The 72089-nt window shown below is 38.7% G+C and overlaps 1 protein-coding gene and 1 pseudogene across 2 annotated transcripts; one reads left to right on the top strand and one right to left on the bottom strand.

Annotated features, from left to right (window-relative positions):
* Positions 1-30410: 30410 nt before the first annotated feature.
* LOC148032236 (uncharacterized) lies at positions 30411-49731 on the top strand (annotated as a pseudogene).
* Positions 49732-51309: 1578 nt separating this feature from the next.
* LOC148032235 (wall-associated receptor kinase 5-like) lies at positions 51310-54645 on the bottom strand. Of its 2 annotated transcripts, XM_087682885.1 has the most exons (4): positions 54337-54645; positions 53490-54267; positions 53179-53358; positions 51310-53093 (listed from the first exon to the last, which is right to left on the bottom strand). In XM_087682885.1, exons 1-4 carry the CDS (start codon positions 54508-54510, stop codon positions 51850-51852), a joined length of 2376 nt encoding a protein of 791 aa, XP_087539011.1. In that variant the 5' UTR covers positions 54511-54645; the 3' UTR covers positions 51310-51849. The 2 variants fall into 2 exon arrangements, with proteins under 2 accessions (XP_087539011.1, XP_087539010.1); XM_087682884.1 differs by having other exon boundaries at positions 53490-54645.
* Between the last annotated feature and the right edge of the window lie 17444 nt (positions 54646-72089).

The raw sequence follows: 72089 nt of genomic DNA, 5'->3' as shown, positions 1-72089 counted from the left end.
CATTCCACGAGATTTTTATTTGCCTCACAAAAATTTCCCCAACGGAAGCACTCGTCTAACCAACCACTTAGGTTTCCTATCCTCTCAGCATTGGTCAAAGTTTATCAATCAATTGCAATGCATTCTAGGAGATACCACGTGGCATGCTTGATGAAAGGTGTATGAAGATTGTGGACAACAATTTTATGATTAAAAAACTAGCCATGTGAGGTGCGGAAAACAGCCCTTTCATGAAGTTTAACTAAGTGTTACATGCTTCGTTGCTTTACGGACTAGCACTAGAACTTCCGTGCTACTAGTCGCCTATATTTAATTATGGAATGATCCCTAAATTCTATGCAAAAATAGAAAAATCAGAATTTGTATCTTTCAACAATTAGATCGTCGCACAAACTTCATCCCCCCGTCACCGTTTAGGTGTTGCTGCGGTGCATAGGTGTAAATGGTTGTTTTGTATCATTTTTGTATGTAAAAAATAATAAACATGTACTATAACACAAAAGATAAGGCCAAAATAAGGCATAACCTCATGCTTTAACCTTTCCAAACATTCATGCACATAAATCTTATTTTTCCATATTTTTTGAGTGTAAAAATCCCAATTTTCTTCATTTTTCACTATTTTTTTCTATTTATTATTCATGAAAAATTGGTATTTTCTTATTTATTTGTATTGGCCTATTATTTTAACTGAAACTTAACATTTTCTTTGATTTTACCCCATTTCCATTCCTTTTTCCTAGCTCAAAATCGAAAAAACTACTAATTTCCATTAAAAATGACATTTTATGGGTTTTAAAGAATTAATAACGGCTCTAAATCATTACGGATCTACATTTTTGTAGTTACAGGCCTCAAACACGATGCAAACAAGATTCAAACAAAAACTCGTCGCATATGAACAATATTTGGACGATGAAACAACAAAAACAAGCAAATTTCTTCATAAAATTGGAGCATACCGCATGTCTTGTGTGTTGCGGGTTTTTTAATAATTATTTTGGGCAGCCCACAGACCGAACAACAACCATTCTTTAGTGTTGAACCTCTTTCCTTAACCTCCTCTTCATCTTGAAGCAATCCAATCACAGCCAGACAAGCATCCTTTAGCCCCTCTTCTTCTTGATTTCTTGCACATGAATTGCCTGATCTATGCAGGAGAGAGAAATATTGATTTTTTATCTCTTTGCTCAGTGCATCATTCCTTGATCCATTTTTGGCAATGAAGGGCAAAGGATAGAAGCATCTCAAGCCCAAGAGGATTCCTCCTGCTTCCATCGATCAGAAAATGATGATGAATGGGGGAAAAATTAGGGCGCAAAAAATTGACGCCCCCTCCCCAACGTTTCATTTTGTGGCTTCTTGGGTTGTTAAGCTCTTTGTTAAGAGTTTTTAAAATCTTAATCAAACTATCTAGTTCATGCATTTTACTTTCACACTTCCGACAAATGGATTTTTCAGTTTTGAGGGGGGCAAAGGACATCGGAATCGAGATCCGTCTGGATGGGTGTTCCGTGATGTCAAAATCTACAAAGCTAGGCCCCGTTACGCTCTTCTCGGCTTCTAGATCCAGTAGCTGCTTCACAACCCCGAACCTTGCGGGGATTAAATGGGGGATCAAATGACCTCGGAATGGAGATCCGAGACTTGCATTGGATTTTTGACGTCATTTTGCATCTAGGAAAACTCCTGCTCAGCCATCCGCCATTGTTTGATTTCCATGAAAATAAACACTAGCACTTTAGGGACTTGTCACTTAAATCGTATTGATTTCCACCGCTGCCTTTGACGAAGTCTATTTTTCCCCTGATATTCATAATTCTTGGTTATTTTTAAGTACTTCTCAGCATCAAAAATCATCTATCACTTTGCGACTTAAGGCATCAGTGACTACATTCTCTTTGCCAAGCCGATACCTAATCTCAAAGTTATATTCTTGCAAAACCTCAATCCAACAACATTGCCTCATATAGTACATAGCCTAGTGCAAGTGAACTAGCATTTGTGACAACTTCAAATTCCTTGCTCAAGTCAAGGAGTTTCAGAATCGGTGCTAACACTAAGCTATGCTTGAGTTGATCAAAACTTGATTGTTCAGTGGGCGTCCACACTGGCAACTTGCGTTTTCAGCAAATTTATGAGGGGTGTTGCGATTAAGGCATAGTACTTAATGAAGATCATGTACCAGCCTGTTAATCCAATAAAGATGCACATTTCTTTAACAATAGTTGGTGGAGGCCACTCTTGGACATCCTTAACCTTTGTAGGATCTACAAAGATTCCTTCATTTGACACAATAAATCCAAGGTATTCAATCTGTCTCTTGAGGAAGGCACACTTTTTCTTCTTAGCATAGAGCTTATGAGTCGTCATGGTCTCAAGGATGATGTGAACTTGGGATTCATGATCCTCCTCTTCCTTGGAATAAACCAGGGTGTCATCAAACAAGACAAGTCCAAAATCATCGAGATATGGTTTAAAAATGTCCTGCATTAGCCTGTTAAAGGTGGCAAGGGCAATAGTCATTCCAAAAGACATTATTGTGAATTCAAAATGACCATATCTATTGTTGAATGCCATCTTAGAAATATCCTCTTCCTTGATGCGGATGTGGTAGTATCCTGACCTCAAATCAATCTTGGAGAATATTTTTTCTCCCTGCAATCAATCGAGTAACTTGTCTATCCTTGGAATTAGGTATTTATTTTTTATGGTTACTTGGTTTAGGCCTTTATAATCGATGCAAAGGCGAAGTGTACCATCCTTCTTTTCTTGGAACAAGACTAGAGCCCCCAACGAGAACTGTTGGAGTGTATATACCCTTGGTCTAATAGCTATTTGAGTTTTTCCTTTAACTCAATAGCTTCAAGAATGAACATCTTGTAGGTCCTTTTTGCGATTGGTACAGCTCCTACTATTAGCTTAATCTCATGATCCACTTCCTTAGGCGGTGATACTTCAATCAATTCTTCTAGAAACACATCTCCATACTCTTTTAGCCATGATGGCTCTTCAATGGAGTCCTCTACCTGTTTCGGCTTGTTCAGTTTGATCAAATAGATGGGTAATACTTTTCTAATCCCTTGAGCTATTCGCGTTGCCTTGTCTAACTAGATCTTTGGTTTACACGCTTCCCCTTGAGTTGTGACTAGCTCACCTTTAGGATTCCAAAAAGAGACTTGCTCTTTCCCACAATGGATGTGAGCATCATTGTTGATTAGCCAATCCATCTTGAGCAGGCACTCATGGACTCCTAGGTTCATTACCCTGAACTTAATGGATGTGGGCTCGTTTTTGAATAAGAATTCCACCTTAGCAGTTTGTTTAGTGCAAGTGATTTCTCACCCATTTGCTAGTTCGACAAGCAAGGTGGGTGCAGCCACAGTGGCTATCCCTAGCCTTTTTGCACAAGCTGGTGAAATGAAGTAATGAGTTCTACCATAGTCAATCAGGATTTTGAATTTCTTACCTTGGTAATCCGATGGTGTTTGGATCATCGCGAATTGGCGGTTCATGCCCTTTTTATGGAGAGCAGCATGAATGGATGCCCTCTCAATCTCAGCTTCCATGGACAGGCCTTCTTCTTCACTAATTCCGTTAGTGGAGATATTGAAAGTTTTTGCCCTTCCCATTACTGCACGACTACGGCCATAGGTAGCTCTAGCTTAGCCACTGAATTTTTCTTGCCGACGATTTTTGCTAAGTTTGGGACATTTCCTTTTGAAGTGGATGGGTTCATTATAGTGAAAACATCATAGGCTTTGATCACTTCTTTGAGTGGGAACAAAGTTATTGATTGCATTTGCCTTTAGCTTCTTCCACTGGCCTTGACTTTGTCCTGTCGCCCTTTTAAATTGAGCTTTCAACATTCTTGGATTCTGGTCTTTGTGAGACCAATGTCTTTTATTCTTGGACTTTGGCTCGACTTCTTGGGCAATAGGTCATGCTCTTATCAACGCATCTTGTAAATCCAAAGGATGCATTGATTCTAACCGATTGCTCATTGTTGGGTTCATCCCATCATAGAACTTTGAGACCTGTTGAAAAATACTCATTGTCAGGGCGTATTTTAGCAAGGAGAAAAATCTTGAGTAGTATGCCTCTAGAGACATGCCCAATTGTTTCAACTTAAAGAACTCATTCATCTTCTGAGTTCTGTATGTAGGTGGCATGTACCTCCCTTGCATTGCTTCCTTTAGCTTATCCCAAGTTATTGTGCTTTCCGTGATTGCTTGTTCTTTACACAATTTCTTCCACTACAGCCTAGCTTCACCGGTAAGTTTGAGGTTGGCAATCATAGCCTAGTTTATAGGTGTTGTTTCTGATGCACTGAAGTAATCCTCCATATATTCAATCCATACTTCAGCATCAACTTCAAGAAACTTCCATTTTCCATCAAATTCTGGTGGTTTATTTTATTTGAGAAGAAACTTTTTCCATTGCACCTCTGTTGGGCTTAGTACGGAAACAAGACTCTAGTTCTACGCTTGGGGTTGTATGTGGTTTTTAAATTAAAACCTTCGCATTAAGATTGCATTTTCACATCTCTTCACAACTTATCTCAATGCGCAGTTTATTTTTCATCAATGCTATACAACAAATCAAATGAACATAAAATTATTATTTATCCATAAGGAAGCATAAGCCTCAAGTACAATTATTCGGGAATAGATAGAGATTGGTTGGGATGATTTTCTTTTCAATAGATACATCAATGCCATGCTAATAATTCCCTATTGGATTCAGCTCTATAGGGACAAAATAGTAATATGGATTGGGGGAATTCATTCTTAGAAAGAAATAAGTCATGGGAAGTTCAAGAAGTCCCCGTTTTTGATAGCCATGACATTCATTTTGCCCCATTGCTTTGATTTTGTCTACTTGCAAGACTTTGACCGCCTCCTCATAGATATAGTGATTCAGTACTGCTTGACGGCATCCGATCTATAGGGTCAAATTTGCATAAGCCTCATGGAAGATGAATAACTTGATAATCTTCAAGTCTTCCAACCATTTTAACCTTTTCAGATTGTTTTGAAGATAGGCGAGTTGATTGGCATCTATGTAGTAGTAGCCCGTGCTCCAAGTCCAACACCTTTCCACATACAGAGGTGAAGGGTTGTAGAGTCGATCCAGGATCCCCATTTCATCATATCGGATCCTCTGCGATAACTTGAAGAGTTCATAGTCGTCTTGAACATGATATGAAATACGAGGAACGTGCTCCATGCCTTGTAAGTCTGGAAGCAACAATTATCCACAAATGAGTTTTAAAAAAAATATTTTCTAGTGAAAACATCACTTCACTCGTCTCGACTTATTCCTATCTTGGTTGTTTTATTCATTGCTTGGATCTGATACCAACTATAACATGCCCGCCTAATGGTTGTCTAAGCACGTTTTTAGTAGTCCATCGAGAAACTAATCTAAGCATCACTGCTCGGCAATCCTATGGAAATTTTTAGGGCTTGTCACCTAGGGTTTTCCGTGCCTGCCTTGCAACGGAACGTTTGCAGCTGAACCCACTAGGATTGACTTGAAATATGGGTTCATAGTGTCCAAGGTCTCCTAACAAAAATCTAGCATCATATCCTGGATATACTACTTTATGTAGAGATACCCAAGCTTGACAACACCTAGAAAAACAATGCCTACCATTGCACAATTTTTTACCAAAATTGTACACAATTGGCACATTGTTACTAAATTGCATTCCACTAAGTGGAAAATCCTGGCTCGAAGGAGTTTTGTGCTAAAGGGTGGACTTAGGAAAATACTAGGTAGAATTTGATAGTTCTATCTAATCAGAAGGGATTAGAATTTTGGCTTGGATGATCATTTCACATTTCTTCCCATAGAGAATATATTGACAAATACAAATGAGTTGTTTTTGAAATGTTAGATATGGTTAAGTGTATAGTCGAGTATGACTTGGCAAAAGCAAAAGACATGAATTCGATAGCACAAATTGAACAAGTGGTCTTGGTCATTGATGATGATCGTAGATAGGAGTAGTAGAATTGGCAAAATTTTCACCGCATCATACATAGGATAGACATTGGGATATGGTAGGGAGAGAGTTGTATTTCCAGGATGATCACATTAAAGATTAAACGAGGGGAGGGACAAGTCAAAGAAGAAAGGCAATGCTAGTGTGGAGAAGGAGAGTCACTGCTCCACAATGCCAAGTATATGAGACATCTTCGAGTAAGTGGAGTTAATGACATGGATATAACAATTAGTGGACCATGAGTGTTTGAGTTAATGTGACAAGATACTAACATGGTTACTTCTTGAGTCAACATTTGAAGCACTTGTTTGTGAAGGTAGTAAAAGCGGCTATATGCCCAGCTTTCCAATGCCAATGACAATGGAGATGGTGTTTTTTGAGATGGTAATATCATCAATGCTGCCAACACAAGCAAAGGAGGGAAAACATTCTGATAGTGGTGAATAAAAGTCCCACCTCATAGGCAAAAATGCAAGTGAAGGAAGTCGTATAGGGAAGGTGGAAAAGTAGCTAACATTTTAGCTTAACAAAAAAGTTATGTAAGAGAGGATGCTAGTTGATAGAGGAGAGGGGGTGTTCTTTTATGTGTTATGGTTCTCATGGCTAGGAAATGAGTTTTTTTTTAAAACCATAATTAAAGGGAAAAAACGTTACGTGATGTTGTGTGGAAGGGAAGAGGTCGTGATGAAGAAAGAGGGCACCATCATAATGGAAGATGAAGAGAGGGAGAAGGGGAAAGGCTATGGTTGCTCTTGGAGGAGGATTAGGAAGGGAAGAGGAAGTCCAAAGGGGGCCAATTGGAGAAGAGGAAGGGGGAGGGAATTCGTGGGAAATTGAAGAGGAATAGGTGGAAGAAGAGGGCACCATCATCCTAGGAGCGCCATCAATTGGAGAAGGAAAGAGAGTTAAAAGGCTTTTGAAGCCATCCAAGCAAGAGGATTTTCAAGGAAATTGTAGTTCAAGAGGGCAAGAGAAGAGAATTGAAGCCAATGCCTCTCCCACATCCATTACCATGACTTCTCCTCTCACTTCAAGTTTTGGAGCTACAATTTACCCCCTTCTTTTGAAGTGGTAGGGTAAGAGAATTCTCTGTTGCCTTCCAATCGCTCTACTTTTGCTCCTGATTCCATGGATATATGATGGAGATATTGCATTACTCTTCTCCCCTCTCTTAGTCATCAACATAAAACCATGGAGGCTAAGCTCTTAAGCTTGAAATTAATCAAGATTAAGTCTTAAAAGAGTTACAAGTGGCTATTCCCATGGCAACAACGCAATTGGCCAATGGATCTCTCGGGAGAGGGAAAATGATGAGCTTACCATTGGGAATGACTAGATAGACTCCCCTTGGCTGGGGACTATAAAGGACACGGCTTCTAGAGATGCAATTATGATTCTTGTACTTTGCCTAAGTGCCTTAACTCGTTTAACATAAAAAAGAAATTTTGCATAAATATTTCTTTGGTTTGGAATTTTTATAAAATATTTTTGAACCTTAATTTCAACTTTGGATAGTTTTTAGAATTTATGTAGGTCTGATTTTATATCTTAAAAATAAAACAATTAAAAATATTATAAAATGGCTTAAAAATGGTATAGATAAATTTTTATAAAACATGTGGTTAAACAATTATGAGATGTGATATTTTTTTATAAATTATGTACTAGTGGAAATATTTTAAAATTTTTTAAAAAAATTTGGAAGATATTTACTATGTCTTAAAACCTAAAAATAGATATTTTCATTTAACATTACATTATTTCTTGATAAAAATCATGTTTTAAACTCAATAAAAATTAGGATCTTATATAAAAAATCTAAGAATATAGTTTTTGATGTTTTATGAAATGTTCTTGGGGTTGGAGAAAAAAAAAATTCGATGTTATTACTTTGAACATTATTAACATAAAATATAAGGTATCTAACTTTATGCAAATTAAAAGTGTTGATAAGCTATTAAGTTATACCAATATTGGACAAGAAAAATATTTTTTGAAAGAAAATTAGAGTTTATGGGTTTGAGTAATGTTAGTTGATTTGATAATAAAAGGAATTAGATAGAATTGTTGGATTTATGCTTTGAAATTTATTCTCGAAGGGATAAAAATTCTAGGGTTAGTATTTTAGTGTCCAGATACAGAAATAGAGATGAAGTGTGAGAATATGGACGAATTTGACATTACTGAGAATAATAATGGCATGCCTGAGAGTTGAGTTTTTAATGTTTCCCCTTATGAGGAAAATGTTCTACCCTTTGGATTTGAGCAGTTGCCAGTTATAGCTAAAAGAACTTATTGTGACCAACTAGAAAGAAAGGAAAGAGAAAGAAGGAGTAGGAATAGGTGCAAACCATTACAAAGACCAACATCGCAAGATGATGAGGATGACTTAGCTTTGGGCTTGCATAGATTTGTACAAACATCTAGTGAACATCATGGTAATTATGATAGGATCATTAGATAATAAAATGAGACTTTGGAAGTAGAATGTGAGGCAAAAATGACTATTGTAAATGAAGCAATGAAGAAAATTACTGAGTTACAAAAAGAAAAGGTAGAATTTCAATTTAGAGAAAGGTGATATCTAGATGAAATTTCACTTCTAGATTTGTATTTAGAGGAGCAGATATCAAAATTTAGTATTGGGGAGCTACAGATGGAACAAGCTTTATATATAGATAAGAACTATTGGGACGAATATGAAAAGACTAATTGATTTTGGAAAAAAGATAAGTCTAAACTTTTTAAATGAGAAACTTGAGGAAAAAACCCTACTAGTGCTCCTTGGTTGTATCATCCCTTTAAGTGCTTCAATGGAAGTACGTAGAAGATGTATCATTGTTCTAAGGAACCACTAGTTGGTTACCAACAAGTCCAATCTAAATCCGCTAAGAGTAATATGTAAAATATGCTAGAACTTATATTACATCATCACAAAGAAAAGATGGTGGATTTTACTATCTATGGGGATGGAAAGGAATCACAACTTAGATGGTTTGAACTTGCAAGACCTAGGGATTTTGTAGAACTCAAACAAGTCATACATTATCTGGGTTGTTGAATTCAAGGTGAGAAAAATGAGGACCTACATTCATTAATTCTTAAGCTTTCAAAATGATCTCTCTATTATTCCTTATATGGCTATACCCTTAGTACATTCTATGAATGCAAGGGAAGAAGAACAAGAATCGAGTGCTAAGAATAATTTGCTTGAAAATGTATCAATGGGAATATCTGAGGATATACCTACAATCAATCCTTGGAAAATAGCCTCTTTGTTTCTTGAAGAGCCTGAAGTGAAAGTAGTTAAAATAGAAATGGCAAAAGGGAAATATTTGAATCTTGGAGCTCAATTGGAATCCCAAGATCGTGAAAGGTTTGAGGAGGTATTACGAGCATAAGTTGGAAAATTTTCTTGGTCTTATACTGACCTTAAAGGTATTAAAGCTTAACTTTGTTAGTATTATATTGATCTAGAACCAGGTACAAAACTCGTATGACAATGCCAATGGCGAACAAATCATGTGTATGCAAAACTGGTCAAAACTAAGACTACTAAGCTTCTTGATGCGGGGTTTATTTACCATGTTGCATATAGTGAATGGGTTTCTCCTATTGTGGTAGTATCCAAGAAGAACAGTAAGAAGATTCGCATTTGTGTTGATTATAGAAAGCTGAATAGAAAAACACGTAAATATCATTTTTCTCTGCCATTTACAGATCAGGTACTTGGTAAAGTTGCACGCTATGAGCTATATTCTTTCACGAATGGGTTTAGTGGCTACAATCAAGTGTTGATTCATCCTGACAATCAATCCAAAACTACTTTTACTACTAAATGGGGTACATTTTCTTAGAAAGTAATGCCTTTTGGTTTGTGTAATGCACTTGCAACATTTCAAAGAGTTATGATTTTGGCCTATCAAGATTTTCTTTGACAATGGATGGAAGTTTTTTTAGACGATTTTTGTGTTTATGGGATGACAAAAGAAATGCATGATCAATTGGTGCAATTATTTGAATGCAGTGACGAAGTAGGTATCTCCTTCAACCTTGAAAAATGTGTTTTTGGAGTGTCAAAAGGAATGTTGTTAGGGCATATCGTTTCTAAAGAAGGCATTGCTATGGATCCCACTAAAATTTCTAAGATTTCTTCTCTTCCACCTCCAACAAATCTTAAGCAATTTCATGGATTTTTGGGGCATCTAAATTATTATCAATGGTTCATTTCTGGTTTCGCAAAAGTGGCCTCACCTTTGATAAATTCGCTACGAAAGGATGCTCCTTTTAATTGGATTGCTGCTTGTTAAAAAACATTTGAATTTATTAAGAAAAAGTTAATTGAAGGACCAATATTGGCACCCCCGGATTGGACAAAATAATTCCATATTCATGTCGATGCATCTATGTATGCTATAGGAGCTGTTTTATGCCAAGCTTATGATAATAAAGTGGATCATCCAATTTATTACGCAAGCGGTAATTTAAGTGATGCATAAGATTTTTGTAGTACCACTGAGAAAGAATGCTTATCAATGGTATTTGTAGTGGAAAAATTTTGTCATTATTTATTAGGGAATAAATTTACCATTTATGTGGTTCATGAGGCGTTAAAGCATTCGCTTAATAAAGCAGAACTTTTGAGATATGTAATTCATTAGATGTTGTTATTTCAAGAGTTTGATTTTCAAATTGTTACTCATCCTAGTAGAGCTCATGTTCTAGCAGATCATCTTTCACGATTACTAACATATGATAAGGAAGAAGGTGTCGAGGACGATTTACCAAATGCATTACTTTTTATTGTGGAGATGCAATTTCCATGGTATGTTGATAGTGCAAATTTTCTTAGTACTGCTCGTTATTCACCTGGTGTTGATAAACGATGAAAGTGACAAATTTTAATGCAAGCACACTCCTATGGATTATTAGGGGGTTACCATTATAAATTGTTTCCACGTGAGGGTATCTATCGACAATGTGTAAGGGAAGATGAAGTCCTTATGGTTCTTAAGGCATTGCATGATGAGCCGTGTGGTGGCCATTTTACCAGTGAATTGACAACACAAAAATTTCTATTAGCTAGTTATTGGTGGCCTACTCTATTTAAAGATGCTTATTATTATTTTTGAAAATGTAATGTCAGTCAAAGGACTGGTCATCCTTCCAAGAGTTTTGCTACACCTTTGACACCTATATTGGCATTAGTGCCTTTTGAGAAGTGGGGAATTGATTTTTTGGGCCCAATTGATCCGCCTACCAGATATAGATCTAATCATTATATCTTGTTTTGTATTGACTATATTACAAAGTGGATAGAAGTGAAAGTGCTTAAGATGGATAAATCCATTCATATGGCTAAGTTTATGTATGAGAATATCATTACACCTTTTGGTTACCCATTGGAATTAGTATGTGACAGAGGTTCCCATTTCTTGAATGGTCTTATTAGTGAGCTAATGGAAATATACATAATTAAGCATCACAAATCAACGCCTTATTATCCTGGAGATAATGGGCAAGTTGAAGTAACCAATCGCATCATTTGCGAGATTTTAACTAAAATAGTTTCGTCTCAGCGGAGAGATTGGGATGAACATCTGTATGAGGCATTATGGGCCCATAGAACCACTTATAAAGTGATAGTGCAAAATACACCTTTCAACTTAGTTTATGGAACTAATGTTATTTTTCCAATTAAACAAGAGTTTCCTACTCTACGAATCACCCTCTTGTTACGATTAGGTGAGGCTAAATCATTGAAGTAAATAATTTTACAATTGGTGAGGTTAGATGAGGAAATATTGTTAGCTTTATAGAGCTTAGAAGTAATGCAGAAACATTGTAAAGCTTGGCATGATCAGAATATCAAAATATGAGAGTTTAAAGAATATGATTTAGTTTTATTATATAATAGTCGCTACTATAAATTTCCTGGGAAGCTAAAAATTCATTGGTTAGGACCCTTTAAGGTTGTTAAAGTTTATGATAATGGTTATCTTGATGTACAAGATATTAATGCTGAAAATGACATTTTTAGAGTTAATGGCTCCGCCTTAAACATTTTGTGACTTAGTTTAGTTAGATATAGTTAGGTAAGTGGTTAGAATGAGCCCTTAACTAATCTATATTTGGATTTCTTTTCTCTTTTGGGGGTTTTTAATGGGATGCATGTATGGCTTTTCTGTGGATGGATGTGCTTTATCCTCGTCTTGATACTGATAGTTTTGATCCTATTCATGTTGGGCCTTATAGTATTCCGCGTTTTCAGGCGCATGACAAGTTCTTATATGCATTGAGAGGAGAGGCATGTTGTGGTTCTTCTTTTGTGATTATTTTTTGTTTGCAAAACCATCCACCATTTGGTTGTAGACAGTGTCAAGAGCATCTTTTCGTGCATGCTCAACTCCTGTGTTGGCAGTGTGGCACATACTTTCGATGCTATGGTACCACTACCATGCAGGATGCTATCGGCTACACTTATCAATGCCACGATTATGATAGTGTATTCTCGCTTGAGCGTGGTGTTGTTTAGTCTAGGGTGGGTAGAGAGTAGCAATAATTTTCCCGATATCAAGCTGTTGTTATCGTTTTACTCCATCATATCCCAACACCATATTAGTGAGTTTGGGAATCTCCTAATTCCCATTTTTTTAATACTAAAAAGGTGGCACCCGGATAACATGCTCATAAGTTGCTCAAAACCATATGATGTAACCTATCATTGGAAAGCGCTTGAAAAATAGAATCTATTGAGCTATAGGGTGCTTGATTTGGAGTTATAGTGTTCAAGTTATGAAAAATCCAAAGATTTGAACACGTGTCCCAAACTTATGGGAAGTTTCCATATTCCCTAATATGGAGTTTCCCGATGATCAAGTGAATTATCCCTATTGGGATTATATATGTTGGTATATTGATGCATCAGAGGGCTATTCTTTAGCACCTATGCTCTATTATGATGATGCAACTACGGCTCTACTCCATGATGTGATGGAGGTTTTTAGTTATGCACCTACTAGCCGGTCTATGATCTCTGATGTGTCTACGTTGAAGGCTATTTATGAGCATGGTTTAGTTGATAGGCTTGACTTAGATAGTGTGGATGATTTTGGATTAGGGTTATTGTTTGCAGTAGAAGATCTTAGGGAGTTTAAAGATTTTAGTTTAGATATTTTGTTTTCTTAGAGACTTTTGGGGTTTTTACTATATTCTACATATTTGAAAAAAAAATACAAAACAAATACTCCTGTGAAAGAAAAAAAAACACTTTTGGTTTGGTTGATACCTTTACATTTTAGGTTTTAGCACACTTTAGTTTAGTTAGTCTTCACATGGTTAGGTAGTTAGTTGCATGTACGGTTAGGATACTCCTTCAGTGTTAGAAGCTCATTACAAGGCAGTTTGACTAGATGGCTGATTTTCAAAGGAGTTTCACTCTATATTGATCTAACATATTAATGGGTTAGTGATTAGTGGTTGAGTTCTATGCAAGTTTGATGATTGTTGCAATTTGCAAACCACTACGTGCTTATCTTCACAATTATCTTGGAGTTGCAATATCCATGTATATAACAAGTTGTTTCATATCTAATTTATCTCTTTACATTCGTTTGAAATACGGAAATGTTAACAATATAAGTTAATTGAAATCATTTAGAGTTTTCCAAACCTAACTACCTACAAACCTCAATTTTTCAAACACAAATACACCGACAGAAATATATAAACAATTAAGTCTATATGAGAGTCCACCCACATGGGATGGGGCTTTAGCACCAGGGAGTGATTGAAAGAGGGTGATGTGTGTGCATGACATAGTGAATTTCATTGTATGGAAGTCTGATTGGGAATCCAATAGATTTTTTACCTTTTTTTTGTCATTTTTTTAAACGATGTGGGTGTACTTGAATAACAAGATTCTCTCCACGAAATTTTGACTAGGAGTAGCATGGATGAGAGATGTTGAACTAATGAGTATCTTTGCTTATCATTTGCCCAACCAAAATGACTAGTATTATGTGCTAGATTAGATTCCTCGAGCGAAGTTGTTGAGCTGACATGTTTGACCGTTCAATTAAGTGATGCATTCTTAGCCTTCTAGTTGCTCCTTTATTTATTTATTTTTTAAAACCACTTAAAATCCAATCCAAATAATAAATGTTCAAAAGAGTCTCTATATTTATTCTTCAAAAGAAAATAAAGAAAGAAATAGTTTTTTTTAGAAAAGCCCTAAGACTGCAGGGTTAAAGCAAATAAAAAAAACAAAAGAAGATAACCATTGCCTCTGAGGACTTGGTAGGCTGTAGGGATTTCCTTGACGGGTGCCCTCCGTCCGATGCCTTGCATTTCTTTGGGCTGGATCCTTTTGGGAAGGATAATCAATGTATATACTCTTTTAGCATTGAGGAAAGCCACTACTATTTTTTTTTAAAACAACACCCCCAAATAAACAAAACTCTAGACAATTGAAAGTTAGGGACCATTGACTGGTTGTTCTAGTAGAACATGGAGGGTTAGCAACTAAACCATAAGAGTCCTATTTGGTGTCGTAATGTTAGCTTGCTTTGTTTGGGTTCTTTGTTAGGCATGGACCTTATCCGCAACACTATTTCGGAAGAAATATTCCTAGTAGGATAGTAGTGTGGCATTTTCTTGCCTAGAGGGATTATTGTTGTTTAGTGGATCTAGAAAGCTTCCTAGCTTTGCTGGATTTATAATCTGGCACCAATAAATATTTTATTATCTTTTTAGTGTCTACTAATTTTGTTTGTGCAGTTTAGCAGTTCTTGTAGCTGTACTCGCGAGGACGCTTCACAATTAAGAGAGGGAAAGTATATTTCTCTTTTGAGGTGGCATCACAATGCTCGTGGTAGTTGTGTTTGTGATGCTGGATGTTCGTGATGTAGATGTGCTTGTGAGGACACTTCCCCATTAAGTGGGGGAGAAACGACAACACCTAGAAACAATGCCTAACATTGCAAAAAAAAAAAAGCAAAATTGTACACAATTGGCACATTGTTACCAAATTTTCACATCAATTTACTGAAAATGTGGTCGAGATTTCTTCTTTGGAGGACGCATCTCTACAGTTCGGCAAGTGGAAAATCCTGGTTCGAAGGAGTTTTGTGCTAAAGGGTGGACTTAGAAAAATATCAGGTAGAATTCGATAGTTCTATCTAATCAAAAGGGATTAGAATTTTGGCTTGGATGATAATTTCACCTTTCTTCCCATAAAGAATATATATTGAAAAATCCAAATGAGTTATTTTTGAAAGGTTAGAAATGGTGAAGTGTATAGTCAAGTACGACTTGGCAAAAGCAAAAGACATGATTTCGATAGAACAGATTGAACAAGTGGTCTTGGTCATTGATGATGATCATAGATAGGAGTAGTAGAATTGGAAAATTTTTCACCGCATCATGCATAGGATAGACATTGGGATATGGTAGGGAGAGAGTTGTATCTCCAAGATGATCACATTAAAGATTAACGGACGGGAGGGACAAGTCAAAGAACAAAGGCAATGCTAGTGTGGACAAGGAGAGTCACTACTCTACAATGCCAAGTATATGAGACATCTTCGAGTGAGTGGAGTTAATGACAAGGATATAACCATTAGTGGACCATGAGTATTTGAGTTAATGTGACAAGATACTAACATGGTTACTTCTTGAGTCAACATCCAAAGTACTTGTTAGTGATGGTGTTTTTTGAGATGTAATCTCATCAACGCTGCCAACACGACCAAAGGAGGGAAAAAGTTTTGATAATGGCCGGATAAAAGTCCAACCTCATAGGCAAAAATGCAAGACAAGGGAGTCATATACGGAAGGTGGAAAAAGTAGCTAGCATTTTAGCTTAACAAAAAAGTTATGTAAGAGAGGATGCTAGTTGATAGAGGGGGGGTGTTCTTTTATGTGTTATGGTTCTAATGGTTAGGAAATGAGATTTAAAAAAAAACCATAATTGAAAGGAAAAAACATTGCATGATATCATGTGGAAGGGAAGAGGTAATGATGAAGAAAGAGGGCGCCATCCTAATGGAAGATGAAGAGAGGGAGAAGGGGAAAGGCTATGGTTGCTGTTGGGGGAGGATTAGGAAGGGGAGAGGAAGTCCAAAGGGGACCAATTGGAGAAGACGAAGGGGGGGGGGGGGGGGGGGAGGCGTGAGGTTTGTGGGAAATTGAAGAGAAATAGGTGGAAGAAGAGGGCACCATCATCCTAGGGGCGGCATCAATTGGAGAAGGAAAGAGAGTTAAGAGGCTTTCAAAGCCATCCAAGCAAGAGGATTTTCAAGGAAATTGTAGTTGGAGAGGGCAAGAGGAGAGAATTAAAGCCAATGCCTCTCCTATAGCCATTGCCATGACTTCTCCTCTCACTTCAAGTTTTGGAGCTACAATGTACACCATTCTTCTGAAGTGATAGGGTAGGAGAAATTTGTATTGCCTTCCAATCGCTCTACTTCACTCCTGATTCCGTGGACAAATGATGGAGATATTGCATTACTCTCCTCCCCTCTCTTAGTCGTCAATATAAAACCATGGAGACCAAGCTCTTAAGCTTGAAATTAATCAAGATTAATTTTTAAAAGAGTTACAAGTGGCATTTCTCATGGCAACAATGCAATTGGCCAATGGATCTCTCAAGAGAGGGAAAATGATGAGCTCACCATTGGGAATGACTGGATAGACTTCCCTTGGCTTGGATTGCAAAGGACATAGCTTCGAAAGATGCAATTACAATTCTCGTACTTTACGTAAGTGCCTTAACTCATTTAACATAAAAAAGTAATTCTACATAAATATTTATTTGGTTTGGATTTTTTATAAAATATTTTTAAGCCCTAATTTTAACTTTGGATAATTTTTAGAATCTATGTAGGTCTGATTTTATATTTTAAAAATAAAAAACAGTTAAAATGCTTAAAATGGCTTTAAAATAGTGTAGATAAATTTCTATAAAATATTTGGTTATACTATTATGAGATGTGATATTTTTTTAATGAAGTACTACTATTAGAAGCATTTTTTTAATATATATTTTAGAATATATTTACTATGTCTTAAAAATTAAAAATAGCTATTTTAGATAAAAATTATATTATTTATTGATAAAAATCATGTTTTTAATTCAACAAAAAATTGGATATTCTATATAAAATCTAAGAATATAGTTTTATATATTTTATGAAATGTTATTTGGGTTAGAGAAAAAGAAAAATTTATTCGATATTATTACTTTGAATATTATTAACATAAAATATGAGGTATCTAACTTTATGCAAATTAAAAGTGTTGATGAGGTATTAAGTTATACCAATATTGGACAAGAAAAATGTATTTAAAAAGAAAATTAGAGTTTATGGGGATATATTAGTTGATTTGATAATAAAAGGAATTAGATAGAACTATTGAATTTATGCTTTGAAATTTATTCCCGAAGGGATAAAAATTCTAGGGTTAGTATTTTAGTGCCCAAATACAGAGATATAGATGAAGTGCGAGAATATGCAAGTTTATTGAGTTTTTGATATTATATTAGTTGGACTACTACAAACGAGTGTCGTAAATATTCAGGAAGACTAGGATAAATCATAGAAATTAGTTATCAATATCACCTATTCAGTGCAACAACTCCTAGGAATTCGCTTGATAACCTAGTTAAAAGTGGCTTGGTCTTTGGCTGGTCAAAGCAAACCCATGCCGCACTTGGTTCAAAGAGAATGGAAAATGAGAGGGATGCGTTGTTCAACCTCTTTGCCTGTAGGGTATAGTCCCATTCCGGTCCCCTAAAATGGCATGAATCGGGTTCTAACCTAATATTACCTATATCTCATATGATTATAAAACCCTGTGAAAAGCCTCCCAGTCTTCTGTCCACCCTTCCATAGGACAGACCCATCGGGGGTTTCGTGCATCCACTTCTCTCAATAGGCATTCTTTAGTTATCTAATTGGGTCCTACCACATTTATATGTGATATTTAAAATCAACTTCCTTAATTAAGCATTTTTGGAAATAGGGTTCATTCACGTAACTTACGGCACTGACATGAAACATTTCAAATGGGTTCTGTGGAAGCAACTTTATATTAGCATTTTAACTAAGATACAAAACTTGTCCAAAAAGGACGTTTCCGCAATCTGTGAGGATGCATCTTATTTCCTCCAAGTTTCCACCCTTGCACTAGTAACAGGGCCTCGAGAATCTATCTCAAGTCACCTAGATCATTTGAATAGGACTCGGAGGCAAGGAATTTACAGCTAGAGCCCCTTGGCATCCAAGCGTCCTTCTATGTTCAAACTAACCCACGAAGATACCTCTCATGACAGCTTCAATCCACGTTCCCGTCACGATTATTTGGAACTCTCTTCGCTAGGGTTGGCAGCCCCAATTGGGGGTAGCTTGGCATGCTCTCCATGAATTCAACTTGATTCATTATTCAAATTTCCTTTTGTGAGCTTGGGTCACACAATCCTTTCATAGACATTGAATCTAGATTTACAAGCACAAACAACAATAAAGGTGACTACTCATCTGGACATCTACTAAGGTGGAGTTTCCATTTTTGAACACTTGGCGTTGCCCTTCTTGGGTCTTTCTTGCTTCGGCATCAATTTCCATTATCTTCTGAGGGATAGAGATTACCTCTTCTTGACCTCACTCCTATGTAATAGGAGTGAGCAATTACACTATTGGATTTATATCCGATAGTTTTCATATATTAGCTTCCCTAAGTTGCTAACCTTTGGTTCTTATCTTAAAGTCCAGGTCTTAGATGATTCAAACTAGGACTTCAATTGGTCAGTTGGTAACCATTTTCCCACCTTAGAATTTTATCATGGCTCTAAGTTTTCCCTAGGGTTTCCTTCCCTCAAGATAGTAGGAACTTTTGTTCATTCCTCTTACAAGTCAAGAGTAAACTAAGCCCATTTACAATCCTTAAATAGTTGTGAGCATCGAATGTAACATAGCAAATGGTCATTCCCCTTCTGGATATGGCATTTGAGTTTTCTTGTGTTAGCTTCAAGATGTATCATATTTTGAAAATGATATCTCCAAGAGTGTTTTGGACTCATCGGTTTGGTTATTGGGATACAGACCAAGGAGCATGTTTACTTGACTCTAAGTCAAAATATGGTTGTAATAACAATTTGGCCTATTTACAATTAAATCCTAGTTGAGTCCAATTAATCCCTAGCCTTATTTATCATATAGGATTTTATTTACCAAATTGCCTCTTGCAATTTAGTTTAGCAATTCACATGCGCATCTTAAATCTATCTTTTAAGATGAATCCCTATTATGTAGTGCAATCAAAATTGTCCATGATGCCATGCAGATCTAGATGCAAATCTTTCTTGAGTTGATGATATGATGAGGGATTCCCATTCATGAAAATTCCTTCTAGTGCATTTATGCAAATCATAAAGCGTGACCTAAGTATTTAAGTGTGAGTGTACATGATTTCATTGTAAATGTGAGTTAATTCACTCTAATGGTCTATAGGATGCAATTGACCTACATTGAGTATTTATGTACATCGGAAATCTATGATGCACTTGCAAAAGTTGGAACCTAATACTTGGCTTAATACTGCAACAACCCGCAGATGCTTAATCTATTCATGGTAAATCATGGTTGTTAAGCCTTTTCAACTACCTTTCGAGTCATGCAAGTTACATGATGTGAAGTATGACTTATTCCTAACGATCTCCATGCTTAAATGTTTGGTTCGAAGTACTAGACACTGTACCTGGTTTTGCAGTGTTGAATTAGCATTTACGCTCGATAACCTGTTCATGTTGATGGTGACATCTTTGCCCAATCCTCCTTCCGTAGTCACGACCTTTCTAGTAACTTGCAAGAGTTTGCACTTTGGGGCCATTATGAAGCTTGGAATATTTCCTTCACTCCTCTCGAAGTACTACTTTGTGCCGGAGCTCCCTACGCCTTGCCTTGACTTTCGCAATCTTTTTGTCAATTAGAGAGTGTCAATGGAGAGATCTTAGGAAGTGGCGATGGGGAGAGAGGGTGCTTGAGGCTTCGTCCAAGTAAGGAATTGTACTTGGGCCTCTTCTCTCTCTCTCTCTCTCTTTCTCTCTTACTCTAAGTTCCCCTTCGCTCTCCCTCTCACTCTTTCACTCCTTCACTATCTCTCTATCTCCTTCTCTCCTTCACAAGTTGGCAGCAAGGGGGGTGGGGGGTTTATAAGGGAAAGATGGTAATAGTTGGGGGGGAAAAAGAAGAGAATTATCGTCCTTGCTTAAGGGGGGGGGAGATTTATAGCAGGGGGATAGAAGGGTATTATGGGGAGTATAGACATAGGGCCCCCTCCCTTTGCCTTCACCCAGGCAGCCAAAATGTCCCTCCCACCATGCAATCTATGACTCGTGGGGGAGAAAGAGAGATAGTGGTGGGGATTGGAGGTGGCACATGTGTTATCCATTGTCGTTATCATCTATGGTTGGTTTGTATTTTCATCATTATTCTTCATCATTGTTGCTATCACCTCTGGCTCTACGTCAACTCATAGATGTCTCCTCCCTCACCCTCATCGACTGTGAGTTCACCAGCTCCCCCTCGCTCCACCAGCTAGCACTGCTGACGGGGGGGCAACATAAAAATTTTCCTTTTAATTTGGTTTGAAAAGGGGGGGCCAGATCCTTACACTAGAATATTACACTTGCAATTTCTACAAGTTGACCTATTGATCAATATGGTTTCAATGTTGTAGAGGAGTTGAAGAAGGTGAAGCCACAGGGGAGATCATGGACACTACAAGGGAATGGGTGATAGTAATGGAAATTTGCGATGCAAAATAGTGGCCTTGCTATTAGTGTCACTAAAAGCATCGCTATTAGTGTGTTAAATTTGCATTTGCAATGGTAATAGCTATGCATATAGAGATACTTTTAGTGATGCCACTCTAAGAAAAGAAGTGTCAAAAATTTGAGTGTGTCATTCGCCAAAAATAGTTTTAAGAGAGAGTAAAAGAGAGAGTGAGAGAACTCATAGCTTTGAGAGGAATAGGGAGAGGGAGAGGGAGAGGGAGATAGAGAGAAGGAGAACTCATCACCACTGTCATCGCCACCGCCATTTGCAAAGAAGAGGGAAAACTACACAAGGGAGAAAGAAGGGAAGCTGCAAAGAGGAGGCACATAATAATTCATCTTCGGGCCTTTGAGGTAGGTACATTACCTCTTCTTGCTTTGTTTTTGTGTTTTCTTCTTTTCTTTTTTGGTTTTTCTATATAAGAATATGTATTAAAGAGAAGGAGAAAGGGAGGAAGATTCTACCAAGCCATTTTTCTTGGAGACCAATGCATTACACTATGCCTTAGGAGCCATCTTGTTCGAGCATGGAGATGATGGTCATATGCATCTAGTGGCATTCCACTCAAATAAGTTTTTCCCTCCAGAGATAAACTATGAGATCCATAACAAAGAACTTCTTGCCATTTTAGATGCCTTTGATACTTAACATCATCATCTAGAGGGTGTAGCCCATAAATTGATCATCTATACATATCACAAAAATCTAGAATACTTTATAACAACCCACATTCTCGATTGAAGACAATCCCACTAGAGTAACTTCTTATCTAGGTTTGACTTTGTCATCACTTGTTATCTAGGACACCAACAATGCCAATCATATGCTTTATCTAGAAGATCCTATCTAGCACCTAAAAAGGGAGAAGAAGCTTTTGATCAACAACGAGCAATACTACTCAACCCAAAGCACCTCGAGCTAGCACCCATCTCAAGTTGTCACCAAGATGACCTTACATTGATCTAGTTAATCCAAGAAGCCCTGTAGCATGATGACTTGATCAGCAATGTCAAGATAAAAAATCAAGAGGAAAAAATAAATGAAGTTTGTGAGTTTCATGATAGTAATGGATTGTTATACTACAAGGATCTACTCTAATCCCTCCAGGAAAGTGGAGACTCCAGGTACTCCAAAAATGCCATGAAACTTTGGAGTTAGTAAGACCTTAGAGCTTATTTCAAGAGATTTTTTAATGGCCCTAGATGTGAAAAGAAGTTAAGGGATATATAAAATCGTGTGATACGTGCAACAGGGCTAAGGTACCTTACCACAAACCACATGGCCTCCTGCAACCCTTGCCCATTCTAGCACAACCCTAGTCTTCTCAGTCCATGGATTTTGTAATAACAGATCTTCCCAAATCAAATAAATATGAATCTATTCTTGTTGTGGTAGATAGGTTCACAAAAATGGGACATTTCATCTCTACCACCAAGACCATCACAAGCGTAGCTACCACTAGACACTTCCTTAGATACATTTTTAGATAACATGGACTCCCAGATGACATTATGAGCGATCGCGGTCCCCAATTCATATCTAGTTTTCAAAAGAACCTTTGCAACCTCCTTGGAGTTCAAGTTAAGTTATCCACAGCCAATCACCCATAGATGGATGGTCAAATGAAATGGGTAAATCAAGTCTTAGAATAATATCTCCACTACACCATAACTGTTGAAATATTTGCAATCACACCTACTTTAGTCCCTTTGTGAGGGGCAGTGAGGGCTCAGGACTAGAATCTCATATGCACAGTAGGAGGAAGTACCACCATTCAAATCCTATAAAGCATTGTACTTGCACTCTTTTTTTAATGCAATGATAGTACTCTTTTCTTTCCAGTAAAGTGTCATGTCACTATCATTACACAAGATTGTGTTTGGAAGTCCAAGTCTCAATCTTGGTACCTAATTCACTTGTGTAACAATTTGTCCTTGTCAGGATCAATGTCTTCATGAGTTTCCTTTTCCTCTTTCAACCTCCATAGCTTCCGCATCTACCATGCCCTAGATCCTGTATATTTTAACATGGTATCAGAGTGCACTTGGGCATGGCACTGCTTATCCACCTTTTGGCCTTGTGGAAGCCATAGCCAGCACTACCCTGCCTACTCAAAGCTTTCATAACTTCCTCTACTAGCCTAATCTTACCAAGATTCCTTCTAGAGAAGTGTTCCCCCACTACTAATGCTTCTTTGTATTATCTCAAAACTTGACATTGCCCTATCTACAACTCAGCATTATCAATTTTCTCAAGTTCTGTCCTATGGCCTCCATTGCCAGGAAGTACCTAGGCATCTTGGAGCCTATGGATCTCACACTACAGGCCACTATTCATCATGATGTCTTCTAGGAGAATCTTCCCCAACTTCAGGCGTAGCTCGATGGCACATCAAGACCCAACATTGATGATGATTTGCCTCATCATTGCGAAAAAACATGGTTGCTGCCTAAAAGAGGTGCAGTCCTGATCGGGCCACTTTCTCCCTATATGCACAACGCGATCATTTACTTTGTGGAGGAGCAAGGCCCCCTGACAACTTATAGTGGCCCAGGCATGGAAAAATCTCACTATCAAGTATATACAAGTTCATATTAGGGAAAAGGTGACATGGGATTTTGACTTTGAATTCTTTTTTAATGATTTAAAAAAATATGTGTACTTTTTTAGGGGGGCATAATAGAACCCAATGTTCAATCCTTCCCCTGGCACATGTCCAATTTTTCCCAAATGTGGAGTGGGTAAGACCTTGTGATAAAACAATGTTTCGTTGATGTTACTCCATGCCACTACATCAAAAAGCAATGCTCTTAAGGAGCCATTCAATTGGTTTTTTCAATGACAGCTTCCAAGAATGAATACTAAAGATAAAAATGAAACTTGAGAATTCATAGTATTTTTCAAGATAGAAAAGTACAAAGCTAGCTCTTAAGAGCCTCTATATCTTCCTCCTCCTTAGGGTTCTTTCCTCTATAATGTAGAAATTTTCTTTTCTTGTAGCCAACTATTGATTTTATATCAATTTGATTTGCTGCCAAAGTGTAAGATGAGAGGGCTAGAAAGTATATTGCTCTAGAAGTAAAGAAACCAAGACCATAACAAAAAATACTAATTGTTGTTGTCTTCTCTAAAAACATCACCTTGTGCACATTATATTGTAAGCTAGAGAAACCAAGTAACCTTGTAAGTGCCTTGATACATAGTGTGGGCTATGTTTCTTCCTTTGAGAGGATGTTATGGAATACTGAGAAAACATGGGGATAAATCCTTGCCAAGTAATGGCTGAGTGCAACATCTTTGAATGAACTAATACCAACTCTAAACCCTTCCCCTAGTCCCAAGAAGTTATCAAAATCTTCAATCTCCAACTGCAAAAACTATGAATGTCAAATGAAAGTTGAAATCAAACATACTAATGTATCTTAAAAATTTGGAGATAATAGTACCAATTGATTTTCATCATTCTCTAGCTTAGTTGGATTCCGTATATTAATTGATGATTGCGCCTTATTGGTATCTTCCAATTCTTTAACGTACTCCGACTCCTCTCTTCCAAATTGAAAAATCCAAATGGGTGATGAAGGTTGTTGAACTCCTCATCAGTAATCACCAACTCTTTCTCAACATTCTTTTCCTTGTTGAAACAAATAGAAAGGGCATCCTATGCATCAATAAACTTGTCATCTGTAATTTCAATGCCCAATTTAATTAACTCTTCTTTCGATTCATTTTTTACATTAACAATGCCATTTGTAGCATCAGAAACCTTGGTAATGATCACTCAACAATAATCCTCCCTAAGATTGATGAACCTTTGGGTGTGTAATAGCAGTATGTATTCCTTGTCCTTAATAGGAAAAGTTAGAAGAGAAGCAACAATATAGAAAGAAGAGGAGTCACATACAATATATACGTTTACATGGTTTTCTTCAATTATGGTCTAAGCTTTGAATTGGAAAATATCTAGTTTGTCAGCAATATATGCTTCTTGCTAGGGGTCCAAACATTCCTCTACATCCTTCTCATTTGCCACCTCATTCAAAAGATAAAAGTTGGAACATTCTAGTTCCTCCAATTGTTGTTCATCAGATTTGACAAGATATTTAACAAGAGTATACACAATGAATACAACTAGTTTTGACATAAGCCTGCATTTCCTAGAATGAGCAGAACAAAACAAATATCGTGCACAGAACCTGTCAAGAGAATGAGATGCACACTTTCTTGTGAATAGGGCTATCTCTTAAGGTGAGCTCCCAATAGGTATATGAACATATTCCTTTGCATCCTTTTAAACCATAGGAAATGCAAGACTTTCAAACTCAGTAGACTCCTCCACAAAAAAAAAAATTGCAAGAACTCAAGACATGGTCAATATCATAGTCAGGGTAAAAAATATCATTTGCACTTCCATAGTAAGATAACTCCATACCATTCTGAGAATAAGAAAGTCTAGGAGGCTTTCTAAGGGAGAAACCTCTATGACTAAGACAATTCAGAAATCCTCAATGGTGACTTACCTTTGACTAGAGACTTTCTAGGCATTCTCATACTTGCTTCTGAGCAAGGAGAAGAAGAGGTGGGAATTTCAGGATAAAAGGCAGGACAACTAGAACCCCTTGACCACCCTAAAGACAGTATTCTTATTTTCCTATTTGGTTTGACCACATCTTGGGAGCTTGCAAAATCTTTTGGTTGATACATCAAAGGATGCATAATACAGTATGAATAGATGAAGCCGACCACATGAAGAATTCCTGCTCACTCCATATCATTGAATGCTAATATGGTGCAAAAATATACACATCACAGTGTTGTCGACTCTCGTGTCATATTTGTAGTCCATGATACATCACAAATAGGTCTTTTGTAGGATTGCAATTCCCTGCTCTTGCGTCATATTTGAAATCCACTACGCGAATAGGTCTTTTGTAGGATCGTGGTTCCCTCCTCTCATGCCGTCGTATCTGTAGTCCATGATAGAGCGTGGATGTGCCTATAGTCCACAATTAGCACCTCTACAATCCACGATACGGTGCGAATAGGTCTTTTGTAGGATCACAGGTCCCTCATTTCATGTCATATCTACAGTCCATGATATGGGTGAATACGTCCTTCATCAAATAATGGTTCGTTCACTCTTTGCTCGTTTTGCACCATATCTTACCTTGTGTGGTTTGTATTTTTTGATTGGTCTACTTTTCATTTTCTAGTAGGTGATGGCAAGGACAAGGCAAACAACAAGGAAGGTTTATATAAACAACAAGGATAGTGAGGAAGAGGTAAGGCCATCAATGGTTCCACAAGATTTTTCTCCTGAGATCCCTCCTACCCCTGGTTTTCCTCAGTCTCCTACCATGGAATCAAAGCAATCATGTGTAGATACTATGTATTCTCCTCCTATCCATGGTAGGCTCCATGTTATTAATAACCAACCTTGTGATCTTATTGGGAAATCCTCTCCTACAACTACCAAGTTTTCAACCACCCCTAGAGCACCCTTTCAGCAAACAAAGCAACCTCTATTCTGCTCATTGAGGAGAGCCTTCCAAGCCCAAGAGAAAGAGAAGGTCCAAATTTTATTATGTTCAAAAGTGTTTTAGTGAGATAAGGCATAGAGAGCTACATAGCATGTCATTCCAAAGAATTTTTTTATCAGAGTTGTCAATAACATTTCTGATAGATTATCAAGGATGTTCACTAAAATTGGCATGCAAAAGAAATAGTAACTTGCAGCCAATCTTTGTCTTCAAGAGGAAGCTGAAGACTTTGTTATTGACTTATGGATGATATTTACATTATTGTTACTCATGCTCATAGGGTGACCTTGATGCATAAAGATTTTAGTATGATAAGAAAAATTAGGTATAGGTTTGTCAAGATATTGAGGCCCGTACCCACTATTGATTAAAAAAAACCTTCGAGATCCTTAACGTTCCGCCAAAATTGTCTAGAAGAGCGAAAGGACCAAAGATCAAGGAGGTGATACATCTATATCCAACAAAGACCTCGTCTACCTACAAGATATTGTCCAACAAGAAAAAAACAGAGGTTATAGAATTTGAGGATGAAGTTTGCAAGACAAAAACCACTATCCTTCGCCCTGTCAATTATAACAGAATGGATTAACTATATGGGTAAATGGTTGTCAATGTTTCTTACACTTCTGAGAAAGAGGACTATCTTAGTATATCTCCTAAGGACAAGTCCATACTTGTTAAAAAAGATATTCAATTTATCAAACTCTAAGCATTTTGACTCTCAAAATTTTTAGTACATGGAATGTTGGTGTTACTCATTGCAAATAACACTCCATTTTTTTGCTATTGGTTTTAGGGCGTTGATTACTTCTCTTAACCAAGAAATATCTAAAAGTATATCTATTGTTAATCCACTATTATCAGTGGAATTGTTTTTGAGATCTAGTTCAAATATAAAAATATTTTTCAAAATGTTTGATTCAACCAAAAATTGCCTTTTTTTCTTAGGTCAAAAGGTATGCAATTTTACAAAATGGTTAATGTATACTTCTTTGTTGTATTTATTACTTACTAACATTTCACTTTGTAGACGACATTCGAGCCTCATATATATTGATATACTCACCAAAGAAATTATCCTCATGAACTTTCTTAGTGGTTTCCATGGCCAAGCAAAAATGTGCATTGAATAGAATATTGCTTGCTTTTTTATTAAGTATTTATTTTATTTGATTGTCTATTTTAGTAACATGTTCCCATATGCAGTGCTGGTAGGCTAATGGCTACCCTTTTGGACACCACATATGAGGATATTACTAATCCTTAAAAACCATATGTATTTCTCCAACAAGAAGTACCCTTGCAAAGTGATATGCATACTTGTGGATGGAGAGTGATTTCAAATGTTTACGTGACAATAGATTCAAAGATACTCAAGATAGATGGGGTGAATGTAAATATTTTTTATATTGTCTGTTCTTTGAGAAACCCTTCTTTGAGTTTTCCAACTTGTTACATTTTTTCTCATAATGCCAAGATTACCCCGATTCATACATGTGGTGGATAAGGGAGCAATGTATTGAGTTGATTTTGGACAGGGAAATCACACTAATCGATCCTCACTTCCCTCCACAAAAATCTTCAACTAAGAGTAAGGACAAGGGCAAGTCTAAGAGTAAGGACAAGGGCAAGTCATCTAGAAAGACTAGTAAGGTGAACTCCAAAAAGAAAGGAATGCCAACACTTTTTCTTATGGAGTCTCATCCATCTTCTCTTTAGCTTGAAGAGAAAAGGACCCCTCTCAAAGTCAAATTCTTTCAATAACCAAATAAAAAAGCCACTATAAGGAGACTAGAGAGCTTTGCAGAAAGCAACAAAGAAGTTACAATGCCAAAAGAAGATAAATAGATGCAAACAGAAACTAGGAGGAATCTCCATTCTTATTTTGCATCTTTGTATATTTTCACTTTAATTTTGTAACTATTGATTCAATGAAAATATTTTTATCCTATGTAAATGTAATAAATATTTTTACATTTATGGCTCAAATCTTACAATTATGGGAGATAAGAAACTCATACAAGAGAAAGAACATTCAACTATTTTTCCAATGGTTTTACCATTGACTTTGAACTTATATTCGGGGATGTACTATCTAGTAGCTCCAAGATATCCCTTACATCCTTAACACTCCAATTGAAAGTGATTTATCTCCTTTTCTTCTTCATGTGTGCTATAACTTACACGTTAAGTTTGTAAGGTATGTAATTTGTATCAAAATCCAAAGGAATCTAAATGTCTAGTTTAAGTTTGTATCTTCTATAATTGAAGCCCAAAGCAAGAGTTTGTCATGCAATGTTATAACACAAAGACAAGGATTGGGAGTATACAATACACCTCATGGTATTGCCCTTATGGTCATACTCTCTAGATTTCCAAAGCCTTCCTATAATGTTGTTTAGTTCCTCTTTTGCAAAATTTCTACTTAGCCAAAATACCTTTATCCTTTGTAAATTTGCTATTTGGACGCAAGCCACAAAGATATGCAAGGGTATAAACCATGACAGGAATAAACTTCTTAAGGTTCTTTGAGTTGTCATGGACTTTTGAATATCTTGGCATACTTTAAATTTAAAATTGTGCATCATTGCCTTATTAAAAATTTCCCAATTTAGAGATGAAAGACTTATCAAAATCGAATCCTTAATATGTCCATATGTACCTTCTCTAGAGGGAACCACATACTGTGCATAATATATAAAAATCCTTCTCTCACTAAAAGAACCCACGATCTCATTAACATAGATAATGTCTACAAATGCCTTATGAATTGCATGGAAGTTTCCAGTTAAGCTCTCCATAGGTTGCCATTCAGTATTTGTTGACATAAAGATATCTACCCCTACTAGCCATTGGGGGGCTATGCGAGGGGGTTAAAATATTCAAGTGTCGCTTATACGATGATGGGTCTCTTGCATAGGCGACTATGTCTTCGTATAAGCAACATTAATTTTTTTGAAAAAGACTTGGCATCGCATAAGCGACGACAAACATCGGCATTGCTTAAGCGAATTTTGAAAGCGACACAAAGAGCGATGTTTACACGCTGCTTTGTGTTGCTTAAGCGACGCTACAAATTCGTATTAACCACGTGAGATCATTCGACAAGGGATCAGTTTTGCGGGACATCATTCGACAAGGAACTTCATTCTCAACAAGCTGGGAGCTACATGGGAGATCATTTGACAAGAGAGTTTCTTCTTTTTCAAACTATCCAGACAAGGAGGTCAGCATCCACAATTCTCTCTCTCTCTTTCTCATTTTGTTATTTCCTTGGGATTCCTACTCCCTCAACCCAATGAGCGACCCGGAGTATTGTGGAAATCCTCACATTAGCTCTAGAACACCTCCTGCGGCTTAGCTCTTGACAATGCAATCATACTGGCCTCTATATAAAATAAAATTTCCTTTTGAAATTCATTTACCTTTGGAAATTCTCTTAGCAGCGTGAGTTTCCTTTTGATATTCATTCCAAAAATCATATTTTCTAGCATGAAGAGCCTTTCCCATCATTACATATTGCAACAATGCCAATCCTTTTGTCCTTCAAGGCAAGGCATGTGATGAGATTGATAACGATAGAAACTCCTGTAGCATTGATAGAATGTCCAAGAGACACTACTCCACCACTAAGAAGACTTCCTTTGCTAAAACACGTAGTGGGTAACCCATAGATTGTTGTTATGATGTGAATAAAATCTTTATTCTTTGGAGTTGGTTTTCCACTCCCAACTGATTGGTTGCATCTACCATTGTCTAATCCACTATTATGGCCTACATACAGTTTTATTTTCCATTGATATTCTAGACTAAAGTGGCCATCTCTACCTTCATGTCGCAAGCAATGGAATTGTTATGGAAAACTCAACCAAAGTGCAAAGCTTTACATTTGCTGAAAGCAGCTTGGAGATGTGGACACATCTTGCTTGGAGTTATTTGGTCAATGTTTCTAATTAGATATATTGAGCTCTCCTCTAACAACGTATCTCTAGTCTAACATATATTTTATTTAAATATATAGATATGATAAGTGACCACACCCATAAAGTGAAGTTGGCGATCATCAAGACTTTGTTATGAGGCATTTGACTTTCTGGAGATACATTGTCAAAGGCCACGGTAGATTATGTGGAGATGGATGATGCCGGTTTAGAAAATGCCATCAAGATTCTTGGGAGATTTAGTATGCCCATACATCTTGGAGAGGGTACATCCTCCCAACCACATGCAGCAGTGGAGACTTTTTCTCATGCACACACTACAGTGCATCGGTAAGCTTCTCGATTGAGAAAATAGTAATGTCATCCTTTTTCTGCATATAGAATTCTTTATATATATATAATTATGATGTCTTTGTTTGCTTAGGACTCCACTCCCAGGTACATCACATCATAAGAGTTAGCACCTTACTCCTGATGTACCCCCTCCTACTCAAGTGACACCTACTTCACAGGCTAGTGGTCATTAGTCTCGTAGGTATATCTTTTATGGCGATGATAGATTAAATATCAAGTAGTTTTTAAGAACTCACATCTTAATGTATCATATGATTGTATTGCATGTAGGCATCAGTGGTGGTAGAGTAGCACACCACCAACCCGATTGATTGGTGAGACACCACTAGTGCCCTCACGAGTACCAATGTGCATGTGCAGTGGCACTTTGGGTGTCACATGCAACATCACACATAACGGGGATATCCTTCAGGTCGTCAGAGCCAGCATCACCTTCAAACATCGAATAAGAGACCTATGCATGTCTTATCTATAGCAAGTTCATGTACAATGGGAGTAAGTATTATTTATTATAAAGAATATGAATTGCATTTTTTATCTGAATTACTAATTGACTTTATTTTGCAATTCAAGGATCAGCTTGAGGATGAAAAGAAATATGTCATCAACACATTGGAGACAAAGTTTGGGACAGGATGGAGTCGAAAATGGTTGCTCAAGCAAATGTGCAAACTCATGAGTCATCGAGGCGACAATGCACGGTAAGTAGAGAGAGAGAGAGAGAGAGAGAGAGAGAGAGAGAGAGAGAGAGAGAGAGAGAGAGAGAGAGAGAGAGAGAGAGAGAGAGAGAGAGAGAGAGAAATGAAACAAAATGAAATGTTATATTTACATCATCAAAAGGCCAAAATGACCTATGAGACCAAAAAGTTACGACCTGATAGCTCTAATACGGATGTCAAGTAGAACAATGATACTAATGGTTTGCTATGGAACAAGTGTGAGATCATACATATAATCTGTGGTCTCTCAATCTGCGTCCATGAGGCGACTGACAAGCTGCATGGGGCCCATACTGCTACCACATACATCATTAAAGCTAGGGTGAGCATAGTGTCATAGAGAGAGAGAGAAAGAGAGAGAGAAAGAGAGAGCAGGATTGGAGCAGCAAATGGGAAACATGGGGGGTACTGCGGCTAAGGGTACTACGAGTACTCACTGAGGGTGCTATTGGAACTAATTTCAAGAAATGATAGAAGACTGTTGGCTTCGATGGTCTACTACCAGGCCAAGTCAATCCAATAAACAATGATTGATTCCGGGTACTAAAGGTTGAGATGCTGATATTGGGGTTGAAACATGAGAGAGAAGCCTTAGTAGAGGAGGGGAATCAAACCCTGATATGAACTTTCTTTTAGTGAACTTGAAGCTAAGATTATACCTTGTACACAGCTAGAGAAAGAAAAACGAGTCTGAGGGGAATCGAACCCTGACACTAGCCATATGAGGCTATCACCACGAGACTCCCCACCACCCACCCTTGTTAGTAAAATTTCAAAAGAATAAAAATCATGACTTCACAATGAATTATTTTGAGATTAAATCTTACCGAACATAGGTTGAGATCCGTGAGTTGACAGATAATACTAATAGTCCTCATCCTCATCTATGAGATTAACCATCAATAAAAATTCATCTTCATTATCCTTGTTGACTTCTTTGAACTCCTTCATCATTAAATTTGTATTGACATTCATTTCCTCCATAGGCTCAACATCCATTATTTTTTCCTCTTTGGTGTCTGTAGTGTCAGAGTCTAGATCGTTGTTGTTCTCATCATCTACAATGTCATCATGATAAAAAAAAAGAATTCTACACCTCTTTGACATCGATGTGTGTAGGTTTGAGGATGTAAACAATTCATTCTAATCCACTTCCTTAGGGTCAACACTATCAAACAAGTGTCGACCTCTAGGTTGGACATGCACAACTTGCTACCATGGATGAACATCTATATTCTTGTAAAAGAACGCTTGCTCAACATGAGTTGGAAAAATTTAAGGCTCTTTTGTTGCATGCAATAACTTTGAGGAGTTGACGGACCAAAATCCGGTGTCGAAGGGTTTCGAAAGCAATGTCGCAACTTCAGAAGTCCTTGATAAATTTCAGGCTAGAAGATCAAGCAAGAGAATGAAATCAAATCTGTTATGACTGCAAGAACTTCCTGTGATGTTGATCAGTTGGGAAGATCAAAATTGTATTGAATGAACCACCTTCAAAAACATAGAAGAGTTCTGCATAATATATATCATGTGTGTCTCTCTTTATTTGCACTACTGTTAGAATAATAAATGTGTTTTGGTGATGGAATAAATGGGGTGAAAAAGCGGCATATGAATAAGATGTTATCAAGAAGGGCTTGGTGATTTTGACTAAATCTTCTATTTTTGCACACTTTCACAGAGCAGCACTCTATCCACTATTTGAAAGTTCTAGCTCCTTGACATGTGACTGAAGGCCAGCTGCTACAGTTTCAATTTCTGCTAGATAGTTTCTCATGGTTTCAGCTTCTTGTACACTGTTCAAATGCAATCTCGTTTGCACTTGGTAGGATTGAATTAAAGACATCACTTTGCATGAGCATCCTCCCTTCTTCGTTAGACCATCTATTTATCCATCCTTTCTGTTATGATTCATACTGAACTGAGCTGCCAACATCTATAAGACTTGCCCTCACTGAAATAGGACTTTCCTTCCTTGATGTGATTGTTGCATCTGAGCATGGCACAGTTGATAATAGGTTAATCTGTTATAATTTCAGGATACCTTGCATTCTTTTGAACATTCAAAAGGGACTCCACCCTCTTGTCCAGCTCCATAGTTGCCTCCCGTGGCAAGCTGCTTCTTACCTTTCTTCTGTGCAGAATACCTTTGTAATCTATTCCTAATCTGGTAGTAATGTTTCTCACACATGGTCTTGCCATCCATAACCCGGACATAGCACCTCCATCTCAGAGGGAACTTGAGCATTAACTGCTAATGCAGCTTTCAAAATTTGGTTCATGCATGCCCTCAGCTGTTCTAGATGTCTTCAGGCATTACCAGAAAGACCATTAGAAGAAATCTGCAGAACAGGAAGCCACCATTTTTCTTTTCTCAGCAATGAACCACCTTTCTATGCCCGGATTAAAGCTAGGTCAGTGTACCAAAATTCGGTATGCAAGAGCATCAATTAATATAGCATGATAAATTGCTGGCACCGCCATTGCTTGCTATCAGACCTCTTGCATCACAATTCATCAGGGACATCCTCCACGAGTATTTGGTGCCCCCCTCTCTCTCTCTCAATCCAAAGGTTTCAACTTTTGACGTGGATCTATGGCGGCTCTCTCCTTCTCTCTTGGTAGGTGAACAACCGGGTCTGATTTAAGGGCACGGACAACTGAGCAGCTGCCTGTGTGCACAAGGAGTCCCTTGTCTTGCACCATGGTCCTGCCTTCGACGACAACAGACATAAAAACTCAGCTCAAAGACTTCCGTCGCCCTGATTCCTTCGCTTCGGTGGAAAATATGTTCCTGAGACCTCCACGAGAGTTTTGGTGTCCCCACTCTCTCTCAATTCATGGCCGCAGGAGATAGGAAAGAGAATCCTTTTGGTTATTTGCTTCACATATTAAACGCAGAAGAAATCAATTTTTCCTATGCAGAAGAAGCAATTGTGATTATGAAGTTCATGACGGAAACATGGAAGATTACATTATAAGTTGCAGGAAGTGGTGGATTGTGAGTTTCATTGAGGTGAGCCAGAATTTGAAATACATAAGGTGCTAATTCAGAAACATCGAGCGCCAGTATATCTTGGAAAGCAAAGTGTAGGACTCAGAAAAAAATATCATTGATGAAGCCTCCCCACCAGTCGACAGACTTTCCCCCTTGCTTCTGCGTTTTTTCCCTTGCTTTTCTTTTCGTGAACTAGAAAAAGCCCACTTTTTTAGCCACACTTTCCTCTCATACACACGCAGAAAAGCAGCATCTTTTCCTCTTCACGTCGCATGTCCCTTCAACTCTAGATCTTTTGCTTTGCTTCATTTTTAATTTTCAATTCAACAAGAGTCTCTGCTGAAAATTTATGACCAATATGCTCCGGATTCCTCAAAATTTGCTATTTGGTAGCCCTCTCTATTTGCTGATCACTGTCAGGTGGAAGCGGTACAGCAACCGGCTTCACCTTCTTATCCACGGTTTTGTATTTCGTGTCAACCCTGGCTTCATTATGATCTTATGCAGTACATAAACCTTGCTGTAAATCAGCAATTCTGCACTCCAATGGCTGAATATTCTCAGCCCTCTGCTCTATGGACTGCATAGAAACAGCCCCAAACTCTGAATGCTGAAATATTTCAGCAATAAACTCTGTTGGCTGAAAATTTTCAGCCCTCTGTCTCTCTGAAAGCTGATCATAACCAGTTGGAAACTCTGTTTGCTGAATTTCTTCAGCACTCAACACTCTTTGCTGAGTTACCTCAGCCTCTGACTCAATCTGTGACCTAAAATCTGCAATTTCATGAAACATGTCCAGGGACTGCACTAATACATTACCGTGGCAATTCAGCATATCAGTTTTCAGCATATCTCCCATCTCTATCATCGTATCTGCACAAATCACACTGTCATACATCCCATCTATATGCTTATCATCCTCCAAAATTCCTGCATTTTTCAAAATTTTCTCCTTCCTGCATATATACTGCCTGGCAGCTCTAGGCAACCTAGAAGTCTTCTGATAACTCATCGAACTGTTTGCTAAAATCCCAACAAAACCAGAGGAGAAAACACCGCTGCCAGGAGGCGAGAACTCCAATCTCCTCTCCTCTGTACCACCGTCATCTCGCGAAACGGCGGTACCTAATGAAAACCCGAATCCCTCACAGTGGGCAAGGGTGCATCTCTGAGAGTATCTCTGTTTCTAACATGGTTCACACATACAGTCATAAACTGAACTGCTCTCATACCATCTTTACTGCGAATCCGTGCATAAGCAGATCCATCATCCATGACCTTTGTTTCCATGCGCATCTCTGTAATGAATGGCTAACCAAGAATTATGGGATAAGAGCATGAATCCTGCACAAAAAAATGAAAATCCTCCTCTACATCACCAATAGAAACCCTGACACTAGGACAAGCAGCATATAAATCGCCTGCAGTGTTATTAGCGGCTCTTATACGCCACCCATGCTCTACATCCATAGGCCATCTGTTACTCTCATAAACTCCACGAACTATGAGATTAATCTCTGAACCATGATCAACCAATGCAACATAAGGCACCTGTTTCTCTCCAATCTTTACCATCGTCTTTGTAGTTTCCCTAGCCCAATGGCTCCGTGAAAAGTGATTACGTGGTATCATGACAGGCTCATCAATTTCAGCATAATGCATAGGCTAAACCCTCTTCTCTACCTGCGGAAAAACAGAAGCATTATCAACCATAACCTCACCCTCATCCTCATTCAACTCCCCAATCAAAACTCCCTGTGTATTAGTGGTAGACAATGCATGTCTTTTCCTCTTCAGGACCTCCTGAAACTGATCCTGAAACTCTCTTTTCGAGATGCCCAAAATCTCAAAAATAGTGAAAGTCACCTCACTGCCAAGTATCTTATCATTAAAGATTTTCTTCATGTCTGTAGATGTCTCAATATCGGACATCAATCTGAATCCTGGCTGCTTTCTCTCTCTAGGCTCTTGCCTCTTTTCTCTCTTTTGAGCATCCTCCATCTGTCGATCTAGCCCTGGTCTCGAAGACGGTCCTGCAGTAGGTGGAGTAACAAACTCACCCCCTCTAGTCTTCTTAGCTGCACTTGGATTTTCTTCATCCCTCTTACGCTTCTCCTCAACAAGTACATCTGCACCATGAGACTTAGCCAAATAAGCATAAATAGAATACATGTCAACAGGCAAGTCCCAACCTGTCTCTGATCTGATGCTAGAGCCTACACTAGTCAAAACAGTTTGATGAATTTTCCCCTTTTTTGCAGTCTCCATAGCATAAGTCCATAGCACTGACTGAGTCTCTGATCCCTTCTCAATCTGTACTCCATATGCAGAAGCATCACCTCTAGCTGTCACATAAGAAGTACGCGCAGCCATGTCCTCCACTAACTTCTTCATTCCACCTTTACCAAAGTTGGTAGCAAGTGGAGCTCCTGTCTCAGTCAACAAAATCTTACCATCTTGCCCCCAATATACCAAATTCTGCCTCCTTGCATCCTGGAAAGAGTCACAATCCCTGCAATGCTGATGGTCCGTACTATCACACCAAATACATCTCTGATCTCTCCTAGGTGCACTAGGAGCACTCCTAGGTGCAGTAGGAGCGCTAGAAGAAGAAGTAGGCGCAGTCGAAGCAAACTGCTCCTTCAACTTTCCCACCAACTCTGCTTTGACTGACTCCAGTGTCAAATCTGTGATGCCTTTGATTATGTCATCAAGAGAGGTAGGCACCGATGGAGCGGATGGTTTTGGAGCAGAAGGTGTAGGCATCGGTCGTGGAACAGAAGGAATAGGTGGAGTGGAAACAGTAGGCACTGGCATAGGCCAAGAAACTAGCTGAGGAGGAGAAGAAATAACAGGGATAGAAGTAGGCATAGGAGCTGATGATGGTGTAGGTGTCATGGAACCATTCTGTAGGCGAGTCTTCCATATCCTCCTCTTGGTCAAAGTCGAGACTGCATCCTGAGCATCCTGCCAATCAGTTTTAAGACCCATAGGCTTCGTGCGATCTTCAAGAAGCTCACCCAATTCTTCTTGAAGAGCAGGATCTGCAGCTTGCAAGAAAAGCTCAACTTTCTCAACATCCAATGCTCTTTGTTCAATGGCATCAAGCTGACTATACCTCTCTTCGAATTCTCGAATCAACTCCGAAGCAGCGAGACCTTTGTTTGGCATGTAGACCCACTCTCGGAATGATCGCTGAGTAGCCATAACAAAGTCCTCAAGGAAGTAATCTTCTTTCAAGGCCTTCTTAAAATCTTGCCAATGTGTATTTTGAATAAAAAGATCAGTCACTTTTGTCCTCAAAGCAGGTGTGACAAGACGAAGGAAGTACTTACTTATAAGTCCAGCAGGAACTCCAAAAAACCCCATCTTGATCTCATATGTCTTCAAATATGCTGAAACATTACGCCCATCAAATAGCTTCTTCTCATTCTCAACTGCTTCAATAGCCTTAGTCGCGCTGTTTGCATTCTCCTGCTCTGAATAGAGTTGCCTTTGCTGAGACAACTGCTGTTGATGCAATTGTTGTTGCTGCTGCATATACAATTGTGTTTGCTGATTTTGGAGTTGCATATACATGGACATATTCTGCAAAATCTGTTTTAGATCCTCTGTTGAAGTACTTGACGCAGCAGTCATTGATGGAGTTGAAGTAGATGCAGTTAGAGTTGTAGAAGAAGCTGAAATAGAGGCTGAAGTATCTCCCATCCTGAAATTTCTGCGACGCTTTCACGTCGGGTTCACCAAAGATGTCGAAGGGTTTCGAAAGCAATGTCGCAACTTCAAAAGTCCTTGATAAATTTCAGGCTAGAAGATCAAGCAAGAGAATGAAATCAAATCTGTTATGACTGCAAAAACTTCCTGTGATGTTGATCAGTTTTGGGAAGATCAAAATTGTATTGAATGAACCACCTTCAAAAACATAGAAGAGTTCTGCATAATATATATCATGTGTGTCTCTCTTTATTTGCACTACTGTTAGAATAATAAATGTGTTTTGGTGATGGAATAAATGGGGTTCAAACGCAATCTCATTTGCACTTGGTAGGATTGAATTAAAGACATCACTTTGCATGAGCATCCTCCCTTCTTCGTTAGACCATCTATTTATCCATCCTTTCTGTTATGCTTCATACTGAACTGAGCTGCCAACATCTATAAGACTTGCCCTCACTGAAATAGGACTTTCCTTCCTTGATGTGATTGTTGCATTTGAGCATGGAACAATTGATAATAGGTTAATCTGTTATAATTTCAGGATACCATGCATTCTTTTGAACATTCAAAAGGGACTCCACCCTCTTGTCCAGCTCCATAGTTGCCTCCCGTGGCAAGCTGCTTCTTACCTTTCTTTTGTGCAGAATACCTTTGTAATCTATTCCTAATCTGGTAGTAATGTTTCTCACACATGGTCTTGCCATCCATAACCCGGACAGAGCACCTCCATCTCAGAGGGAACTTGAGCATTAACTGCTAATGCAGCTTTCAAAATTTGGTTCATGCATGCCCTCAGCTATTCTAGATGTCTTCAGGCATTACCAGAAAGACCATTAGAAGAAATCTGCAGAATAGGAAGCCACCATTTTTCTTTTCTCAGCAATGAACCACCTTTCTGTGCCCGGATTAAAGCTGGGTCAGTGTACCAGAATTCGGTATGCAAGAGCATCAATTAATATAGCATCATAAATTGCTGGCACCTCCATTGCTTGCTATCAGACCTCTTGCATCACAATTCATCAGGGACGTCCTCCACGAGTATTTGGTGCCCCCCTCTCTCTCTCTCAATCCAAAGGTTTCAACTTTTGACGTGGATCTATGGTGGCTCTCTCCTTCTCTCTTGGCAGGTGAACGATCGGGTCAGATTTAAGGGGACTCCTTGCGCACACATGCAGCTGCTCAGTTGTCCGTGCCCTTAAATCTGACCCGGTCGTTCACCTACCAAGAGAGAAGGAGAGAGCCGCCATAGAACTCTAAGCCATTTCTTGTTGGTGCTCACAAGGAACTCTAAGCCACTTCCTATATAGAAAGTTCACACTATAACTAGGAAAAATAGCAACAAAACTAGTAAGAATGTAGAATTTTCTAGTTATAACTAGATCATTTTGCCATTACGAGTCTCTTCTAAGTAGTAAAGCCCTTTTCATAGATAGTATCTAGAAAATTGAGCCTTATCTAGCAATATTATCTAGCAACTTATTGCATATCTAGTAAGAATGTTAACATAACTAGAAAATTTTAGATTTCACTAGTCATAACTAGCAAATACTATCCTCTAATGAGCTGAGCTTTCGATTCCACACTTATAAATGTACTCACTAGTGTATGTGACGTATCCATAGCTTATACCTAGCCTAGCTTGTACATTAGGCATAGGATAAGCATATGCTAGGCTAGTTGACATAAAGTAAGCACATTCTATGCTATGCATTGGAATACACTAAGTACAGCTGATATGAGGCATTTTCTAGGCATAAGGTAAGCATAGAATAGGATAGGGTTATGCTAGGTATTGTCTCGTAGTATATGCTTGCCCTATGTCTAGACTATGCCTAGATTATTCATAAACATAGGATAGCCTTAACCTCTTCCTAGAATATTCTTAGACTATGTATAAGCATATGCTTTGCTTATGGTATGCCTAATTACTGCCCAACTTGCCATATGTGTACCCTATGCCTAGCCCTTGTGTACCTTAGACATACCTATGTCCAATTGGTAGCCTATACTAGTTTATATACTATAAGAGTAGCCTATGCATGTACCTTGCCTATACCACTAGTCTAATCTAAGCCTAATCTTAAGATTAAGCTCTACCTTACTACAAGCCTATCCCTAACACTAACATTTAATGTAGTCTAAGCCTAGTATATATTATATCTAGTTCTAATCTAAGGTAAAGAATATAGAGAGCCAGATAGGCATATATATTATGTATTATTGCTATAAAATTAAGATATATTTAGTTATTTTGTGGTTTCTCATTAATATTGGCCTATTTGTAGTATAATTCTGATTTTTTGTATGTGTGACAATGATCATATTGTGCTGAGGATAGTAGACAATTAATTTGTTTTATACTTTTGGTGAGTAGATAACTAGACAAAGTATCGAGATGTAATGATTTTAATATTTATCACTAGAGTGTAACATGAAATTATTATTATTTGGGAGACTATTATCACATGAAGCTATTTATATGCTTTTGCTAAGAAGCAATTGTACCCATCTATTTAGAGTACATTATTGTCTCTATTTATATTCATTCAATTTTTAATTAATTAATTATAATTTTTATAATAAAAATAAAATGTACAGGCTAGGTTAAGGCTTATGTTAAGGCTAATCATTTTGGGTGTGATCAAACCATCCTCATTTACATTGTTTGGTAGTCCTATGCTTTTGTAATTAATTTGCTTAATTTGCCATTGCAATGATCGCTCTCATACCATCTATTTGATTCTTGCACATGGTCCATGGTCGAGTAGCAAAGTAGTGATCAAAGTATTGGCAGTGAATCACTAAAATACACCACATATTCTAGAGATTATCCTAGGGGATTGAGCATTAGTAAGGGTAGTTGAAGAAGTTAATGTTTCACTTGTGCATGAGTGACTAGCTTATGGACGAGTGGCATGTTGTTTCCCATTGCTTGGGTTAGAATTTGTCTCATTTGGCTATAGATTGTTGAGGTGCACATGGTATCTCCCCTATATCATAAGTATATGCGTGAGTCTCCCCTTGCAACATGTCTACAAGCTATCAATATTGTATGAGCATATATTTGCATCAACCATGGCTATGCATGAGCATTCACTACATGGGTTAGTACCCCTGAACCACATTGCATTTTCCCTCTTCATCATGCAAGCCACACATTGCCTTTTTCACCCAACCACTTGAGCACCTTAGTCCACTCAACTCTATGAAGATAGGCCACATGATTGTTTAGCAACCTTGGAGCACTCGATTACTCGAAGTACCTCCTAACTACTTGGAGCAATGTGGCCACATGTTTAATTAGGCAAACATTCATGCATACTCTTCTAGGTGCACATATTCAATCACATAATCATGTAGTTGCACAATCATGCACTTTATTTCAATTCACTTGACCATGTCTACAATCTTACCCTTGATCATGAAGGCACCCTCTGACCACATGGAGAACTTAGTTTTCCTAATCATAATAGCCACACTCAACAATTTAGGCCACATTAGGCACTTAATCACTCTAGGTAGCATTAGCACATGATTATACAATATTTTGGGACTTTACTACCATCACACTCTACTACTTAGTGCTCACAGCATAGTGACATGGGATGGGTTTTGGGTATGGGATCATGAATAGAGACATGGACTAGAATTGTCATCCTTTGTCACCGTCAGAGAGGGCTCCGTACTTATGGAAATTAGAGACCAATTATAGTGTGCCATTTTTGGATTCTTCTTCCACATGTTTCTAATGCATGTGCATTGCAAACATAGTTGAATACGATCCTCTTTCTCATAGGGGCAATGTCCTAAAATAAGCATCAACATACTAAGTCTAGTTATAGGGAAAACTTCAACATAACTAGCCTCCAAGGAAACATATTAAACTTATAGAAAGGCATGGCACTCAATGTTGGTAAGGTTAGACCTTTTTTTTCTCACATATGTAAGTTTATTGCACTTACTCTAATTATCTCAAATCAGGTTAGAATTTAAGGACACATTGCCTATCTCACCTATGATCAAGATTATTTGAGTTTAAAAATACCAAGATATTGTAATAAAAATTGTGATTAAAGATCAAGGCCATGATGCAAATGGGCTGGTTTCTCAAGGCATATGTTCTTTAGTCCACTTCCTTTGACATCAAAGGAGTACCACAAAATAATTAGCTATAAAGGTACCTTGTTGATTTCTTGCAATCCAAAATTTAAATTTATTTTAAGAATTGATAGGTCAATTTAGGATTTTAGTTAATAACAAATATATCCTATTCAAAGCCCAAAGAAATCAATGAAATAGACAATCCAAGAAATGAATCAAACCTCCAAAGACTCCTTGCCAATCTTGAGCATTTCAATCTTTGGCTATTGGTTTTCCTATTTTTCATACCAGGCAAATACCCTCTAAGAAGGAGATTCCACAATGGACCAAATAAAAATTTTCTGGAAAGGTATTTGTTCACGCTCATTTTGGTTTTCTCAGAGTTTCTTCACTATTTTTCCTAGTGGTTAGCAACTCTTAGCTTGCTCTTCTCTTGAGAAAATTGTATCTACTTACAATATCACAAGATCATGCACTTAATTGGTAACAAGAAAATGTAAAACTACATAAACAATTTAAATGAGGACTTGCATGAGAGAAACCTCAATACACTTTATAGTGTAGAATATATGTTTCTAGCAGCCCCTCTTGATACTTTACATAAATGTTATAGTAAGGAGCAATTACAATGGTACAAAGAGACCAATAAGATGCTAGAACCATGAATGTTCAAGTCTCACACATAGATTAGATGTGCCTCAAAGACAACACAAAGAAGACTTGTTAAGTATGAAGTATGGGATAAGAAAACAACTCCCTATATATGATAGCTCACCAATGTCCAACGTGGTCTAAGTCAGAGTTTCTTAAACCTCCAAGAAGATCATTCAATGGTTCTCGACCATATGTAGCATTTGGAAGGCCACATAACATCAAATTACATTTGAGCCCCAAGCTATTGATCATAGCAAGGACTAGACTCATGAATCATCCCCAAGAACATGCAATTGACTTTATGAAATCAAGTGAAACAAATATACACTTAAGAAGAACAAATCAAAAAGCATTCCTCAAGGTGATGATCTATCAAATCTTGAAAGAATAATTACGAAAAAAAAGGGGGATCATGTACATGACAGTTGGGCTAGAATCTCAAGATGTGTCCAAATACCATTTTTGCCCACAAGATGCTCCAATATAGTCTCTTAAAGAGAACGTCATAAAAGAGGTTCAATGCCCACATAACTAGAGCCTCCATACTAGTATAAATCTTCTCCATGGTCAAGGGAAATCCATACCATGGCGAGCTTAAAATGAAAGCAAAGACCCTGTTGTGCACAAGCTAAGAGATTAACAAAATGTTGATGATAATGGTAACTCTCTATTACTCAATCCATAAGGGTGGATGCTATAAGCTAGATGCACTTCTTGTTGAAGATTTAAACTCGATCAAATCAAGGAAAGCCTTCCATTCAAGGAACATATGTTCTTTCTTTCTTTAACTAGTCTTTCAACTAGACAGCATGTAAAAATCTTCATATACTTCAAGAATTTTCATCATGGAGTTGTTTAATCCTCATGGTATGGTGCGCAAATTGGATGTTGTATGCATATGTAGCAAGCGTCGGAATGTGCCAAGGACAAAGAACTCTACTTTTTGCTCAAAATCCAAGAGAATAGACTTGCACGACATGAAACGAAAAGACCAATTGGGTACAATCTCCCCCCATGCCTTGCGTGAACGCTCCACAAAGCATGTATTTAAGATTTTATTCATCTCCAAGATCAAAAATAGCCCAAATTTACAATTAGCATGTTTTAACTTTTGTGTTTGTTTTTGTCCAAATAAAGAATAAAGCGGTTGAGCACCCTAAGAAGAGTCGGATTGTGCCCAAATACAATGACCAATATTGAATATTTAAATCGTGTACCCATGTGCATAAAAAATAATAAATATATGTCAAGCGCTTCAATAAATAAGCGCATCAAAATAAATATTGACGCCACACCTAAGATGCGCATCTATAAAAATGCTAAGTTTTTCTAAATAACTTGAATACATGCTATCGCCCAATGCACCACCGCCGCCTACTCTACACATCAACTGAAGCATTCACAATTATTAGAAAATAATAAAATTAAACTGATAAAAGTGAATACCTAGCAATCTTCAGCTACAAAATAAATAAATAGGTTGGAACTCTATCCTAACCTTAACTTAATATGAGTGCAAACTCTAAACTCATAAACATCCATCAATTTAAATATGTATTTTGTGGAAACACCCACTATGGAATCACCCACTTGCACATTAAATTAACGTGACACCCGAAAAGGAGAGTCATTCCCATCAACTTTTCGCACAAGGAATCCACCTCGTGTACAAGCCCTGACAAATAAATATAATTTTACGAAATCCATTGCAAAACCTCATGGAATCCACTATGGAATATGCCTCCTGGCATCATAGCTTGTCTGAAAAGATATGTATCGTATACAATGTGTATACACCAAAACAAGTTATCATACACCTAAGAGAAACATATGACTTCAAGATTTTTGTATATGGCTCAAAGGAGGAAAAGGTAAAATCCTTGCACAAGTTAAGTGACCTTAGCTTCAACATACATTTCTAATAGAGGAAAAAGGAAGGTGGTAGAGTACATCTAAATGAAAAGCAATTCGCTTTCATTAAGGAGTGGTTGCCTTCAAGGGGACTTAAGTTCTTGACACATACTTGCAAGTAAATGCACACTCACCATGAGCTCTAAAAGAAAACCTACAACAAAAAGAAAGTGAGAAAAATTCAAGTGGATGCACAAGTATATTAAAACATGATGTGGTAGACATGTTAAGAAATCAACCATTGGGATTCTTAGAAGAGAAAGTTTTTGGTTTGCAAAAAGATGATGATGATGATGATTATGCTCATCAATGAGCCTAGGGAAACAAGATGTACTAGAAGTAGAGCCGAAAACTTGAAAAAGCAAGGTCTACATTTAGATGAAAGCAATGCTCTTATTGATACTAGCACTACAAGAGAAAGGCCTTATAGACGTGCAATGTACACGCGAAAAAGAGGGCGCGTTTATAAGCGCGTATCAAAGTGTCTATTTACGCTAGTATACAGAACGCATCTATATATCCGCATTTATAAACGTGCCTATAGATGCAAAAATAAACACACATATTTTTCATTTCTCATAAAGTCCCTAAATATGACCAAACCTCTTAACAGTTAGTATTTGTTTGAATACATTACCAACTTTACTTCTTTCTGAGTATTACAAATATACATCCAATCATTCAAAGCTAATTATATATATGTGATTTCATGCCCTATATACATCCAATCATGCCCTATACAAATGTGATTGGATAGGGCATGATTGGATGTATATACGACATAATTACACCTGGATCACATGTAGCCAATGTGCACATGTCCTCTTTTCATCATGTTTAGCCACTGTGTCCACTTGTTGGTGACTAAAATAGATCAGTGTTATGGGAACTTGCTGAAGTCAATGGAGCATCCTAAAAATGAGAGAGAGAGAGGATGGTTAGCCCATCCTAGCTCTCTAGAATCTATGTATATGATTCACGAACATAGAAATGGCATCGTGTCTGCTATGTTAAGTTCTGAAATTGTTGGCTACATATGAAAGGTGGGACGTTTTTAGTAGAGAGAGAGAGAGAGAGAGAGAGAGAGAGATAGAGGTTTTGTTAAAGGTGGCCGTGGGTGTGTTCGAGGCTTCGGGAGGGCAAGGAAGACCTGTGTCGCCATGGGAAGCTTGTGTGGAACCATGAAACAACGCAAGTCAGCTCGAGCAGAATATCTTTCTCATTTCTAATCCTACAACCTTGCCCTTCGTACCTGCTGCACCCCCCCTCCCGCCCCTCTCTCTGTCTCTCTTTCTTTCTCTCTCTCTCTCTCAACACAGGTTGCGTCCATGAAGTCTAAGCAGAGAGTTGGCAAGCCACAGTCATAGTAAGCATAGATATTACGAAAAAAAAGGAGAAAGAAAAAAGTAAGATTGCGTTCAGCGCCCATGAAGAAGGACAGTGAATATACTGATTGTTTGGTAGGAGATCCCAATTCACAAGGATTGACAATGGATCGCGTGTGATGATCCTCTTATGAGAGACATCTGTACATACCATGGACTATGTAAGTCATTTGAGATCGATACGACAACATAGCAAGCCACCAGCCTCGAAGGTTGGCTCTCTGTGCCAGAGAAGTTTGTGGTGCGTGATGGCCCTCATGACAGACCATTGATCAACCAGAGATCAATGATCGGCAACAATATGATCATCAACAGCTGCACAAAATTATATGGAATGTCTGTGCAGCCCAACAGTGAGGCGTCCTTTGTGAAGCTTATAATGCAGCCTACAACGACTGTCAAAAGGTGAGATTCTTCCTAGTAGTTCTTACTTTTGGACAGAGAGAGAGAGAGCTGATGGCTTCAATTCTTAGCATTTGGTTTGTACCTCAGTTAGCTTCCCAACTTTTGTATGCACATCAGCATGCGTGTTTTACCTCGGTTTTTCCTTCTAAGATGCCAAATGTGACATGCTTTAGAAGTATTACAAGTCACGATGAGCATACTGAGCCATACAAAGAAGCGATTTTCTTCTTTCCAACAATCGAGCTGTGCTTGAAGGCTCTCAGCAAAGGGATTGTGAGACTTTCAAACCAATCAGGTACGCTGAGAGAGAGAGAGAGAGAGAGAGAGAGAGAGAGAGAGAGAGAGAGAGAGAGAGAGAGAGAGAGAGAGAGAGAGAGAGAGTGTGTGTGTGTGTGTGTGTGTGTATTTTTTTTGTAGTCGAGTGCAATTTTCCATCTAGTCTAATGAACCGGTTGATCCCATTTATAAACGACGGGATATTCATAGCCCTTAAAAATTTTTGAAATATTTTGTGCCACAATGTGAGTATTATATTAGGTTAACCTCTACTAGATTGTTTCGAAGTCTTGAAACTAACATGGACAAATGATGGTACATTGCCCTACATATCTAGAAAGTGTAATTTGACACGACTGCTAATTAGTAGTATCAACATCTAAAATTAGCAAGGTTGCCAGAACCGAGTCTTCACAGTTCAAATTAGGCTTTAAATTTGATTCCCAACGTTGGGCTTCAAGACAAAACCAATGACACTTTTATCCTTTTTGGTGAGCTTCATTTTGACACCTTTGCTCTAAATTTAGGCATCAACTTCCAAGTAGCTTACAAGAGAGCATTCTTAGATGTAACTTAAGAGATAACAATTTTTAATATAAGATGGTAAGGTCCCATAATACATTCTTAGATCATAAGGACAAATGTGATTTCATTTGGTATATATGTCATATTCCCTAAATGCATGCATTGATACGTATAACATGGAGGCAAACATTTTGATATTGAAAGACTAGGAAAGTCATGTCATGTTGATCCAAAAACAACCAAAAGCTAGCATCTAATCAGTTTAATTGTTACTGCGCATCTATCAGCGCGTGTAATAAGTATTATATGCACATATACACGCGCAATTACACCCACTTATAGATGCGCTACGCAAATATAAAATTCTTTTTAAAAAAGTTGTGGCTTTCTTTTCAAACTATTTCTTTCCTGCGTTTTCTGCAGTTAGAGCTCAACATCACTAATCATGTCTATCTATCACTTCATAAAGACAATGAGGGAAGAAAATAAAAGTAAAAAGAGGACAGGAGGAAGGAAGAGCCAAAGAGTAAAGAACAAGAGCCAAACAGCAAGGAAGAGAAGAAGATTCAAGCAACTTACCAAGGGAAGGGAGAAGGAGGACAAGGAGCTTGCAACCTAGCTACCACCAACCATCAGAACAAGCAAAGAAGGTGAGTTCTTCTTCTCTCTCTCAATCTTGTTTGCTTTCTCTGTCTGTTTGTCTCTCTCTCTCTCTCTTTATATGCTATAGACTGTCATCTATGGAGGGTTTTTTGCGCGTTTTTTAACCAAGTTTGAAAAAAATGGTCCGACTGTGCACGTCTGTCAGTGCCTCTAGATGACAGTGTAGACGCAGGTATAGACGCGGAAATAGACGCACTAACAGATGCAAACAGAGACACAGATATAGACGCATCATGTAATATGTTTTATCTGAAAAGGGTAATATGATTTTTCTTGTGTAGATGTGGAATCCTGGATCTTCCAGCACTGATCCTGAGTTGGAACGCATGAACAATACCTTAGCGGAGTTTTCTAGAGGTGTTAGTAGCTTTGTCGGAGGTTTTCCAAACAAGGAGCAATTCATGGGGGAGATGACCAATTATCTTGGTCACCCTCTCACTACAGAGGAGGTTTTCAGTGTGATGTCTGGGACACCTATCACATCTTTGCCTAGCACTACCGCACAAACACCAAACCTTGGCACACCTCTACTAACAGGTACTCCACGCACTATGTATACACACAGATCAGCTGATGCACAGGGATCAACTGAAGTACATGGATCGGCCGAAGCACGTGCATCGAGTGAGGTAGAGGGTAGTGTCTGTTGAGGGAGGAGGGAGAGTCGTGTCGGAGGAGGAGGAGGTCAAGGGCTATGTGGGGGTTGCCTAGGAGGTAGCTCTCGATCACCCTCACCGGGAAATGAGAGAGGTGAGCCTCCACAAATGTACTACTCTGTTGGTGGTATCTTGCATGACTCTGAGGGGAGGGAAGTGATAGCCTACTTGAGGAGTGTCGTGCATGCCACATACAAAGATTGCATGATTCCCTTCAAGCACCAAAAAAATGGTTTGTGGCAAGAGGTGCTACGGGCAGTACATAGAAGGTATCCTAATCCCGAGAATTCATGATTCTCAGATGATTGGGGACGGTCAAAGGTGAGAGACGCGCTTCATAACAAGAGGTCTCACCTTATGACGCGCGCCAAGGAGTCATTGCGGAGACAAGAGCGGGGGTGCCCTGGATATGGTCAACCACCCAATTGCCACCGCAGGGAGTGGAAAGAGGCCAAGAAGAGAGCAGTAGAGAAAATGGCAAGTCGCCAGCATTGCAGAGGCGGGCGCGATGTATCCAGATGGCAAGCATGGGATCGTCGCATTATGGATCGGGTGGCGGGGACTCATGGAAGGCTCAATTTGTAAGTATTATTTGATTTCTTTTTTTAAATTAAATTTTGTAATTTGTTTCACTTCATTATGTAGTGTGTTCTAATATGTTGTATGTTCAAATTGTTTTGTAGTATCATATCGTTGGTAGGATGCCTACTCCTAGAGAGGTAGGCTACTATTGAGGTCATAACTAGGCGTCCACTTGGCAACATTTCTATGAGGAGGGACTCATCATGGAGGAGCAATATAATCGTGCCATGAGGATTCCACAACCAGAAGAGGTATGTTTTATTTTTTACATGAAAAGTATAGGTAACTCTAATTTATTGTTTGTAATGGTATTTATATACCTTAATCCTTTGTGTAGGCGAACCCTGACACAGTTGAGGATAGTGAAGGGGGGACTACCAGTAGTGGTGGCAGCAACGGCAGCGACACAGGCAGCGGTGGTGCTAGCGATAATGATGCCTCTTTTGAGGAGATGTAGAGGAGCCCCATGCATGCATGCCTCCCATTGGCTTGTAGTTTTCATTTTTGATATGTATTACTTTCAGCTATAGTGCTTGCGACCATGACCATGCTTGAGGTCACAAGCACTAGAACTCATAACGTAAAAACGTTTCATCTATATATATGAAATTTCGTGTTCTACATACATTGTTTTGTTTTCAGTACAAAAATCTTCGAAATAATCTTTCTCTGTTTTCCCTAAGCATACAATTTGATGTTGATGGGGGGAAAAAAACCAGAGAGCATCTGCTTTGCGCGTCTATTAGTGCGCCTAAATTGCAGGATAAATGCGTGTCTATTCTCGTCAAAAACTTGCAAAGTAAACACTTTTTTAGACGCGCAGATACACGCGTGTATAGACGCACATTATGAATATATCCACTTTTTTATAAATATGATTATATATTTGTGTAGCACGTCAATATGCGCGTCTATATGGGCGTGTAACTTTGACTATAAGCACGCTTTTAGATGCGAAACTTTAGACGCAGCAGTAGAGCGGTAATAAACACGCCTGATATTTTTTAGCACAGTTCAAATATTGCATCTATAAGCACGTCTATGGAGCCTTTTTGTTGTAGTGTATAGAATAAGATGCATCATCTAGTTCAAAAGGTGAATGGACAATAGCTAGTGATAATGATGGTGTAACGCAAGAGAAAGATGAAGAAGAGTGAATGCCTTACGACAATGAAATTTATCCATTTTTTAAAAACCTCTTCTTGTTGAAATATCTATCAAATTTTTAAATTAGTATAAACTTAGTAAATATTTTGAAATCTCACCAACATTTGTATATGGAGTCTTAGTTAATAATAAGATTTATAGGACTCATAAAACTTGTGTACTTCTATTATGGTCCCTGTTTTATTTTTCTTTCAAAATTTATGTACTTTTCAAGATGACAAATATGGTACTATTCAAGAATTTTAGTTATTCTTGTATCAAATTTTTGCAAGCTTTACTCAAAAAAGTGTGATTTTGAATAATAATATGAAAAAATAATACATTATTAGGAAATATTTGAAAATATTTCAAATATTTCTCCTAAGATGATATATTACCCAAAAGGTTTGCAATTGTGTTAAATCTATTTTCACTCTTAGGTATTGTATAATAGGTTGAGAAATATTGGAGGTGTACAAGCACATGATCCATGAGAATTATATAAATTGCCAAAATAGAGCAAGCTAAATGGACAACTATGCCCATTGCTCTACAACATCAAACTTTGTTACACCTTCAGTGTAACTATAGAATATTTCATTAGAATATTAATTAATTGTATACTTCCTAATGGTGAGCATGAAGTTAGGATTATTAACTTTGGCCTAGCTCATTTGAGGATTCATGTTGATACTCACATAAGCACTCACATAAACCAACATTATTAACTATGCTAGAAAAGGAAAAGGAAAGAAGCTTTGGCTAGGTAGGATGTCTATTTGTTGTCAAACAATGACTGCCTCCATGTAGATACTTACTTGCAAACTTCGCATCATTTTACTACAATGATTCTACACTTTGGTACTTAACAAATGTACGTAGGGGTGTCAATTTTGACATGGAACATAATGACATTCTTGATATAAATCCTTTACATGAATCCTTTATGGGACTCATGCACCCTACATGTAGATGCTTATGTGAAGAGTTTGCATCATTTTACAATGATTTCATACCTCAATACTTTAAAATTGTTGGGGTATCAATTTTGACATGGAACATACACATGTTTGATTGTTGGGGACATCTAAAGTTTTTAAACATTTTTATGATGAAGAGTGTCCTAGAAAAGGGCTATAAAACTATGGACCTTCAAGTAAATTGTGATACATGGGCAAAAGAACTTGGGGCCTAAATTTCATATGGCAGCTAAGTTTATTGAAATACCTTTTATTTGTTTGTATTAAGGATATGTAATCGTTTAGAAACCGAAAGATATTATACATAATATTAGCTTTTCCAAAATGACATCTTAAACATATAATGTCATTTGAGTGTTTACAGATACAAAATTTTGGAAATTTTGCCTAAGACGTGAAATACTAGCCGTCAAATTCAGGCCATCACTCGCCGCTCTATAAGCTGTCCCTCAACGAGCCGTTGCGGGATGTCGCGCTGTAAAGGAAGCATCGAGGCTTTCCGATGACGAGTTTGATGTGGCATCGTGGGCGATCATCAAGATGTCCACATCCATTCTGCATTCTTCTTTCGCCCCAAGCAACGGAAGATGCTCGTCTTCCGATTCGTCATCCAGCTTACCCGCACTCATGGTCTGGAGGCTCCTGAGGTTGCAGCGTAAGGCTTCCAGGACCTCGCTCATGGAGGGGCGGTCTGCGCCTTCGATGGCCAGGCAGCGCCACGCGAGCTTCGCCACGTCAGCTATAGAAGCTCGCTGCCGCCGCGCGTCCGCCATGTCAGCATCCAGCCTGGCGTCGACGATATCCTCCATCTGACTGTCCCGCATCTTGCGCACGAACAGCAGCGCCAGGTTGGCGGAGTCGGGGTCCCTCAAGTGGCTGTCCACGGCCTTGAGGCCTGTGATGAGCTCCACCAGCACCACCCCGAAGCTGTACACGTCGCTCCGGTCCGTCAGCTGGAGCGTCTGGAAATACTCCGGATCTAGGTAGCCGATGGTGCCTTGCACGGCCGTGGACACGTGCACGTCCCCATCAGGCACCAGCCTCGATACGCCGAAGTCCGCCACCTTGGCGTCCATGTTGTCATCCAGCAGAATGTTGGCCGGCTTCACATCTCGGTGGAGGATGGGCGGAGACGCCGCCGCGTGGAGGTACGCCAGGGCGTCAGCCACTTGGACAGCGATGCGCAACCGGGTGGCCCAGTCGGGAGAAGCCGCTGCAGTACTTGAACCGTCCGAGGCCGATTGTTGCTGATCCAGGTGCTGCCCCAAGTCGCCGTTGGACACGAATTCGTACACCAGCAGAGGCGAGGCCGTCTCCAGGCAGCAGCCCAGCAGCCTCACGATGTGCCTATGGTTGATCTGCGTCAAAATTGCCATCTCATTAAGGAACTGCTTGTCTGCAAGCTGCAGCCTCGCCTTCTTCACCGCCACCAACTTCCCGGTCTTCAGCTCTCCCTTGTACACCGTCCCGAACCCCCCCGCACCCAACTTTCTCTGCTCCGCGAAGTTTTGCGTCGCCTCTTTCACTTCTTCCAATGAGAAGAACCTTGTTGCCTCCCTTCCTGCCACTGCAGCTATGTACTTTTGCAGCTCAAAACCACCATTCTGCAGGAAATATTTCTTTCTCCGCCTCCTATTCAGAACGATATTCAACCAGACAACTGCAATGACGGCCAGGATCAACGCGACCGATGCTGTTCAATTGCATATCTAGATCAATATTCATCATCATGATAGTTTAAGAATTCGTCATAGAACATAGGAAATTCAATGAATCACCTCCAACGCTGGCAAGCACTGTCTTTAGTTTCGGAGAAAATCGGCAGCCAGATCCGTGCCGTCTCCCGTCGCCGACATGCCATCGAGACTGACAGTGGCAGCTATAATTGCCGGCTGTGTTTTCACACCTCGCCAGTCCCTCTATGCAGTCATTGCCACCAGATTGGCACTCGTCGATATCTTGAGACACAAAATAAGATGAGCAACGTCATTAATCTCATAGAACATAAGAAGTATATATGATACACCAGAATAATTCCTTGACCAGCGCCTAGATACGTAACTGTACTTAATTTCAAATTATCAAGCACCTGTGCATCCCTTTCCATGAGCATAGCCGTCTCCCTGGTAGCCCGTGGAGCACGAGCAAATGTAGCCTGGAATCGATGGAACGACATTTACATGGGCCGTATCATTCCCATTACACAAATTACCCGGCAGGTCATCGGCAGTATTGCTGCCAACAATATAGTCCTTTGCTTCCAATTTCGGCAAAGCCCACAACACGCGCAGACTGAAGGCGTCCCGTTCCAGATCAGAGAAACTATCACTGTGGAATGGGATGGAAAAGCTCTTGCAGATGAGCTCAGGGGATGCCATGCTAATAGTAGAGCTCGTGTAGAATATTGCTGTTCGGACGTCCGAAGCTGGGAATTTAAGGATGCAGCAGTTGCGTTGCGGTTGGGAACAGGGATTAGATTCCGCTGTTGATGTTTGACTAGGATCCTTCTGATCGCATGGAGCCGCGCACCCTCCCACTTGGACATCAGTGAAGTTGTCAATAGTTATAGGCTCTGCAGCAGTGATTAACACCCCGAGCATAGCGCAGCCAAAGCTGACGAATTTATTGTCTTCTGCCATGACGAACGGGCTAGGGAAGTAGGGGAAAAGGATACGTTCCACAGACGACTCGACAATTTCCCCTGCACCGCCCGCATTGCAGGAGTTGGTCTGAGAGAAGCTGGCTTTGAAGCTGGTGATGTTCAGAATCAGGCTGTCGGCTGTGATTTCGAGGACCTGGAGAGGCGCACCTGTGAGATTGGATGATTCGTTGCTGAGAAAGAGAAGTTTGTCGGACGTGCAGTTGAGCTGGAAGTGAGGGGAATCAAAGTGAGAACATGATAACCCCGAGGGTGCGAGGGTAAAGGGGTAGCTTACGTCTATATTGCCACATCTTTGGTTCCCACAGTCATCCTCTGCGACATCAGCTGCAGCAGCTACCATAGCCCAGCTTGTCTCGATAGCCTGAAGCCAGAAATGTACTGTACACAGTACGATGAAGTTGGTGACGATAAACAGGTGCAAGTGAATCTTTGATCCTGTGGCAGACATAGTCTTCGAGCTGGGTTTGAGTCTTCACTGGTGCGGCAGAAATTATTTCATTCCATTCCGGATTTCGGAGAGAGAGATGTGGTCAACTCGTGAGGAAGGAAGAAAAGGGTAAGGCAGGAGCAATTTAAGGGTTTCTGGACGTTTGGTAAATAAGAAACGGAAGAATAGAAGGAAATTCAAGGAATGCGTGTTCTTTCGTAACACGTGCACCGGACGGTTAACGCCACTCCGACACTGACGGCTCGATTTTATGTATCGAGGCTTGATAATTCTCAATGCAAGATTCATCATTCTCGCATCCGGCCACTTTTGTAAGATAGTCCTGGAATGAGCGTTCGAGGTTTGGTCAACAAGAAACCTCAAGGAAGAATACAAGGAATGACTATTTGACGCCACTGACAGGCTACAGCCCGTTTTATTATCTATTGAGTCTTGATAATACAATCCCAGATTCTCGTATCCATTGGCTCCGGAACAAGCCTGGTCTAGATTCTACATGACCTTGTTGACTCCACAGGCCACGATGAGCCGTACAATTGACAACAGACGACGACGCTTAGATTAGTGATGATTGGTGGTGGGTGGGTGGTCAGTAGAGATCGGGAAAAGAAAAATTTGTGAACCTAACACAGATCTTTCGGCCTAAGGCAGTTCCATAAAATTTGAACCATTCAAAATCTTTATATTCTCAATTGAATCGCTCTAATTCCCTTATTTTACAAATTGAATTGTTCAAATTATTTTTAAATTTTTAATAAATAATTGTCTTTGTTTCCATTATTTGAAAGGGTCTATATCTCAAAGTTTGCGTTAGAATTTGTTCAATTACTTCTCTTATATCTTAGAAATGAAAACCCTTATTATGATTAATAATTTGATTTACATTACTTATCTAAATTTTAAATAGATAAAAAACAAATGTATACAAGTGGTTTCTATCTCTTAGTGGGTCTATGGCCTTAGAGAAGTATATACATTATAAGTGCAAAGATAAAGAGAACGTATAAAATAGAAACCCAAAAGAAAAGAAGTTAAAAGCATAGAAGAAGAAAAAAAAACAAAACTAGCATAAAAGATAACATAATGAAATGTAAGCAAAACAAAAAATAAAAAAGTTTAGAAAAAGTCAAACACATTTTATTGAAAGCAACCATGATACAAAAAGAAAAAACAAAACTAACACGAAAGAGACCATAATGAAATACAACCAAAATTATTTTAAAAAGTTTTTAAAAAGTTCAAGTATTTTTTATTAAAAGCAAGCATGATCTAAAAACAAATGTGAAAGATTTTTATTCAAAAGATAGAAGCAACCAAGGGAAAAATAAGTTTAATACAAGAATATGGTTAAGAGTCAAAGAATCAAGACAACAAAAGTGTAAATAATGGATAGTGACTTCAAGGTCATCATAGGCCATAAAAAATCAATTGCACTTATGATTATGCAAATTTACTACAAAATCAATAAGCGAATTTCTTGTGTTGTGTATAAATGTCAATGTGTTTTTTCAGCCCATAAGTCCATATTCTCAATGAACTCCATATCAGCGAACTTACTCTTTTCAATAAATATTTTCATCAATGCATTTAACTCTTAATCTCCAAACGATTATGAAGCTTACTCTTTATCATAGTTCGAGCACTAAAACCTCTCTACAGATAGCAATACTCGAACATTGGACAAGAGCTACTTGACGAAGAGTAAGAATATTCGAATAAGCATCCCTCCATATACTATTATAAGCAAGTGTTGAAGCTATCTCTGGCAATGTGAATCGTATCCAATCTCTAGAAGCTTGATGCTTAAAACTTCCGAATTATTTCTTAAATTCATCAGCTTCTATCATTGCATGGAATTCTTCTATATTTAGCTTTTTAGGTGAACCATAATATGAAGTTAATTGATCTATCTCTTGGGTTTCATAGTTCTTTAAGGCCTTCTCATGTAGTATTGGATGTTGTGTAGGCACAAGTATTTTTAAATAGTTAAGTATGGAATTATGTTGAAATTGAGAATTCAAGTTACTTACCATTGAATTAGCAAAAGCAACTTGAAATTCAAAGGCCATGTTAAAGTTTTCTCCAGTAATTTTATGTTTTAAATCATGCTCATAAAATTTCGTCCCATGCAAAGCACCTCTTAATGTATATAAATATCATTTTTCAGGCCCATAGTCTAAAAGGATATCATATCCATATACTCCCTCAGTTAATGTATTCACATCAAGAGGAGGATATAATATGCTCTTATAGACCCAGGTAATTCACTATATGTATACCCTCTATATCACGTGAGTTCAAGGTCTATTTATAAATATCCTTACTTATGATTTTTTCCCTAATAAAACATAATCCTTTTGTATTCAATTTGTAAGTAAAACCTTTATATGGGACCCACGTGTCACTACAAGATATAGGCCTTATACCGACGTTAAAAGCGACAAAAAATGTAAATAAAGAAATTTGCCCCCATCGTTGTAAAAAGCTTCGGTATTGGAGACGCCATAGAATAGTCGGTATAAGCATTGTTATCAGCATTGCTATTTGCGTCGATATTAGCGTCGCTGATAATGATGCTTTGCGATGCTAATAATGACGCTAATAACGATGCATACAGTAAATTTGTGACGCTAATAGTGACGGTAATAGAGAAAAAAAAATCTATCCATATAAAATAGTTTCTGCACTGTGTACCGTGCTCGTGTAAATAAAGACAAAATGTACTTAAATCATAACACTGATATATGAAATAAATACATGATCGCATAATGAAAGCGACTGGTACAATCATGGCAAGATATCACTCCTACATAGAAAATGTCTACACAGATCATATAACCAAAAAAGAAGGGTAGGTGAGCTCGAGGGATCCAAGGGCGAGCTATAGATCATCGCCATCTAAAAGCTGGTCCTCCTGCAAAGGAGCATCGAACGGACTCTGCAAAAAAAGAAACAACTACACATCAGTCCACCATACAATAATGCATTCTAATTAAACATGGTAACTACGGACAAGAAAGATGAGTGACTTACAGGGCTGCGGTGTCCATATAATCGTTCGATCAATGCAGTGAGATTGTGTCTCTCCGCATATCAAGTCTCAAGGCCAGTCGGATCGCAATTTATAATGGAGTGCTACAAAGCAAAAAAAATACTAAATGTTAGAAACAGGATTGTCAGTACAAAGAATATTGCAAAAAAATAAGCAAGCAAAACAAAAGAAAAACTTACAAAGTCTTTCAGATATGTCATGTGATCGCCACTCCCAAGATAATGGACCACTCTGACCTCTAGTCGTGCCCTCACTGCCTCGCGCTGCTGACTCCAACGTCTTGGAGAATCTATAGCCTTTTCCCTTAGTCGATACCAGTTTCGGGTCTAGCCACTCAAGCTTTGCAGCGGCACTCTTGAGTGCCTTGCATGCGTACGATCGTCTGTGTGACATATATACACGCATGCACTCCATCATCCAGCTCGTAGAAGACCTAATAGCACCTGTATCCCGAGCCGACTGCGAGCTCACTGTATCCATATCCGTGTAGCATTTCCCTGATCCTGAAGAACTTTCCCCGTCTGGTCCAAGTCTGTAGCATTGACCTTGTCTGCTCAAAGTTGAAGCATCTGATCACGCCGAAGTAGATCTAGTAGAGCGGCTTGACGATGTCTGAGACAGCTCCTAGTCTGCCATGTCTCCGAATCTCGCCATCTGATCTGGAGACATGTGCGTGAAGATATCGTGCAACTCCTCATCACTCATCCCTCTACTCATCTTGATGATCTAAGTATCCACAAAGGTCACCTGCACAGACAAAAAATGATGTTAGCATAATCAATTTAAATCATACAAAGCACGGTAATATAAATCTTTAAAAAATGATCTTACTTAAAATGTATATCTTATGTATCCTTATTTATAAGTGATTAGTCAATGAATTGAGTAAGTGGATGCTCCAAGTATGAAGTATCCTATGGTTCCATGTCAATCTCTTGACACAACTCCGTAAAAATAGGAAGGTCGATAGACATGTCACCACAAAAGGATGAGTCCACCTCGTTCTCAAAGAATTCTTGGACTCATTTATTTCCATCATTGTTACCCGATGTTGGCTCTTCTACATGCTCCAAGCTCTCGATGGCCTCTACCCCTTGCAATATCACCCCCTCTATTTGTATATTGTTCTCATCTATGCTCGGAACATTGCTAATTTGATCATATACTCTCGCACTTCACAGAGTTGAAAGTATAACATACCACTATCGAGGTTGTCAAGGGTTTGGATAGTAGAAGATTACCTATTCACAAATACGTACAAGAGAGATTTAACTATTGTGACATGTACCATGTCGTAATACAATTAACAAACAAATGAGTTCATGCACCTGCTCACAATGGGCCGGCAACACAAAGGTGTCGCACAAATCTGTCCTTTTTTTTTTGGAATCTATTTCGAGAAATCCAGATGGACCTCATCGAACTGTTGCTCTAGCTCTTTCAAGTACCACTTTGAACCATTACACATCGAATAGTATCATGGAGAAGCTACGGTAATCCACCGTAACAATGCTTTGCAAGTTCCCAAAATACTCCATCTCATCTATAATCGTGTTTGGATCTATTGCTCGTCATCGACTCTCTTGCTCGAACCTTGCTATAATACCACAGACTATTGTGGAGTGCATTGTGTCAATACGATCCACAGGGAAATGTCATCCGCACCACCACGTTGCACTATATATTTTGTATTGTACATTGAAACACTCAATTAGTTGTCACATATAAAATATAGATACAATAAATCCTAAACACATCATCACCTTTGGACTACATCCCCTTGAGAATTTCCACTTCTCGATTGAGACCTCTCCCCCTTCGCGAGATGTTGAGGTCAAAGCTCCATGCAACCATCCCGTTGACATAAACTACGGAATCTCCTCCATGCCCTTGGGATATCAAATCAATCGATGGCGCGTACTAGATCAAAATTCAGATCACGCTTCCTCTCAATCTTGCCTAGCTTGTTGGTACCTAGCAAGCCACGTCTCCATAGAGGCATGGTGCAACATACAAAAGCGATTCACTTTAGCCTCCATTGCAGCATCCATTCTTTTTTCTACCCCATTTCCAACCACCACATCTCTGGTTAGTCTATCATCGTTCTTCAGTGACCATAACATATCTTATGCCAATCATGGGATTTTAGCCCTAATAATTGGTTGTCTTTAAAAAACGCAGACCTAAGAGAACGTATCATACTTATCGGAGTACAGATAGACTTGAGTATTTCCTTCACAATGTGCTTTTCTTTAGTGGAAAAAACCCAAGGAGTGCAAGGTAGCTGCACATGACCATCAGCACTCGACTCGGCCAAAGCATATCCATCTTTCCTACCTCCTTCAAATCCATTTGTGCCCTTATAGTGTCTCTCTTTCCTGTGATGTGGTCCCATAGCAAGCTGCGCACGTTCTTGAAAATATGCATGGGATCAAACAAGTGGTTGATCTGTAAGTGGGTCCAATATGGCAACTCATAGAAAACTAAGAACCCTCGCATTCTATTTGGATGTAACTCCACGTGGACCATTTTCAGCTCGTACTAGCTTATGGCATTCATACGTGTTGGAGGTCCTCCAAGAAAACCTTCCCTAATTTCCTGACCCTCTAGTAAGAAAGCGACGTGTCCTTGATATACCATCTTCTTCACGGTTCATGATCTTCGGGAGTCTAACTGTGGCCCGCACAATGGACATACATGATAACTTGAGGTAACCAGACCTATCCCAATATCTCTATCCAGTGAATACAAACTTGAATGAGCTATGATAGATATTACCAACAAGAACGGAAGCCTATTTACTTGAGCATTCCTTGAATCCTGAAAAGTCATGCATCGTCCACATGAGAATGGCTTGAATATTGGTAGATTGTCGACTATCGCGCTTGCTCATATCTTGCACGATGACCCTCTCCTTCCACAAAATCTTAAGCTCATCGACTAATGGACGATGATACATATCCATATTTTTTACTTTTAGCAGTTGGGGACGAGTAAGCTAAGGATGAGATGTCCTTTCTTCATAGAAAGCCATGGAGGGATATTGTAGTTGACAAGGACTATAGGCCACACACTGTAAGAAGTTGAACACAGACGGATTGGGATTGGGTTCATGCCATCCATTGCAAGACCAAGCCGAAGATTCCTTGGCTCTCGAGCAAAGACTAGGAAGGTAGAGTCAATGTGGCTTCATGCACGTGAATCCGCTGATATTTGTTGAACTCCATCTATGGACCTATTATGTGCATGCCACGTTGTCAAGCTTGCCATGTTGGACGTACGAAACATGTGGTTTATGCGAGGAATAAGCAGAAAGTGTCTAAGAACTTTTTGAGTGATGGTTTGCCCTTGCAAGTCCTGTCAATACCTGTCCGAACCACACTTTGGACATGTCTCCATAGTCTCGTATTCTCCTTGAAACTTTACCAACCACACCCAATCTTTTTGTATATGGTATTCAATTAGCTTGCGAGTACAATGCATGATTGATTATCAACTTTTCTTACCGTTTGCTGAAAATCCAAGATTGCCTGATCAATGATCTCAGATTGAAAATCGCCGAAGCGTCGTACATGTTATATAGACAACCGATGTTTTCATTGAATTGGCAGCTTACATTGAGAGCAAGGACATGGGACATGCTGATTAAGATATGCCTCGCAATCTTGAACATCAAGACCTTTATCGTTTTCTATTTTGTCTACATTACGACAAACAATTTGTTTTTGTTATCATTTTTTTTTCTTTCTTAAATTGTTTGAGAAGCGAGTTTTTCTCTTGTAACTCAGTAAAAATTAACGAAGTCTCCACCCATCCACCCACAAATTAATGTATGTCAGAGTATTTCACGTTTCGTGGTGTTGCACCATACATCGCCATCACTTTTTCTTTGTTTTTTATCCATTCATTATCTCCTCTCCTTCCATCTCTCTCTCTTTTTCTCTTTCTTTATTATGTTGTATGTTTATTCCCTCTCTCTCGTTCCTTCTTCTTTTTTTTCTTTCTCCCCCTCTCTCATTTTCCTTAACAAAACATTTATCTCTCTCTACAACAACAACAAAAAAAACAACTACCACTACCACTACTACTACCACTACTACAAACAAGAAAAGGAAAAAAAACTACTATTACTACCACTACTAAAAAAACAACAACAAATAAGAAAACTAGACAACAATAAACAAGAAAAGGAAAAAAAACTACTATTACTACCACTACTAAAAAAACAACAACAAATAAGAAAACTAGACAACAATAAACAAGAAAACAAAAAAAACCATTACTACAATAACAACAAACAAGAAAACCACCACTACTACTACAACCATGACTACAACGACTACGACTATGACCACGACTCTGACTGTAATGTGCCCGCTTCTAAAATCGCGGCACACGTCTTAGCAGTCCATTGAGAGATATATCTAGAAGACGCCGCTCGGTACTCCCAAGGAATGACACGAGGTTTGCCAACTAGGGTCTCTCGAGTCTGCCCCGCGATGAAACTTATGAGGTTGTTCCCACTAGGATCGACCTGAAGCCGGGGTTCCTAGTCAACATTGTCTAAGGTCAGAGACCGACTTTTTTCTTTAACATTTCCTTTTAGGAAAGCTCTTGGCTAACCGAGACCACCCTTCCGTAGGATAGACCCATTGGTCACATCCACCACACTTCCCTGGGGGGTTGTTTTAGTTATCTAATTACCTACGACGTTATGCTTGACACATAAAAGCAACTTCCTTAATTAACCCGTTAGTCATAGGTTCCTCTACGTAATTTAGGGCATAGATATGCAGACAAGATAAAACAAGATTAAACACTTTCTTAACTTATCTTCAGATTACACTACAACAAAAAGGCCTCATAGACGCACATTTAGACGCGATTTTTGAATATAGAGAAATTCTTACGAACGCGTCTATCTGCCCGTCTATTTGCGCGTCTACCATTTCGCGTCTATAATCACATGTATCAACGAATTTACACGCATAAATAGACGCACAATAGACACACATATACACGCGCATATAGACACACTGGTAGACGCGCTATTACAAGCACTGGTAGATGTGAACAGAAAATAAAAAATATCATTTTAAAAAAAAGATATTTAATTTCTTTTTTAAAATTAAATTATGAAGCGTGTATATAAGCGCGTGTAGTCTACACTATAAACACGCGTATAAACGTGAAATATCTGCAATTTAGACGCGCGGATAGACGCACAAAACAGAACTGGAAAAAAAAAACCAGAGAGCATGTGGTTGCAATGCTCTCTGGTTTTTTTTTCCCCCCTCCCATACATCACATTGTGCATTTGGAAAAAAGACAATGTATCTTACGGGCACAAGAATTGAAAATAAAAGTCCATGTATTCATTATATATCAAAAGCATTTACAAGGAAAGTTTAAGTGCTTGCGACCTAAAGAAGGCCTCATGAGGAGGTATGGTGCTCCTCTATGAATCTAAAGAGGAAACATCTTCGCTAGTACCACCATGGCTACTAGCGTCGCTATCCCCCTTCTTGCTATGTTCCACATCCGGATTCACCTACACACACAAAAGATCAGGGTTTCTTACATAGATAAGGTGGAGAAAAAGTTATAATTAGCTATACTTTTAATAGGAAAGTAAGAAAAACATATCTCCTCTGGCTGTTGAATCCTCATGTCCCGGTTGTATTGGTCCTCAGTGATGAGACCCTCCTCATAGAAGTGAAGCCATGTCGCTGTGCGGTTATGGCCTCGGTGGTAACCTACCTCTTTAGGAGTAGGTGTCCTACCAACAATGGTAGTCTGCAAAACATTTAGATATATACAAACAATTATGAGTCACAATATATTAGAATAAAATATATAAAGAATTGAAAGAAATATAAATTTAAAAACATAGAAATCAAAATATACTTACAAACTCTGCCTCCCACGACTCTCTGCCACTCGATCCGTAATGCGACGATCCCATTGTTTCCATTTGGATCCGTAGCGCCTCTGCGTGCTGGCGACTCTTCACTTTCCCTGTTGCTTTCTTCTTGGCTTTATTCCACTCTATGGGGTGGCACATAGGTGGTTGGCTATAGGCTCCATGCCCCTCCTCCAGCCTCCGCAGTGAGTCGTTAGCCCATGTCATGAGGTGGGATCTTTTGTTGTGAAGCATATCCCTCACTTTTGTACATCCCCAATCATCCGAGAATTGCTGACCCTCAGGATTTGGATACCTCCTGTGGATTGCCCTCAACACCTCCTGCCACAAACCACTTTTTTGTTTTTTGAAGGCAATGAAACAATCTTTATACGTCGCATGCACGACGCTCCTCATGTACGCCATTACATCCCTTCCCTCATCATCATGAAAGATGCCACCAGCATCTGTAACTCTATAGTACTGGCATACAACCTCCTCTACATGATCTACTTGTGAGGGTGATAGCTCGCCACCTCTTAGGCAAGCCCCACACAAGCCTTGTCCTCCCCCTCGACTCTCCCTCCTCCCTCTCTGTCCACTACCCTCTGCCTCGCTGGACGCACGAGCTTCTGCTGATGCACGTGGAGCACGTGGAGTACCTGCATATGGAGTACCTGCATGTGGAGTCTGGGAAGTAGTGCGAGGCAAAGACGTCAGAGGCGTCCCAGACATGACACTGAACACCTCGTCTGCTATGGAAGAGCGGCCAAGGTGTCTAGTCATCTCTCCCATGAAGTCTTCCCTACTAGGAAAACCTTCAAAAAATGCATTGACCCCCTGCCAAAGGAGACCAATGTATCATTCATGTGATCCACATCCGATTCATTGCTAGATGAACCAAGATACGACATCTGTAAAAAAAACACAGAAAAAAGACAAATTTATTTGCATACAAAAAATCATGTATTACCTACATTTTCAAAGAGCTTTCTTTAGACATTGAGCATAAAACTTAAGTGCTAATGCTTCTCATAAACAAGAAAACTGATAAACACAAACATGGGATTGGTCAAATTCATCATTGCAAAAATATGTTGTTTACTATCAGAACTATGAGACCTAGCGCATGTATCCCCGCGTCTAAATTGCAGGTTAGACGTGCCCTCAGACATGCTCCAGAGTGAACCTTCTGTCCAACACGTCTATCTGCGCATCTAAGATGCAACACAGACGTGCTGCCAGACGCACATTCCAGGTCAATGTGCGTGTATAATCCCGTGTAGACTGTAGGTCAACCTTCTGTGCAGCGCGTGTATCATCACGTGTACACTGCAGAGCACACACGCACTAAGACGCGCCCTCAGGCGCTATGAGAGGAAACATTTTTCTCGTCTATATCTGCGTCTACACTAAGATGTAGACGCGCTATCAGACGCACTCGGTCGGCTGATTTTAAGCGGACGACCGCCATTGATGATTTACAAAATGCAATACATAATGGAATCACAAATCCTAAATACACAGACAGAGCAGAGAGAGGAAGAGAGAAACAAAGAGAGAAAGAGAGAGAGAGAGAGAGAGAGAGACTCACCTTGGGTGTTTGGTGTGGCGGGTGGTGGCGCTTCTTCCTTCTCCTTCTTCCTCTCCTTGGTAAGTTACCCTCCCTTGATGCTTGCTTGCTTGCTTGCTACTTCTTCTTGTTCTCCTCTCTCTTGTTCTCTCTTTCTTTCTCTCCTTGGCTTTCCTTTTTCCCTTCTTGTGTGTTTGAAATGAAAGAAGAGGTGAGTCATGAGGAGGTGAGGCATGAAGAGACTGCATGTCAGCTAAACTCAAGCTTCAGAACTGTAAAAAATGCAAGAAAGGAAAGGCGCAGTTTGAAAAGAAATGATTTAAGTATGGTTTGAATTTTGACGTGTGCGTCTATTTTTGCGTGTATATGCACGTCTATTGTTCAGGTAGACGCGAGTGTAGACGCGAACATAGACGCGGAAATAGATGCCAATATAGACGTGTAGGTAAACGCGGATATAGACGCGCATTTAGGCTTTATCATAATTTTTTGTTTTTAAGATAAGTTTTGATAGTGAATTCTTATCATAAGTTTTAATGTATTTATGATGATTTTTGTGTATTTAAAATTGAGATCTTATGTAAACATATGAATGACAAATATTTTGATTGGTTTAATCATGTCGACTTCGTCATCACCTAGTGCGGTGCAAGCTGATGAGTCAATGAGCACATCCTCAAGTGAGGATGAAACATTGCGTCTTCATAATCAGATGCATGGCTACGACGAAAAATTAAATGGATGTGTGTTCGTTGTCGAGGGTGTATTTTTCGAGCATGTCAAATTGCAATGTCACACCTCAGCTTGTATGGAGAATGGGACCAAGAAAAATCATCGGTATTCTTTTTTTTTTTACCACTAAGATTGCATGTCTATGTTACGGGAATTATATATCAACGTACATGAAACTCCCTTTTGTGGTTGAGCAGGATGCGGTGCCACATCCTTAGATGCTCCCTCCCGGGCGTCAAGAGGTTGCAAAACGTCGACGTGAGGAGGCAGAGTCTTCAAGAAGAGTAGAGACTGATGACCATGATAGTAGCCCTCATGAAATGCCCCATCAAGTCGTAGAGGATGAGAATTTTGACAACATGTTACACCATCTATTTTCGCAACCGGTTCAGGGAGAAGGTCACTCTACGAAGCCAGATGATCCACTATATGTAGCATCATCTACTCCGTTGTATGAAGGTTATACGTACTCCGTTCTTCGTGTGTCCCTCGAGATACTTAACTTGCAAACAATTTATGGATAGAGTAATGTCAGTTTGGATGCCTTTGATTGAAGAGTTAGAAATGTTATGGGAATGTATTGAGGTGCAAGATACAAGTGCATCTACATCCTCTAGAGATTTCACATTGAAGGCCATGTTGTTGTGGACCATGCACGACTTTTCAGGATACGGAGAGTGTTCAGGTACATGTATATAACTCTATATTTGAAATTGAAGACTTGAATCAATTGCATTTTATTAATTCACTTATTTTTTTAGGTTTAACCACATCAGGATATCATGCATATCCTATTTGCGGTCCCTCTCTAGTTTCCTCTAGGCCGGCACGTTTAAAGAAGGTTATCTACGAAAATCATCATCGATTTCTTCCTATTGACCATCCCAAATATGTTCTCCCTACTAATGGAATGACTCCACGATCTCTAACCATTCGAGATTGAAAGGAGAGATGGATTAATGCCAACAACCACCCTCCACTCGGCATGAGTCAGTAAGAAGTGCATTTCTCTCGATTGACTTTAAAGTATTTAGCATGATGAATTGTTTACATAATATATTGTTTGTTTGTTAGATTCTCTATATTTTTTCGTCTTCCGTACTGGACTGAACTCAAGATCAATCACATGTTGGACCCCATGCACATATTAAAAAATGTTGTATCTACATTATGGGATCACTTGATAGGGGCTCGTGATTCAGTTAATGTAAGGGAGGATTTACGTAACATTGGTCGCATGAGATGAGCTTGGCCACACATATAATGAAGCAAGGGCAAGAAGAAAAAGCGAAAGACAATATCAATATAATGAAGCAAGGGCAAGAAGAAAAAGCGAAAGACAAGAATTTCGCACTAGATATGGATGTAATGTCTCATTTCCAGATCATCTAAATGCGCTCCCACGTCATATTGATATAGATTGGTTACATGAGGAAATGGAGAGAATGGAAAAAGAGAAGAAAATTAATATATCTCAAGAAGAGTGGGAATACGCACGAGGTTGCTTATCAAAGGTGAGACATACTATCAATTAATTTGTTTCTATAAGTTTTATTTTGTATAAATAATTGGCATGTTTGATCTTTTATCTTTTACTACTAGTGCACATTATTCAATGCACTTTGGTGTGAGGGTAAACATCTTCGAACTCAACGTATAGATGAAAAGAGAAATACCCAAGATTGTGGTGTCCTTGCTCACTTCGAGGATGCCAATGGTACCATGGAAGGTTATTGTGGCTTGATCCAAGATATTCTGAAGCCTAACTTCAGACGATTCTTTATATATGTACTGGATGTGAAGTGGTTTAAAGATGTGGTAACAAATTGTGAGCATTTCACAATTAGACATCATCCAAGTGGTTTTGTAATCATTGACTCTACAAAATTTCACCAAAACAAGAATGACACATTAGTACTACCTCAACAATGGGAGCAGGTATATATGCAAAGGCTAATTTTTTTATATGTATACATATGATACATATACACAATATAATAAGTACTTAAGTTTTTTTCTTTTGTTTTTCAAATACAAGTTGTGTATCATCCAATGGTAAAAAATAACCGATGGTGGTATGTCATCCCTATATCTAATCGTTCAAAACCAATATATGGTAATATTACTGACATGGATATAGCAGATGACAATCCAAAAATTAATGATGATGTGCATGATGACACCATAATGGATGATATGCGTGATATAGTACAAGATGAACCTCGCAAGGATGTTCAAGGAAACGCAGAAGAAGACAATAATGTGATTGTCGATGATATTGATGAAGTTATTGAGCAATATAGCAACACATTTGATAGTGGGATAGACTTATTTGTTTCGTTACCTCTTGGTAACATAGACCGAGAAGTAGATAGTTTAGCAAGGGCTGATCTCATTGAAGATGAGATGGATCATTCACTATAACATACTTAATTTTCTTATTGATTCAATGTGTATTCCTAATTCTATGGTTTTTATCATGCGCACACGTGCATACTCAAGAATCAATAGTCAATTTTAAAGCTAAATTGAATTTTTCATAATAAAAATGAAGTATCTATTATCATCTTCAAGTACGTAGAGAAATTATGAGATACATATTGCAATGCTTGCTACTAATTGTAAGGTTTCTGTCGCTTGCCACTAATTACTTATATCAGGCTTGTCAACTGGAGGAACTGCCATTCATTAGAGAGCAATGAAAAAGTAATTATTAACTCTATTTTTTTAATTTAATGATTCAATGTGTATTCTTAATTCTATGGTTTTTATCATGCGCACACGTGCATGCTCAAGAATCAATTTCACATTGTTAAATAATTATTAGCTTTGGTTTTTTAATTATGTGAATTGCTAATTTGAGGTGGTTAAATAATTGTGCATCTGTTGGTGCGTCTATACTAGCGTCTATTTGCGCAGATATATAGATGCAAAATTCACGTCTATTTACATGCACGTTTACACACACTTATAGACGCTGTGATAGACGCGCCCAACTTTGTGCATCTAACATGCGCGTCTATGCCTCGTTTCTATTGTAGTGTTAATGTTTGTCTCCCGCCCATACAAGAGAATTAAGTGTTCCTTTCCGCCTCCGTAGAAAAAATCTTTTTGTCTCCGAGCAACAAAATCCGAAGGTTTATCCTCCCAAGATTTTGCCTTGTAACTAGTATCAAGGTCTCGAGATCTTATCTCGAGTCACGTAGAACACTTGTGTAGGGCCTGGAGGCGTTGGGATTTATGGCCAAAGCCCCCACTGACACCCAAGCGTCCTCCTTCACTAAGTAATTTCCACGGATAGACCACTTGCGGCAAGTTCGGTCCACATTCTCGGCGCAGATTCACAATCCCCTTGATTAGGGTTTGGTTGTTCACGGGGGTTAGCTAATGCCATCCTTCGTTAATTATCCCTTTAAGAAATCGACCACAATTGAAGCAACGAGCTTAATAACAATTACTAGGGGAAAAACATCCCTTTTGTTTCCATGGCAATCAGTCATCACAGACCCATCCATGCAATCATCAATCAGAACCCACTTAGGTTAACATCCAAAACCACATTAACAAACAGTTGAATGCATAACCTCTTGCTTCAAGGCATCGCAATCCCATTGCATGCATAATCAGAATTTGACTTAGATGTATCAACACACTTTTACAACCTTTTCATCAACCAAGCGTAACTTAGATCAACAATCAATCTTTAACAAGATCAACCTTCGTTAAAACCATTTCAACAGTTCCAAGAAAAATGCTTAGCATGAATCAACTACCCTAAAGTTCGCTCTCCCCCTTGGGTTAGGGCTTATACCCCATTGTCCCCAAATTATCACTACCTTAGGTTTCCCTATACTATAGCCAAATAGTTCTCGAACAATCCCGTCGTCCTAAACTCGGTAGGTCAATTTGCTTTCTTGGCAATTCACAACTGCCCTAAATCCATAGGTCTAATGGACTGTATCTTGGACTCAACCTAAGGTCCCTTTTGTCTCACGTGGTCCTCGACGGTTGCGACTTACTTGACAATCTGTCTAGTTTATTGAGTTTCACAACCATAGAGCATTTGATGGACAACCCTTTGTTTGAAAAAGAAACAACTAAGTCCTTGGAGTTGGGTTCTTAGGTTTTCAAGGTATGGCAATAAACCCTCCTTGTTGGATATCAACTCTAAGTAAATGCAACATCTTCTAACCTTCTATCTTTAAGTGTGGTACTATGCAGAATTTTTACCCTTTATCTTTTTCTTTCCTTCCGCCTAAGCCATGAATGCGATAAACATTCGTACGCAGTGTATGTTAATCAAAGGCCTATGATTCATTTAACTCTCAATGAAATATAAATTATGATTGCCTTATATCTTCCTAATGCAATTGTGATACCTTCCTTTTCTGTCATTGCAACCCCTAGTGCACCCTTATCTTTCCATTCCCAATGTATGCAATGTAACTTGAATATCCTCCTTGCTAAAATAGACAAACAAAAGACCTAGTTTATACGTTAAGCAATGATCCTTCAAGAAAGGTGACCTCCTATTGCTATATTTGATCAAACGCCATAACTAAAAACTTAAAATCCAAGGCCTTGGCTCCTATCACACTCTACCATTTGTAGATATGGGTTAATCTAAGAAGAGTGCATATTACAATGGTTCACATGTATCGACTCACATTAGAGGAATGTCACGGTGTTTTGAAGTTAGATGAAGCACAGATTCAAAAAGAACAAAAGATGAAAAGAGTCAGCATTCACATCATGAACAAGGTATTGGACTACATCAATGGTGGGGGTCAAGCACTAGTGCATAAGTTCCAATCTAAGATGGAGATTTGGTAGGTTGGTGCAGCTTCGGTACTAATTGAGAATCATCAAACACTAAAATGGTTGTTCACTCATATAAGAATTTCAAATATTATTAAGTCTCAAAATGAAGGAGAAATATGGGTGGTTGATGGGATTGGTAATTTTAATGTGGAATGGCACATGAGAGCGCTAACTTAAAAACTATCAAATGTATACTTGGAATATGTAATGGAGAAAATGCAAAAGATCCTTGTATTTATTACATGGAAAGTGTTGGGTGTAAATATTGGAGCAACTTACGCCCTGCAAGACGAGCCCCAACTAGAGACTTTATAGATTTGAGTAACTCTTTTAGAAAAGAAGATATATGGGGTCCCATTCTTTCAATTCTTCTTAGAAATATTCACATATGTACTTTGTATGCAGAGATTAGAATAATTGACAAACTTCCCAGATTGCATCTCGACTATGCATACTTGATTAAGCCCTTCTATTTGTCGAATGAGTGTATTGACAAATGTGAGGCATTGCTCTCCAAAATGGGTTTTCATGGAGATCAAGTTTACTTAACAAAAGATCCAATACTTTCACAAAAATCAAGAGATGTCTCAACTAATGTGTTAATAAGAGGACCAAAGGCCAAAAACTTTTTAGGAAACCATATAGAAAAATAGGTGAGCATTACTTGGAAGTATTGGAGAGAGTTGTGTGGGATAATGACAAATGTTGCAAGCACATGTAACGTGCTTGCTCCTCAAATTGCGGAACACGTCTTAGCAGCCCATTGAGAGGTTTATCTAGAAGACGCCGCCCGACACTCCCAAGGAATGACACAGGTTTTGCCAACTAGGGTCTCTCAAGTCTGCCCCGCAACAGAACTTATCCCGCCATTCCCACTAGGATCAACCTGAAGACCGAGGTCCTAGCCAACATTGTCTAAGGACATCATTCGACCTTTCCTAATATTCCTCGTTGACATTTCCTTTGAGGAAGCTCTCGGCTAACCGAGACCACCCTTTCGTAGGATAGACCCAATTGGTCACATTCACCACGCTTCCCTCGAGGGTTGTCTTAGTTATCTAATTACCTACCACATTATGTTTGATATAAAAAGGCAGATTCCTTAATTAACCCGTTAAACACATGTTCCTTTACGTAATTTAGGCCACAAACATGAAGGTAAGATAAAACAAGATCAAACACTTCCTTAACTTATCTTCGGATTAATGTGTGTCTCCTACCCATACAGGAGAATTAAGTGCTCCTTTCTACCTCCGCAGAAAAATCCTTCCGTCTTCCGGCAATAAAACCTGAAGGTTTATCCTTCCAAGATTCTACCTTGTAACTAGTATCAAGGCCTCAAGATCCCATTACGAGTCACATAGAACACTTGTGTAGGGCCCAGAGGCATTGGAAGTTACAGCCAGAGCCCCCACTGGCACCCAAGCATCCTCCTACGCCAAGTAATTTCCACGGAGAGACCTCTCGTGGCGGGGTCGATCCACATTTTTGGCGCAGAT

This window comes from Lygodium microphyllum, chromosome 8, assembly GCF_053477565.2.
Source record: "Lygodium microphyllum isolate KBCC chromosome 8, Lygodium_microphyllum_v1.1.10, whole genome shotgun sequence".
NCBI classification, from domain to species: domain Eukaryota; kingdom Viridiplantae; phylum Streptophyta; class Polypodiopsida; order Schizaeales; family Lygodiaceae; genus Lygodium; species Lygodium microphyllum.
This window is presented reverse-complemented; position numbering and strand designations above follow the sequence as displayed.

What these genes read in the sequence shown, in the direction of transcription:
- LOC148032235 (XM_087682884.1), bottom strand. Translation starts at nt 54,510, where the DNA reads ATGTCTGCCACAGGATCAAAGATTCACTTGCACCTGTTTATCGTCACC. An exon ending in TCATGGAAAGGGATGCACAG is followed by an intron (nt 53,359 to 53,489) that starts GTGCTTGATAAT and finishes TTGTGTCTCAAG; the next exon opens with ATATCGACGAGTGCCAATCT. An exon ending in AGTGCTTGCCAGCGTTGGAG is followed by an intron (nt 53,094 to 53,178) that starts GTGATTCATTGA and finishes GCAATTGAACAG; the next exon opens with CATCGGTCGCGTTGATCCTG.